This window comes from Monodelphis domestica, chromosome 6, assembly GCF_027887165.1.
Source record: "Monodelphis domestica isolate mMonDom1 chromosome 6, mMonDom1.pri, whole genome shotgun sequence".
Taxonomy (NCBI): Eukaryota; Metazoa; Chordata; class Mammalia; order Didelphimorphia; family Didelphidae; genus Monodelphis; species Monodelphis domestica.
Window position 1 is genome coordinate 195,018,229 of NC_077232.1, and position 72,089 is coordinate 195,090,317.

General features: G+C 34.4%; 1 long non-coding RNA gene across 1 annotated transcript; it reads right to left on the reverse strand.

Annotated features, from left to right (window-relative positions):
• Window positions 1-14,784: 14,784 nt before the first annotated feature.
• On the reverse strand, window positions 14,785-47,539 carry LOC103093523 (uncharacterized). The gene is made up of 3 exons (XR_468743.2): window positions 47,273-47,539; window positions 16,866-17,012; window positions 14,785-14,981 (listed from the first exon to the last, which is right to left on the reverse strand). It is a non-coding gene; the product is annotated as an uncharacterized LOC103093523 (long non-coding RNA).
• Window positions 47,540-72,089: the final 24,550 nt, after the last annotated feature.

Genomic DNA, 72,089 nt, shown 5'->3' on the forward strand with positions numbered 1-72,089 from the left:
TGGTTTTTAGGTGGCCTCAACATAGCCAAGGACCTGGGGAAAAACTCTCTCAAGAGGTTAGTCTCTTCTGAGGCGAGTTTCTTCAGAAAATATCCAGGAAAGGAGTCAACTCTTTCACTCACCAGGTTTCAGCCCAATAGTCTAATCAGGAACAGGGTCTCAGGTCCAGTTAGAGGATTTCTCCTTCAGCCTCCACTCCAAAAAAAGAAGCCTCCCTCACAGGAAGTGACTACTCTTTTTAAAGACACTTCATTTGCATCACTTCCCTTGTCTTCCTCCACTTTTTATGTGGACAAATCATAGTCTAAAACTTTGCTTAGGACTGCCCAGGATGCAGTCAGTCAATTCTGTTTCATCACCCACTATTACACATGTGGGTCACATACCTCCCACTTAATGATTAAGTTGGATGTTTGCACTTTTGGTGATTAGATCTAAAAATGAGCAAGGATTACAATTTAATCTTCACAATCAGGAGATAGTTAATTATTTTCATTTTCAAAATCAGGGGAGAGTTAAATTTAATCTTCACATACTCTAAATGATCACCCTAGTGCAAATATTAATGATATGGAAATAGGTCTTGATCAATGACACATGGAAAACCCACTGGAATTTCTCATTGGCTATGTGAGGGGGGCTGGGAGGAGAGGAGGGAAAGAACATGAATCATGTAACCATGGAAAAATATTCTAAATCAATTAATTAAATTTTTTTCAAATAAAAAACCATGTAATATAAGTGTTTTATGTTTATTTTATTAATGAGAAAATTAAGGCAAACAGAGATTAAATTACTTCTCCAGGCTCACACAGCTATATGTCTGAGTCTGGAGTTGAACTCACTCTTCCTAACTCTAGGTTCAGGCCTTTACCCATTGCACTACCTCACCGTCCCAATTTCTATGAACTAGGACTGCCAAGATCTCTACTAAAACACCTGCCATTACTCTGGCCATTATCTTTGTTACTGAAAAGGTTGATGAACCCTCCCTTTCACCAATTCTTACTGAAAGTGTCAGTTAGGAAATTTCAAAAGTGATTTTGTCGCACTTATCCAGTGGGTAGAAGATTTACTGTCAATCTTTAATCAGGTAGTTCTGATTTCAAAGCCTCGCTCCCTCATAATTATATACAGTGAATTATTATTTATATATTCCAGCAGTGCATTGGATGACACCAAATAAATCACAGTCCTGGTATTAAATATTAGCAGAACGAATGAGTTCAGGGCTGCAGGGCCCACATGCCCTAGAAATCAAATGCATGTATGATTTGACATATTTCTCTCACTTTTGTTTTTATAAAAAAACAACTCTTGGTACAAATTCTTATATTAGAGTTGTGTTTTGAAGTTGTTATGTGTCAAACCTCTTGAGCTAAACATCCAGGTAAAAAGGATGAATATTAATCTATTTCTTTGTAATTATCCTCTAGAATAAGAATAACATTTTTAGATAGATAGCTTAGAAATCATTTTCATTCAAAACCATTTTTTAATCATTTAGTATTTTTTTTTTATAAACGCTTATACTCTGTATTGATTCCAAGGCAGAAGAACAGTAAGGATTAGGAAACTGGAATTAAGCAACTTACCAAGAGTCACATAATTAGGATATGTCTGAGGTCAGATTTGAACCCAGGATCTCCAGACTCCAAAACTGCTGCTCTATCCATGGAGCCACCTGACCATTCCTAACTAGGTTAAACAATCAGTAATCATTTAAAGAATTTATATATAAAGATATATGTATATATATGAATATATGTATGAATATATGTACATATTCATGCACATGTGTGAATATATATGAATACATAATATATTAAAGACAGAGAGATGTATGACAATATAACTAAGTAGAATATCAGTCCTATAAGAAAAAGGACCATCTCATTATTGAAATTATATGCCCAATACCTAGTATAGTCTCTGGTGTATAAGTGATGCTTAAGAAATATTTATTGTGATAAAAAGAACATTTATGATATAGTTATATATATATATATATTTATATTTATATTTCTGACAAATATCTTATCTAGCACATAGAGGAGAGGGAGGGGCAGAGATGCCTGAGAACTTTAAAGTAACAAATGAATAAATTTAAAACCTAAATACTTGTTGATTAGTTGATCAATATATTTGGTCAGCAAAAACGATAATTTCTTTTACTCAGACTTCTTGAAATTTGAGAAGAAAAATAGAAGAACCTGGTAATATGCTATGCTTTATCTTCTTTTCATTTATTTCATTCTTCTGGGCCTAATAAAAGACAGGACTTTAGTGGTCACCAAGATCAACTTCTTTATTTTACAAATGAGGAATCTGAGACCCAATGAGACAAACTGACTTTCCAAAAGCAAAAGCAGTAAGTAGAAGAGTCAGAACTCAATCCCAAGTCTTCTAGCTCAAATCCATCCATCTCTCCAGGACATCCAATATATATCATGTATGAAGATTGTCTCATGGTGATCTTAAGAGGTTTATAATATAAATCAGGCCATTAGTCAACAAACATTTATTATATGCTCGCTATTTGTCAGAAATTGTGCTGTGTGACTAAAAAGGAAGAAAAAACCATTGCCCATGCCTTAAAGGAGGTCACATTCTAGTGTTAACATGCAAATAACATTCAAAATTCTATACATTCAAGATGACTATGGTGAAAATGGAAGGTAATCTCAGAAGGAAGCCATTGTGTTGTGGAGGAGGGAAAAGAGATGGGGCAGCATACTAGAAAATGCCTCTTGAAAAAAGTAAGATTTGAGTTGAATACTGAAGGGAGTGATGAAAGCCAAGACAATAGTAAGTAAGAAGAATGTTCTAGTCATGGGAAGAATCAATTCTTTAAAGGGCATGGAGTCTAGATGTTGCATAAATTGGATAGAAATACCAAGAAGGCTAGAGCAACTAGATTACAGATAGGCCGTCTCAATAAATAACAATAAATATATATGTGTATGTCTGGATGTATATGCATCCATTTCTATTCATGTGTATATGTATAGACACATGTACATACTGTGAAGATTGAATTTACCTCTCCCCTGATTGTAACAATGAAGGTCCTTAGCTCTTCCTTGATTGTGAAGATTGAATCGTAATCCTCTGTCTATTTGTTGATTTAATCCCCAGAAATGTAAGCACAGTACTTGAATTTGAGTGAGAAGATCTGCCCATGTTAGATCTGATCACTAAGGGTGTAAATCTCCCACTTAATCATGAGGTGGGAGGTCTATGACCCAGGTGTGCAATAGTGGGTAATGAATTAGAATCAACTAATTTCCTTCTGGGCAGTCCTAGAGCAGAGCATCTGCTGTGATTGGTAGACATGAAATTTAGGGGAGGTGACACAAGAGAAAAAGATCTTTAAAAAGAGGAGCAAGTAAGGGATTGGGGAGGGAAGAACTCTGACTAGGAGTAAAGACTGAAGGACAGACATTTGAGGAGAGACTGGAAGAGAATCTCAACCCTGAAGGAACTCATACAGGTGACCTCAGATTGCTTTGTTTTAGACTGTCACTATTGGTGAGTGAAAAGCTAACTTAGTAACCCTGCCTTTTTGGAGGCCTGAAGCCTCCAGGAAAAGCCCATCATATTGAGACTCTTGTTCCCTGGCTGGGGCTTAGAATTTCTAACTGGTATCAGTGGAAGCCAGAGTTCTCTCTCTCTCTCTCTCTCTCTCTCTCTCTCTCTCTCTCTCTCTCTCTCTCTCTCTCTCTCTCTCTCTCTCTCTCTCTCCTTTTCTCTCTTCCGTAATATCTTCTCTCTATTGTAAATAAACTACCATAAATTCCATTTACTTTAGTAATTCATTTTGGGATTCATTTAGAAATTAAATCCCTGGCGACCACATATATAAATATTCAGAGTCCAATCACAATTAAATTTAACAATACACATATATTATCAAATACTCATATATGTATACTCATGATATATTTTATATATACACACTCATGACACACTTTTAAGTTTATTCTGAATTATTAAAATTGTCCAATATAATTTTATATTGTTTTACATTATATATGCACATAAAATACACATGATATGCATATATAATGTATACAGTAATATATACATTATATATTTTATACATAATGTATATGTGTGTATAATTTTACATTATATAATTCATATATAATTTGCAGTATAATTTTGCAAATGTTGGCCTAATAATGTTCCAACCTTTCCAATAATAGCTAATATTTATGTAGTGCTTTCATTTTTATTTTTTAATCTCTATATTATTCATCCTTGTAAGTGAACCATCCCATAAAACTAAAATACCCAAACATATACCCAAACAGGTAATGTCATTTGTTTTCATCAGTTCTTTCTCTAGAGGTGGATAGCATTTTTGTATAAGTCCTTCAAATTTGTCCTCTATCAATTGTATTACTGTTAGTAGCAAAGTCTATCATATTTGATGATTCCGTATATTTTAGTTACTGTGCACAATGTTTTCCTGTTTTTGCTTATTTCATGCTGCTTCAGTTCATGTAGGTCTTTTGAGCTCTTTCTGAAATCTTCCAGATCATAATTCCTTATAGCATAATAGCATTCCATCACCATCATATTCAATAATGTGTTCAGTCATTCTCCAATTGAGGGACATCCCTTTAGTTTTCAATTCTTTGCCACCACAAAAAGCACAGCTATAAATATTTTTCTCCAAACAGGTCCATTCCCATTTTTTTCTCTCTTTGGATATGGACCTAGTAATGGTATAATTGGATCAAAAAATGTGCAATCTTTTGTGACCTTCTGGGCATAATTCCAAATTGCCCTCCAGAATGGTTGCATTAGTTCACAATTCCACCAACAATTTGTCAGTGCCCCAATTTTGCCACAATCTCTCCAAAATTTATCATTATATTTAGTGACATGTTGGCCAATTTGATATGTGCAAAGTGGTACTTCAGAGTTGTTTTAATTTGTATTTCTCTAATCAAGAGGTATTTGGAACATGTTTTCATATTAACTTTGATTTCTTCATCTGAAAAGTATGCATTACCTTAATATTGGCAAAGTGATCTATAAATATTATCTTATTTTATCATCTTAACAACCTGGAATGTAGATGCAAGTATTAAGGTCCATGTTACAGAGGAAACTGATGCACACAGAGGTTAAATGACTTGCTTGGCATCACACAGCTAGTGAGTATTTTAAATTAAATTTGAAATTAGACTTTCCTGTTTCCATGTTCAATTGTTTAGCCACTACCTCCTCTAATGTTTACAGAGATGCTTCATATAGGCTCAGAAGTTCCCAAATATAGGGCCAGAAGAGACAGACACCATTGAGTCTAACCTCATCTTTTTTCAGGTGATAAAACTAGGGTAGTGAGAGGTTAAAAGTCACAGATTAAGTATATGAAGTGGCATGTGCATTCAGGTCTTCCCAAAGTCAAATCATGAGTCCCATGTCATATGAAATCCTGTGATGTAGGTTCACATTCCCAAACTGATGAATATTCCCATGACATACAAATATTTGCATTTACAATATTTTTGTATATTTATTTTCCTTTTTCTTTGGTCAGCTTAAGGTATAGACCTAGTATTAGTATGGTGGGAAAATAGGTAATACACAGTTTTATAGCTCTTTGGATAGTTTCAAATTATTCTAGAAAAGTTCACAACTCCAACAGTTCATTAGTGTAACTTTCCTTATTTTCTCCAGCATTTGTCATTTCTGATAGGTATGAGATGGAACCTACCTTGTAGTTATTTTAATTTGCATTTCCCTAATCAATGATTGAGAGCATTTGTATATGATCATAAATAGCTTTGATTTCTTCTGAAAACTAGCCATTCATACTTTTTTGACCATTTATCAACTGGAGAATGGTTATATCCTTATAAATGTAACTCCAATTAATTCAATTCCTATATTGTTTAAAAAAGGGGGGATCTTTATCAGAGAAACTTGTTGAAATTTTTTTATATTTCTTCACTGTCAATATTACCTGCTAGTACAATATTAACTCTTTTAATTAAATCTATTTTTACTTTTGCTGTGTCTGAGATAATGATTGCTAGACAGGCCTTTTTTTTTTTACTTCAGCTGAAATAGAATAGATTCTGTTCCAGCCCTTTAACTCTGTGTATGTGTGACTTTCTGTTTCAAGTATGTCTCTTATAAACATATTCTTGGATTATAGTTTCTAATCCATTCTGCAATCCACTTTCATTTTATTTGTTCACTTTCACAGTTATGATTATTGTATATTTTCCTCTATCTCATTTTCTTTTATTTATCCTCCCATTTTAATCTTGTTCCTCCTTAAAAGTTAGCTCTGCTATAGATGAATACCTCCCTGGATTCACCTATCCTTTTCTCACTCCTCCCACATTTCTTTCAGCACCTACTCCTCCTTTTTTAGCATTTTTGCACTGACTTTTACTAAACTTTTAGTTCTTTTTACATAATTACAACTTTTTACATAACAATCTTAAATCACTCTCATTTCTTTTCCTTAATTTTTCCTCTACCACTCATATCTTTAATTCTTCTAGGAATTCTTCTTAAAGTTTTTGCCAATTAGCATTTTTCTTCGAGGTTTTGCTGTTTAACATCATTATGGTTTTCTAAGTCTATAGTTTGTTTTTTCTTGCCACCATAGTAGCTTCCCCCCCCCCCTTTTATGGTCAAGTTCTTTTTTATTGGTGTTGATCACTATCTAACCTATTTCTTGACTTTGAACTTTATGTTAAAGTTGGACTTTGCTTACCTGCCCCAATATTCTATCCTTCTGTCCCAGGGGTAGAAGATACTATCCCAATCTTCAGGCTTTTACATCCTGTTACTTCTGGGGATCTTTTAAGTTTTCAGTGCTTCCAAGTGATGTCATTCAAGAAGTTGTGTGATCATTTCTCTCCAGGTCTATTTTCTGGTCTTTTTCTTGTTCCCTTCTATCCACATGTGGCACTTATAATCCTATTCTTACTACTGATAAGTACAATGTCTTTAACCTCTTTTCTACCCTGGAATAGTTTGCCCTGAATTGGTTTGCCCCTCCTCAGGCAGTCTTCCATTCCAACCCCTACCCCATTATTAGGAGCTAACTAAATTGCTGCTAAACTTAGTGCAGACATATCAGAATAGTTTATTGTGAACAAACTTTAGGATCTGCAGCCTCAGTCCCAACTTGCCACCCTAACCAATTCTTCCGGCTCCTTGCTTCAGTTTTTAGAACAGTTTGGGGATAGAGGGAAAATTAGGACTATTGAGATCAGGAAGGGTAGGATAAAAGAAACAGGCTTCCACTCAAAAGGGGAAGGAAGGAAAGTAGGATGGGGGCAGATACACAAACAGGGAGCAAATACCCAAGTGTCACAGACTTCTTAAGCCAAATTTCTAAGTTATTTTAGGCCAGAAAAAAAATGGCTCACTTTGTCCTTTTTGTTGGCTATGTTGCTCCAAAATTTTATTTGAGAAATTATTTTTTAATTGTTTGGAGGGAAATTTAGGGAGAGCTCAGCTGAGTTGCTGCCTGTATTCTGCCATCTTGGCTCTACTTTCCTAGGGTTGGTATTTTTAACACTGTTTTCCAAAAGCAGAAATAGAATCAGAGTTAAGTGTCTTGCCCAAGGCCATGTAGCTTGACTTTTTCAGATTCCCTACCACAATACTATTTATCAACTTTAGTGAGACTTTTTTATTCTCTAAAAGGGACCGTTTACTTTTTCCCCCCAAAGCTTCAGAAGCTTTGACTGCCCTTACATGTCAACTTAATCTTCCTTCACTTAAACTTTTTAAACAGCTTGACTTTCCTATCTAAATCAGCCATCCTGAATGTGGAATAGAGAAGAGCATACTAGCAGTTCATCCCTCATCCTACCTTGTAATCAATTTTATTCTCAACCTCGGGAAAGAACTCTTTAAAGTTATGTACACATGTGGTTGCCATCTGACATGTTTCTGTATTACTTTCAGTGATGCATCAAAGTATTCTTGGGCACCATCTCTCTGCTGACACTCACACACACACACACACACACACACACACACACACACACACTCCCCAAAGTTCACACAGTCTCTAAATGACCCTTAGGATGAAGGATTCCAAGGCTCTGGTATCCATTCCTAAACAAGGGAAAGAGTTAGTCTCTCATTCCCATGTAAAGCATGGGAGGCTTCTTGAGATTTACAATGGCCAATTCTTCAAGCTGTGACTCAGAGTCAGGATGCCTAGTCATTAAAAATCACCTTAGGAGACATTTGGAGAACAAAAGGTTTTCATTACCTTGGCTCAAAATCATCTGCTTTGGAATGACAAAGGATGCCAAAAAATCAGGGAAATGTTCATTCTCATATCTTGCTCTTGTTTAAAGAACACAAACTTTTTGCGTGACATTTTTTTTAACTTTTGGGATAAATATTTCCAAGTACAACTTAAAATACACATTTTTATTTTATTGTTTTAACCAAGTAGCTGTTAAGTGAATGAAAGATGGTGTCATTTATTTGTGAACTTTTTGTCTCTAAAAAGAATAGGAAAAGGGCATTTTAATCCTTTGACCTATGCTGAGCTATGTCAGGACTTTCAGAGCTGATTGATTACAATGACATAGTGTGTATGTGGTGGGCTCTGTGGGGCGGTAATTGCAAAGTGTTCAACCTGCCTTCTAAAAATAACTGTGAAAATGAATCACAGATCAATTTTCATATGGACAAGTGACAAAGTCATGCTTAAGGAATGCTCAAAGCTAAGCAAATGCCTACAAAAGAACATTAGTTATCCTGTTCTTCTGAGATCAAGTCCCCAAGGAAAATTGGTGAAAATAATCTGAAAATATTGATCTATAATCTCTCTCCATTGAATCCATTTGTAAATTTCTTAATTTACTAGGAACATATAGCCACTTATAAATTTTAGCTTCTTGGATAAGAACTGTTAATAATGCCATTTTAAAGAGAAATTTAGTAGGCAGGGTTAGAAAGAGATAGAGCCCCCAAATGACACTGGATCTTAGGACAAAATGCCCATGGAGGAGTAGTGAGAATTCTCTTCAGGAAACCTCAATGTGGTAGAAATAAATAGAGACTCCAGAATATCAACCCACGTGCACTGGAAAAACACAAGGATTCTGCCAAGGAGGTTAAATTGTGAGTTTTGAAGGCAGGATGTGTATTTTGTTCTTTTTGTATCTCTATCACATAGCACAATGACTAATGCATAGTGGGCATTTAAATGTTTGTCAACTGACCAAAGGAGGAAAAGACTAAGGGATTAGCCAGGAGGATGCTAGGATTGGAGAAAGTTCACCTTGGTAGTGACCACCACGAGATGGAAGACAGTACTTAGTAATTTATTTTGACTAATTATTCTTCCTAACTATTAAAGACAGTTGTTTCTACCTGCTAAAGAATATAAGTTGTCCATGCCCTTTAAAATTTTGGCATCTTGGTGTAAAGATGAAGTCGTCCCACCTTGAAATTGGCTCTGCATATTATAGATCCTATAATTATGTCTCATGGTGGTGGTTAGTAAAGCCACATTTTCTAAGGCTATGCCAGTGATGTCCAATATTAGATTGTATGACTGTAGGTGAACTTTTTTGTTTTTTTTTAACATATTGATTTATGAAGACCATTTCCTAAGCCATAAGGGATTCTGCTTTGCATGCATGGAGAAAATGTCTGTATTCATGGCTTTCTGTATTCATGACTTCCTGTATTCTTGAAGTACTGATGTATATAGCATTTTAAAGTGCTGGAATTTCTCACCACTACCCTTTCCAAGGGCTCACCAACCATGCCCTTAAAATACCCAAAAGCATCTCTGATCACATCAATTAAAGGTTTTACTTCTAATAAGGAAGATCACAATTCATACTTTCCTGACCATTTTGTATAACCCAAATCATAATGCCCAAATCTGTCCTCCAAAGGGTAGAGATGGGGTAATCCTCCAACCTGCTAGAGTAGTTCCTAATTCTCTTTTAACTTCGTAAGAATACAAATGGAGCACCCTAGGCAATTTAATTGTTATTTCTCATTCTAGACATATGACTAACCAATTTTCTCTTCCTATAAAACCATTCTTTAATAATGCTTCTTATTTTGAGAAATAATAAAATAGTTATTAATTAATATTTAAATAATTATTAACTTAACAGAATATTTTAATTTTATTTAATGTTATATGACACTATAATTAATTAAATTTAAACAATTAATATTAAATAATAAAGATACTTATATGCTTCCTACTGTATACCAGGTAATATGCTGCCCTTTTACAATTATTATCTCATTTGATCCTCACAAGAACCCTGGGAGGTAGGAAAAATTTAGGCAAACAGAAGTTAGGTGACTTGCTCAGGATTACATGGTAATAAATGTTTGACTCTGAATTTGAATCCAGATCTACTTATGTCTAAAGTTGGCATTCTCTCTACTTCTCCCTCTATCAATAGATGTTCTTCTTCAGAGTTTCTATTTCATTATATGTTACAGTCTACATATACCCACCATGAACTTTTCCAGTGGCCTCTGGGTAATACATGTTTTTAGTTATCTGGAGACAGTTATGTTTCAGATTTCCCTTTGCAAAAGAAACAATGTTGAAAGATGATTCTTCACTTTCATAGGAAGCTTAAAGTCAGTAAAAGAGTTTTATAATTTCACCAAAACAATCTAGTATGCTCTTCTATTAATGAAATCTGTGCCCAAATCATATTCTAGCTAAACCCTCAGTCCCAGGTACAGAGATGATATTATTTATTTGGTTCTTTCTGTGTGAATGAACTGGTCAAATTCTTTTGAATAATTACAGATCTCTCCTCAGAACTTCTGCAACAGTTTCTGGCTTTATACATTGAATACACTGTGATTCACAAACATCCATATACTGGAAATGTCCTAGTATTATAGAAACTCTAGAATGGATATAGAATACTAATTATGACCTTGTACCATGTTGTATGTTATAAAATGTTAAGAGGGGCAAGAAGAAGAAAATCGGGACAGTCATTAGGCCAGAAAAAAATTATATTCCAAGATGCTGAAAGCTCAGAGACTCTAACTTATTTCTCACTTTGAAAGTTGGCAAATCTGTCTTTCTCTGATGCTATAGTATTTCACACATTTCTCCACAATTTTTTGAAGATTCTCCAACACTTCTCAGTAAGTTTTCTTTCAGTTGTAAATATATAGTCTTATGATCCTCATTAATGTCTCCTTCATCAAACCACAGGTAACTCAAAATGAAGAAAGGATTGCTGGCTGGCTCCCATCCATTTCCCAAAAAGGGCAAAAATGCCTCAATGTCTTCATAATGTTTAAATAACACTTTTTTAAAAGATTCTATTAAACAATTGAAAGGTCAATCATTTAACTGTAAATCAATCTTTTCTCAGTCATATGAAATTAGAAACTGAGAGTCTCTTCAGAGGAGGAGTTGTGCATTTCAAGGATCCATTATTTCAGTTTGGGTAAATTGCATTAAATGGAATTTCTCTTCATTAAGACATCTCTAAAGGTTTTTATGGAGTAAAAAAGTTATCACTTTACTACCAAACTGGTGAAAAGCTTAGGTATATGTTCAGTTACTGGTCAGTTTCTAACTTCATAATTAGGATATGTCAAAGACTGTTGTAAGTTAAGTGAGCAAGCATTTATCTCCATTCTATAAAGACTATTTGGAGGAAGATTCCAGTGGGGGAAAAAAAGAATAATGCTTACTCATAATGTTTAAAATACTTTTTAAAAGATTCTGTTAAGCAACAGGAAGGTCAATCATTTAATTGTAAATTAATCTTTTCTTGATCATATGAAATTAGAAATTGAGAGGCCCTTGGAAGGAGGAGAGAAACATTTATTAATTGGTTAATTGTCAATTAATTAATTTAACATTAAATATTTAAACAAACTTAAAATAAATAAAATTCTTAAATTATTATATATTGAATAATAAATTGCATATTAAATCAATTAAATATAAATAAATATAAATGAAATTAAAATTGAATAAATTTAATCATTATTTGATCACTTAATTAGATCAACATTTGTCAAGGAAAGATAGAGACTAATGTCAGTACTTGAATCTCTAAGCCTTAATAAGTGAATGGATGAAGACAATACCTACAAATACTTTGCTTGGATCCAGATAAGAAAAAGAAAGCATAAAGACATTAAAAAAATGACATATTCCAAAATATTCATAGAAGCCCATTTGTGATAGCAAGGAACTAGAAACAAAGAGAAACCCAGTAATTGGAGAATGACTAAACAAATAATTTTATCTCAAAGAAACATGAGAACACTGGTAAAAGCTGAACTGGGGTAAACATAAACCAAACAATATACAAGATGACTATAATATGAATAAATATGACTTATAAGACCAAGCCAAGTACGGGATAATTAAAATGACCAATATTTGCCCCAGAGAAGAAAGGAGAAAACATGCCTTTCTCCTTTCTCTGGAGGAACAGGGATGGGAGAATTTCTGGTTGTGAAATATCACATACATCACCAAATTTGGTTATTGTTTATTTTTGTTACAAGAAAGGGCTCAAGCGCTGCCAAGTGGAACAGTGAATGGAGGTCTGAGCCTGGAGTCAAGAAAATTTATCTTCCTTAGTTCAAATCTAGCCTCAGATATTTCCTAGCTATGTTACCCGGGACAAGTCATTTTGCCTAGCCTTTACCATTGTTACTAAGCATTGTTAATAAGACAGAAAGTAAGGGTTTTTGAAAAAAGGAAAGGAAAGACTCACAGGGAAAGGGGGTAGAGGGAGTAATAATAAATGGTAAGGAATATCCACAATTATATTATTTTTAAAATACTTCTGTAAACTGGAGAGAGAGAAAAGGTACATATCATTTATACAAGGGAAAAAAACAACTCATGAATGAAGTTGAGTGAAAAGTGGTATGGCTCAATCTGCATTCACACTCCATCTGTTCCTTCTATGGTGGTGGATAGCCTATTTAATTAACATTTATTAAGTACTATAAAGATTAAAATTTAGGGGAGACTGAGGCAAGATAGAAATTAGTTTCTTTCTGCAAGGAGTATTATTTTTTATGAGGTTTATTAAAGGTTAAGGATTAAAGAAAATACAGAATAAGAAAGCACATACCTAGGCCAGAGAGGCCTAGACAAGATAACCTCACATCATGAAAGAGACCGTCTGCTGCAAAACGGAAGCCGAAAAGAGGCCGAGCCTATTCACAAACAGGTTTAAATACCCCATCTCGCTCTCAGCCCAGGTGAGAATTCAGTGAGATTAGAGGGCATTCTGGGGAAGTGGAGCAAGGATTTCTGGGGATTGAAGTCCTGGATTCAAGTCTATTTTTACAGTACCTGTTATATGCCAGGCACTGTGCTAAACATTTGAAATACAAATCAGAAAAATAAAGGTATGTCTGTCATCAAGGAACTTACAATCTAATAGGGAAATTAGCTGCTAAAGAGAATTCTGTGGGTACATGAACAATATTTGAAAAGAAGAATCATGGTTAAAAGCAATTTAAAATTTCAGAGAATATTGAATTTAGGACAAACATGATGCAAAACTCTAACAATAATAATAGAAGATAAAATGCATCAGGAAATCAATTAATATCCAAATAGTTTAGAAAATTTCAAGGAGCAAATTAATACAAAATGTTAATTTAAAAAGATTAATCTAGACAACATGATTATCATCTAAATGACAGCTAATCTGAAATATTTAGGAGAAATAAAGTTGGTTGTAACGTGACGGCACATCTCTTTTTCTTTCAAAAGGCACATTGAGCAATAACCTTACCTAAAGGCAGTTGTTATTCTTTCAAGCAGTTTTACAGATCCAGGAAGAAATATATCATCCAGTTCTTGCCATGATCTTTTACTAATATCTGAGACATTTTCCCCAAAAGACCAAAGAAAAGGAGAAATATATAGAAGAAAAGAAAAGGAAGCAAGAATTTAAAGTAAAAAATCAGAGAAAAGGAACTTAAATAAATTCTAGGAAAATATCACGAGACTTCAGACTTAGGCTCCTGTCCATGAACATAGTATATTTGTTTATTAAAGAATAATTTTTAGAATTACTACAGGAAATCATCATAAAAGACTATAAGAAACACACCTAAAAGGATTGTCCTTTTATTTCATTTGAAAAATTCTTATATCAGATACTCTCTTTTAAAAAAAAAATCTTACTTTTGATCTTAGAATCAATACTGTGTTCCAAGTGTTCAATCAATATTGGTTCCAAGGCAGAAGAGCAGTAAGGGCTAGGCAATGAGATGTTAAGTGACTTGCCCATGTGGTCACATAGTTAGGAAGTACCTGAGACCAGATTTGAATCCAGTTCCTCCCATATCTAACCCTGTCTTTCAATCCACTGAGACACCTATTGCCTTCTATAATATTCTTTGATATCATTATCCAATTGCACCCTGTTATTTTTGTATATCTTCATCCTTCATGAGGATCAATGATATCATGGGGTGTTCTTGACTTGTGCATGAAATGAATTTAAGTGAAGCAAAGTTGAACAAAACTGTTAGCCTCACTTTCACTTCAAGAGCTATAGAAGACTGGTGGCAAGACAATAGTCAGGTGACTGGTGATGGCCCACTTCAAGTGGGTGACTCTGGCATCTTTGATGTTTGACCAAGCTCTAAGCCCTATGTAGCACCTGCTTCAGCCTCCTTCATTGCTATTAGAACAAATCTCATCTCATCTCATTGCAATGGGGCAAATATTCAAATGCTTGAGGTAAATATCCTTTTCACTCACTGGTGGGTTTGTACCTTAGACATAATGTTTTGTTTTGACAAATAAAGCTGAAAGAAATTAAAGGGTGACCTCAGCAAGAGTGGATAGATTCATGAATTTATTTGAATAGTTTAAATTAAGCAGGAAATAAGAAAACTATAAGGCTGATAGAGGATAGTAGATGGAGGGGTCCTCGTTTGCACAGGAAAATCTTCTTCAACTATCAATGTGGTGAGTACAACTAGAAAGAAAAGCAATTAATGTCAATTCCATGAAGGATTTATAGAGACTGGTAAGTAGTTGAGGGTTTGTATATATTTCTGTACAAGAGTATAGAAAAGTGCTGGGGAAGAATCTTTCTATGCTAAAGACTTAGAATGGAACCTTACTACCTAAGTCATGCAAAGGATAGGTGTATTAGTCATGGAATTGTGTGACATGATTATCAGCATCCAGACCATCAATTTAATTAAATGGACATTGTAAGAACTATAATTCAAACTTCTTTCTAGTACAACTTATCTGAATTGTAAGCGCATCTGATTTACCTACCCTTTCACATCATTCAATTGGAAAACATTTATTAAGGGTCTACCATGTGGCAAGCACTGGGCTTGTGTTGACCTCTTTTCAAAAAGCAGAAAATCAAGATGGGTCCTGGGAATTCTAAACCTTTTGCAAGTTACAGCTATTATCAGAAACAGATAATAGTCAAAAGATAATTATGTAGCAGCTTATATTATCTTAACTTGTAGACATACATATTGACTTATAGTCAATGACAAGTAGATATTTTAAAAATTAGTTTTAGCCAATCCAGGTCTCTCCATCCTATGATGACACATGTATTTTTCAAATCTAAATATATATTTTCTATATCTCCCTGGCATCACATTTAAGAACATTGACAAACTATAATATATCATGAGGAGAGTGAGTAGGATATTAAAAGACCTGGAAATTATATCATATAGACTATTAGAAAGTCCTAAGGATGGTTGGGGGAGGGAGAGACTAAAGAAGGGCAAAATAGTTGTCTTCAAGTATTTGAATGGTTGTTATATAACAGGAATTAATTATATAGTTAATGAAACTCCAGAAGACAAAACTAGGACTAGCACGAATTGACTTTCCCTGTAGACTTTTAGTGCATGATCAAGCAATAAGTAGCAATTTTGATTCCCAGGAGGAAATATATCCTTAATCAACCATGTTTGGAGTCCATGGAATATTTCCCCAAGGGAGAATAGCAGCCATGATGGAAAAGTAAAAAACAAAAAATCTGAGGTATCCCATTGGGAAGGCAGAGATCTTTACTTACTGCTTTCCATGGCAGCACATTCTTAGCACATCAGCAAGCCACCAAGGTGAAGCCAGAGAACCAGAAAGGAGCAAGCCAGTGTCAGGAATTTACTTGATTCTAATTTTTGCTCACTCTAAAACTTAGTTCCCTCAAGCAAGAACCTGGTTGTCTTGTCATAATTTTGGCATGAGACATTTAGATCTTATCTGTCCTTTCTCTGAATCATTTGAAATCTACTCTCTCCAAATGTAAAACAATTTCCTATACTTCTTCAAATTTTACTAAGGAACTATGTGAGAGAACAATTACTTTTCCCCAAAAGTGTCTTCATTTCTACACCAGCAACTAGCTCCTACCTACTGTTGATAATCAGATCCATAAAGGAATTTCCCGCAAGTTTTCTCTAGGGGACATAGTAGAGACCTTCTTCTAGAACTTTTAGCATCATGTAGATACAAGTGCATTATCATCCCTCACTTTCTCAACTTGAGTAGCTCATTTGCATTTCTTATCACATATTTTCTGGATGTTACACCACTCTTTTCATGTAAATCATAATTGGTTATATGTGCACATACCATATGTCTCTTTGCTGTGCTTTGGATTACCCACAATTTTGATTCTTGAAATATAGTAATAGTTTATCACTGGTGGCAATATCATTATGCATCCATCAGAAATCATGACAGAAAGGAAAATAGAAATGATACTTGAGTCTCCATGTGTTTCTTGTCTTTACAGTGATGGTGACAAAGTGATACAAAATAGGGACAGAGTATTACTATCAAGAGATTCTTAGACTGCTTATAAACATTTACTTACCTCAATTATGTAAGTGTGATATCCTTGATTGATCAATGAAGGGAAATATTCATAGAGGAACAGAATGATATCAATCTTGAAATCTTGGAATATAATTGAGGCTTAATAAACATTTGCTGAATTGAATCAATTGAATTAATATTCTTGCTATAAATAAAACCAGAAAGCAAAATGAAATTGAAAATAACTGTAAAGAAGGCTCACAGATTCTCCTTAGAGAAAAACTTAAAGGAATTGATAATATTTGTTTTGTGAAGAGTTCAAGGACAAAGAGAAACATCATTTTATGGGATACTTGGTGATCATGTATTTCAGTGCTCATGATAAGTATTTGCCCCCAAAATTAAAATAATTGTAACATCTGTTCAAAGGAAGAGTAGGTAGAGTATTTAGGTTAAGAACTCAATATAATTTAGTATTTCATTAACCATTGCTTTAATGCTCAAAGACAAATGAAATGTCAGCTTATAGGAGATGGGAAATAATTGGGTAAGAAGTATGCTTCAGGATCCAAAATGAGAGAGGCTGACATTCTGTATGTTCTACAAAAGCTTTATACCTCCATTTTATATGCATTTTCTCCAAAAAGTGATTCAGGAGGTACTAGTAGTTTAAAATACCAAATAAAATAACAAAAAGAAATTTATTATATTTTAACAGACAAGAAAGGACAGGTTGCCAATGTGAAAATAATTTTTTTAAAATAGTCATTATTCTCTGTAGTCAGACAACTGACTTGTTATAGCAAGATCAAAAAGAATACCAAATTAGAGTAATAAAAATGAGGCAGCTCCAAACCAGAACTGTTTAAACAATCTGTTGATGCCAAGAAATATGAAATGGCTAAAAGGGCAGAAATTGAGACAAATTGTCATCATTTCCTAACAAAACTTAACTTCATTATTTCAATAAACAATAAGTTCTGAAGTTCTTGCTGCTATTGTTCTGACTTTCTTGATTGTAAAATCTGTGTCCCATTCAGTGACTTCTCTCAGTATTACTATCCATTGTACTTTTCAGCATCAAGTCTCAAGTCCTGTTTCAATAACTTGCCCAAAAAGAGACCAAAAGAGCCTCAGCCAATTATTATCTGGTGTTCTTTCCAAGAGAAGATATTTGGAAGGTAAGGGTAATACCAGTTTAGAAAATAAAATTGCTCATAAAATGTTCTGAAAGAGAATGGTAGACTATTATGGAAAACATTGCCTCATAAAATAGTGAGAAGTAGTAGAGGGAGAAAAAAATTACAAAAATCTTGCTGAAAAACCCAAGAAGAAAAATAATCTTAATGAGGACATTTAAGGTTGAAATTGTCAAAACTACAAACAAAATAAAAATAAAAAATTTTTATATTGAACTATTTTTATACTAAACTGTTTTCTCCAATGACAATGACTACTATATTTGGACTATAATATCATAATCCTGTATGTTCTGCATGAAGAATTAGAAACACCATTAAGGAAAATAAATATGGGAAGAATATATGAAAACTATTTAGATCGTGTCAGTGGAGGAGTCACTATGTCACCTTGATGGGAGAATGAAGTAGCAAGATATCTCCCAAGTGAAATCACACAAAATTCCTTGAAAGAAAAAACACATAACTTTGTTCAAAGATCCTTTTCCAGCAAGGCATAAAAGTACTTCTGTGAAAGTAGAGATTTCTGATCTTCTCATGTTAACACTGCAGATCTTGACAATATCTCTTGTAGAACTACCGATTCACCTCAAGCTTTCTAGTGAGTACCAGAGATGGAAGATCCATTTAATGCCTTGAAGATTCACTTTACCTTTATCTTTATCTTGATGTATTTCAATCTGCAGAAATGGCTCATCATGGAGAGTATGGATATTACTTTCTCATGGACTTCACAGGTCTTCTTATTTGCCCTTGCCTTCCATTTAGTATTCTCAGGAAATGACTAATACAATACATACACACATACACATGTGCACATGTGCACACATGCACATGCACACACATACACACACTAAGCTACTACATTTCCTCAAGTTGATGCCTAATATTTATGTATAAATTATCTTGCAGAAAAAAAGAACTGTACATGGACTAAGGTGAATATAAGGAATAAGAGCATTATCTAAGTGGTGGTTGTATACCATAATTTTCTTTTTTTGGGATTGTCTCCCTATCAAAACCATTCTGAAGTATAGCAGCCACTTATAAGCCAATTATTCTTACTACTGATAAGTATGAGACCTTTAACCTGTGCCATTTTTCTACCCAATGTAGTTTGCCCTACATTGATTTGCCCCTCCCCAAACAACCTACTGTCTTCTATTCTGGCCCCCATCCCACTACTGGAGGCTAAATTGGTATTAAACTTAGTGCAGACACATCAAAATAGCTTACTGTGGCTCAGGACTACTGAACCCCATTGATCCTCCAGGTTCAGCCTCCTCAGAATCAGGAATTACAGGCATCTTCTACTACTTTATCTTTCTATAACAATCACAATATCCTTGGGTATCTTCAAACTTCATTGCTACTTAGTCACTGAGAGGTGGACCAGCAACATTCTTCAATAGGTTTGACAATATTGTGATCAACATAACTGGTTTTGATTTTAGGACCATAGCTACATTACAGGAATAACAAGTTCCTGGCTAGGGATGGAGGGTGCAAATAAGAGCTCATATAAATATTAACCTGAACATCTGAAAATTAATGAAAAAGGCTTTAAAAATTTTAAACGATTGTAGGAATAAACCATTTATGTAAGTGCAATTAGCTAGATACTAGAGGAAATAAGCTATAATGCAGATAGTATCTGTAGAGACACTTAGAAGTTTACTAGAGATATAATCCCCAAAAGAAGCTAGAAATAGGAGTTCAATTCATTTCCATAAAGAAATGTACAAAGTAGGGAAGAGCTCCTAATTCAAGTAGACAAAATTGACTTTATAATATAAGAGGCATGCCCACAGAACTCCATTTCCAACAAAGAGAAACCATTTCCCAAAGGAATATGCAAGAACCTAGAGCAAGGTGATATTACATGGTGAGGACCCTGGTGTATAGTATACTGCCAGAAAGGATATTAAAAGGGAGAACTTTAAGAAAGTCAGGAAAAGTAGATGAAAGAAACAAGCAGCAGGATTGGTCATTGAAGACATAATCTATCAAAAAGAAGCATGTATTGAGGACTTATATTTCAGACACTAATCAGTCCTTGCAATGAACTATCCACCTGTGACTTCACAATTAGATTTTTTGATTCTGGGGAAAATGTGAGAGAAAACATGCTTGGCAATCTGCCTTAAATATTTTCCTTCTCTAAAGAGGAAAATCTTACCTCAACTCTAAGTATCCACCAAAGGAGCAAAGTTTCAAAGCATTTGTGTTCCCCCACAATGCTGGGGAATCAAAACAAATGAAGAAGTATATGATAATAAATAACTATGATGGAAAGGAGTTCTGAACTCTTTTTATATCAGTGCAGATTTTCCTATCTGATCCCTTTTTTGATGTTATTTTACTATTTTTGCCCCAGGATTTATGTATCTCAAGTATGGCCTAGCAATTAAGTAATATACTATATGGAATTTCAAAGCCACAAATCAATTAATCATTACTTCTTCAAAAAGGCTCCCTGAACCTGGAGTAGGTAAGGAGTAAAATATTTGGTATCACATGAACTTTGGTGATATAAAACTCAATTCAGGAATATGTCTCTGGTAAAACAGGCCTTATTAAAAAAATAATTGAATAAGTAAAACAGGGAGCAGAGTAGCCTCATTTCTTTAACATTATTTCTACTGCAAAAAAGCTTCAAATATTCATTTCTAAATGTCTTTTGTGATTTTTACTATACTCATTAAACAATTAGAAATTGAAATTGTTGTTAAAATATAACCTTTATGTTCTGTCCACTTATAAATTACATATGTTTAAATATTTATTGAAGATACTGATATTTCAATGAAATATTTTTAAAATGGTACCTATGAAACTGACAAAATGAGGGCTAGGCATTTTTTTTGGATGCTCATATTCTCAAAAACCTTTTCAATTTAAGAATTGTATTCAGTAGATAAAAATAATGTGAGATTATTTTCAAGTCTTGGACACTAAGAATAAAAATGGTATAGATAATCAAAGAGCTAACAGAAGAAAAAACTAATCTCTAACTACTTAATTTCTCAGCAGCCACTTCCCATATCTCATTATGTTCCAGCACCAGGACTGGAACATGGACTTTTATGTTTTATCTTTATTTCATTTTAATAACAAATTTCCACATAAGTTTTCCAAAGTTATATGATTCATGTTGTCTCCCTCCCTTTATCCTTCCCCACTCCTGGAGTTGACAAGCAATTCAATCTGGGTTATACATGAATTATCACACAAAACATATTTTACATTATTCATTTTTGTAAGTGAATGATTTTATAAAACCCAAACCCCAAATCACATACTCAAATAAACAAGTAATAAATCATGTTTTCATCTGCATTTCTACTCCAACAGTTCTTCCTCTACATGTGGGTAGCATTCTTTTTAATAAGTCCCTAAGAATTATCCTAGATCATTGTATTACTGTTAGTAGCAAAGCCTATCTCATTTGATCATTCCACAATATTTACATTATTGTGTATAATGATCTCCTGATTCTGTTTATTTCACTCTACATTGTTTCATCTATGTCTTTCCAGATATTTCTGTAATCATCCTATTCATCATCCCTAATAGCGCAATAGTATTCCATCACCATCATATACCACAGTTTGTTCAGGCATTCCCCAATTGAGGTATATCCCTTTAGTTTCCAATTCTTTGCTACCAAAAAAATGCAGCTATAAATATTTTTGTACAAACAGGTCCTTTCCCATTTTTTTGTCTTTTTGGGATACAGACCTAGTAGTGGTACTGCTGGATCAAAATTTATGCATTCTTTTATAACTTCTTGCGCATAATTCCAAGTTGCCCTACAGAATGGTTGAATCATTTCTCAACTCCAACAACAATGCATTAGTGTACCAATTTTGCCACATTCCCTCCAACATTTATTATTTTCCTTTACTGTCATATTGGCCAATCTGATGGGTTTAAGTTTATACCTCAGAATGGTTTTAATTTACATTTATTTAATCAAAAAGGATTTAAATGATTTTTTCATATTATTATTGATAGCTTTGATTTCTTCATCTGAAAACTGCCTATTTCATATCCCTTGACTATTTACCAATTGGGGAATTACTTCGATATAAATGCAACTTAGTTCTTTATGAACATGGACTTTCAACATCACTCAAGTCTAACCCCTCCTTCCATTGCCATTGAAAACAAAAAAGCAGAAATTCACTCTTTCTATGATAGCAGCTTGGCCACATTTTTGTCTCAATGATATAATAGAGCTTAGCCAGAAAACTGAGGAACAGAGGAAACTGAGAGAAGACATGTGCAGCTGTATGGTATTCCATAAAATCTGAGGGAAAGAGTCTAGCATCAAACTGGAGCAGGTTCTGCCCCATAGAAGTCACCTTGAGCAGAGACTGAGGACTGTGAAATGTGACAACTTTGAGATCCAATCCTAGTCAAAAAAAAAATCAAGGAAGTTAGAAAGTAAGATATAGAAAAATATGGGGGAGAAATGACAGGAGGAATAAAATTAACAAAGACCTCAAGAAGAAAAAAAAATAAAAGACCGTGAGAATAAGCAGATAAATTAACAGAAAAGATATCAGTAACAGAAGGGAATATGGCTTCTAGAGGAGCTTAAAGGGTCCAGAGTTGATGAATAAACATAGAAATCCCCAAAAGAAATAAATCAATACCTGATGAGGCAAAAAATGCTATGGATTCCCAAGAGATCACTAGGCCACAACATGATGCTTTTGAATTGTTTAAAAGAGAAATAAGAATTATGAAAGCAGAATTTATGGTCTGCATAGCAAAAAGAAATAGTAGAATAAGATGAAGATTAATCTACAGTTCCAAGCCTCTACCAAAGGAAAAAAAATAAGAGAAAGAGAATAAATTGCTGAGAATGTAAATATAATACTCAGGAAATAAGGACAATCTGGAAGAAGAGAAATATAAAGGAATAATGTTAAAAGAAAAAAATGATCTCCATATAAGAAAACCTTTGATCGCAAAAACATAACTGATGAGCTAAGAATTATAAATTTCCTAGAAGAATATGGCCAAGAAATCTGAAACCATAATGTCAGAAAAAATTAAAGAAAATAGCCCCAAACTTCTGAACATCAACTAAAGTACCATTGTGAAGAATCTACAGAATTCCAATAAATAAAAACAAAATATTTTACTGAAAACTCTAAGGCACATAGTAGTTAAATTTTAAAAGTCCAATGAAAACAAACAAATTCTACAAATAAACCTCAAGAAGGAATGGAATAGTTTGTGTTCTGAAAAGCAAAAGCATTGGACATGCATGCCATGAAGACATAGCCTGCCAATCAGAGCCTAACCATTGATGAGAATAAAATATGCTATTAAAAGGAAGGACTTTAATCATTTCTAGAAAGAAACCAGACCTGAATAAATTATTGACTTTTCAAACACTCTAGACAACAATGTACAATAAAAATAAGCAAATGTGGAAAACAAGAACAATAATAAGAAAATAAAAACAGGGAAACCATTAATAGATTTAGTTCTAAGAGTAAAATTTCACAAGGGTGAAAGTTGAAGTAGAATAGAAGTGATGACAGAGGAGAAGGCCTGAAATATTATACATTAAACCTAATAATACCTCACCTATAAGTGAATCATTCTTATTGTGAGACCAAATAACATAACAGAAGGCACATAAAAGGAGAGAGAAGAGGAAGAAGATATAACAAAATATATGCCTATGCCATTCAAAGGCTAATAATGAAAGGCAGATAACTCATGTAGCCTCCTGAAAATCTTAGAAGAGTACCTATAGGAAAATGGGTGAAAAGCCAAAAAAAGAGGGATCGAAAGAGGGGAAAAGAAAAAAGAAAACCTTGTTTCAACTGTGGCACAGATTACTACTGATGAAAGCTTCTATTCAAAAAGAGAAATTATTATACAAAAGGAGATGAGAACCCTACAATGGATAGAATAAGCATAGATTTGTTGCTAAGAGGAATCTCTCATACCTTCTCTTAGGAGAAGAGGAATCAGACAACCTAGGGGCAATCAACAGCTACAAGAGTGGGAAGACATGAACTCAGGGAGATTTTAAGACAAATGGGGTAGAAGATTACTATGAACAAGGTAAAGGTTAATAATCAATGACACAATCAAGAACATAGCAAAATTCCTTCCATGAGGCAATCTCCTCTCTATTACCTATAGGCATTAGAACTTATAAAAGCAAAGCACAAAAGATAAAGATGAGGGAACAGTTCAATGGCATGGTAGATTGAGATAGATTGGAGGTCCTAGGTTCAAATCTGACAAAAAATTTCTAGTTCTGTGACCCTGTGTAAGTCACTTGACCTCCATTGTCTAGCCCTTACCACTCTTCTGCCTCAGAACCAATACATAGTATTGATCCTAAGATGGAAGGTAAAGGTTTAAAAAAAAAGATAAAGGAGAGCAGCAAGCAAGATCTAAAAGTTCACTACTCTATGGAAACTGTCCAGAAGAAGGAACACAAGATCCATATAATGGAAGTTTTAATTCCATAAAGAATAGAATCTAAAAAATATTAAATAAGAATAAGGAGAATTAATCAAAAATTAAAAGTCTAGAATAAACAGAAATAGAAGATAATAAGAGAATGAGAGAAATCCTTTTTAGTTGTACTCTATCAAAAACTGTGATACAGAAAGAGAAAAACAGTAGAAATAATTTGAAATGTGTTCTAGGTTTTCTGAGAACACATTTTAAAAGAATTCAGAATAAGTATAAATAGGATATGAAAGACTAAGATTTTATAGAGAAATCAGCCCAAGAGCTATCAAGAATTAAATTGAGTAAACACAAAGAGAAATATAATTCTAAGAAGTAGGAAAAGGAGCTTTCTAAAAAGACAGATGGCCATACATGTACACCTATTCAGCTTACTTCAACTAACTTAGATACCTATAGAAAATGTAAGCAAGGGCAGGTAACAGAGGATGGACTTAAAAGTGTTATACAGTCATAAAAATAGTGTTAGGCTTTCTCAATCCAGAACTAGCTAAGGCTAGAGAAGAAAATTAGGGATAACAAAACAGGGTACTTAAACCTTCCTTCAATTGCATTATCCCTAAGTCAGGGTTTCAATATACACAGAGTATTATTTTGAAATATCCTACCATATGATGGCTATATCTCAAACATGCCTGCCTCCTGAGGGAGCATCCTGGGACTGATTCCTAATCATTAAGTCATAGCCAGGGTTGGGACACATAACATCAAGAGCCACTTTAAAAGACTAGAACCTTGGGACAGGTTGAACTAAAACAAGAATCAGCTTCTTTACCACTTTTCCGATTTCACACTAACCTCACCCACCTTGCTTAAAACTCTTCTCTTGCAACTAGCTTCCCATTTTTCTCAGCCCTGTGGATTACAATATACTCTAGATAATTTGATACAAACCCAATCTGACTTTGGATCAGCATCTATAATGTTCCTATTCTAGAACCTGATCCCTTTATTTCCAGGAGGAAATTATCTTTTGAATACTCATATTTTGCTCCATCCACAGTACATCAATCCACCTCCATCCCCACCATGAGATATATCATTATATGACTTATTCATGAATCAAGTCATTGCTGGTCCTGGATTACAACTGAATTATTTTAAATTTCTAATATAATATTCATTCACTATGTCATGCTGTCTTACTCCTACTAAAGAGGTCTAAGCAACAATTTCAGTTATAAAACTGATGATCATTTAAGTATATCATCAGCCATAATTTTTAAAAAGTCAATTCCCATGTTGTGAAATCCCAGAAATCAAGGATATTATGGTAAAAATTGGTAATGCCTCAAATGTATATAAATTTGGTTGGGCTGGATTATAGTGGAGGGTGGGCTGCTGTGTTTCCCACTGGACCCAAGAGGAATATCAAATTAGGCATGTGCGTGCTATGTCTGCAAAAATATTCCCTCTCCCACCATCTGTATCCCAGATCAAAGGCCACTTGCACAGAGGTAGGCAGACTATGTTGATCCATCATTCTCACTGTCATCACACAGATGTTCTCAGTTGAGTTAACAGTCAAAGGCTATGTCTATATGGGACTTCTGGATCTACTATTTTAACTGGAATTTTAAAAGTCAGTCCAGTCACAGTGGTGAATAAAAAAGCCTTGTATAGCACACAGTAAAGGTTAAGATGATACAATATTCAATTTACCACTATTCACATTTTTGCTGTTTTTTAAACTGATCTGAGGAAATAAATCTCACCATATTATACCTTGGGTAGATATTGATCCAAAGCATATATTCAATTATATAATTTTATGACTCTATATTTAATTTTAAATATGTGCTCTTAGGAAATTGTACTCTTAAAAAGCCTATTATTTCTCAATTTATATCACTGAAAAACTTATTTTTACTATGATAACTATTTTTGGATTGTCACTGAACCAATCCCACGTCTGAAAATCTGTGTATATTCATGGGTGCCTATATGTGTGTTTAATTTTTTTTTATTCTCAACAGTATTGTCAACTGAAAGATTAAACACTGGATATGATCTGTGGTGACCTGGAGCTTTTTCTTTGAAATTACATACAATAGCAAGGTTTGTGGTTGGTCTCTGAAAGTCAAGGGAACAAAGGCTGAGTTCCTGAATGTGTATGGGACTGGATATATCTCTGAGGATGTGTCTGCGTTCAAAAGCCAAATACTATATAAATCATCATTGCATTACCTGGTTTTATTGAGAAGGAGAGAGAGAGAGAGAGAGAGAGAGAGAGAGAGAGAGAGAGAGAGAGAGAGAGAGAGAGAGAGAAACAAAGACACAGCGAATATAATAGTTTCTATAATGTCATCTAATAATATTATTATTTTGTCAAAAATATCCAAACATGCATATATTTCCATTTTAAATGAATTTTTCCAACAAATGAATTATAAACTATTCAATGTCTACAATATAGTTTAGGACTATGAAAAGTGGGAGAAAGAAAAAACAAAACAAAACCCTTTCTGTATTTTTTTCTCTCAAAGTGACCTCCTAGCCTCGTTTTTGAAATGTGCATCTTTTACATGAATAGCGTCCATACATCTTGTATTCACTGAGGGAAGACCCATTTTTCTTTGCCTGCCATTTTTAGCTTTTTGAATTCCTGCTGTACATAATAAATATGATTCCCTTCACAAGTAAAATGAAATCTTGTGAACTGTAGACAAGTATTTTCTTCAGAAGGAAGAAATATTGTTATATGCTTCTTTAAAATGTAAGGAATTTGACCCCTTATAGAAAGAGATTGTCATTTTCATTCAAAAAAAAAAGCTCTCTGACTATGGCAGTAAAGAACTTGAACTATTATATTCATTTCATAAGAATGACAAAAGAATTACTGAATTTTCCACAGATATTCAAATGGAGGAAAAAGGAAAATGGTCATGAAACAAGGGAATTGGCAGAAAAATGACAAATGTTCCATTGTTCAGAAGGGGAAGAAGGCATTTCTTTATCCATTCTATGCTTTCTTGACACAGGAGCAGTTTCTTGACCTTTGACATTTAACAAATAGTCTCTAAGTTAAAACAGTATCTGGAATGATTCCAATGAGCATCTTGCAAAGTATTCCAACTATGCCAGGAAATAGGATATGCTCAGAGAAAAGGATTTAAAAAAATGAAAATGCTTTGCTTATTCAAAATTTTTAAAACATTCAGATTCGTTTTTTTTAAATTCATCACATTGGGAGAATCTACATCTAAATAAGAACTAAAACTTTCCTGATATATGTTTGGACATTTGGCTTCATGTCTTGCATTCTTTTTCATTGTTAAATTTTAATTGAGCATCAGTTCTCTTATCAGTTAATAATAAGACATCCAAAAGGGAACTCATTCACTTAGAGCTCTATGTATACAAATGAGCTCTATTGGGGGAAAAAAAACAAGAACATTTTGAAAGCTACATTTGCACAATAATAGCATTATATAAATTGCACCTTTTCCTCTGAAATGGAGCTAATAAAAATATACTCATGTAGACAGATGGATTTTAGTAAACCATGATGCCATATTTGAAATTTGTGTAAGTTCTTAGAATTTTATCATTTTCCAAATCCATTTATTTTTTAGCTAATAAAAGAAATATTTAGTGTTTATAAGGAAAAACCTTCTAGCCCAAAGGAAAGAAAACAGTTCCTACAAATCCCTTTTAAGAAAAAATTTTCTGCCAGTTTCTTTCCTACATGTTCTGGAAGTTGAAAAGAGTTTAGACATTCTAGGTGTTCCATTAGCACACACAAATATAAAACATGAAGCAGAACACATAGTGGCTTTAAAAAAATATTTAACCCTCTGTTCTTAAACAACATGGCTAATATAGACTCAGTACTAGTGCTAAGACAATATACTAAAACTTGTGTGTATTTAATATTCACATATATCAATTTCAAACTCAATGTTTTCTAGGGAGTTTCTTGGCTTTGCCACCTAAAATCTATGAGATTTGGGTCACAGTACTCAAAAATTTTGGTCTCATTTCCTCATTTGCAAAATGTGAGGACTGAATTTACTGAATTACCTCTAAGGCATTCTAAATTTATTTCATAATTCCTTCTTAATCTATGAGGGAATTGATGTTGTACTTTCCTAAATATACTGTCTGTGAGGATATACTACACCTTGCTTCCCTAAAATTTTCTCCTAGATTCAGAAACTACTTTAATAAGACTAGATTGAATTAAAAGGTACCAACTATCTCATCAGAAGAAAGGAAAATCAAAGTTTTTAATGGTTAAAGTAAATTATTTGTTAATAATCAGAAAATAAGTAAAAAATTCCTATATTGACACATCTAGTAATGCATATAAATGGATACCTAGGTCTATTCATATTATACTTGTAATATAAGTAAATATTTATATACTGTATTAAAGACATACATGCTTATGTAATAATAGGCAATCTCTAGTTTATGCATGGAATAAAGTAGATCTATTTGATGATCAGACTTTTTCTCCATAGAAACATGGTAGTCAAGTTCCCAGGGCTACATAAAAAGTCTATTTAATCCTGATCTGTAATAGTACTAGCCTAAGTTCTAGGTCCTAGTGTTAGAAGCTATGAGATACAGGAAGGAGGGAAAGGAAGAAGAGGACATGGTATAAACAAGAGGAGAATTTCTTTTCATTTTTTGTGCAGGGCTAACTTTAGGAAAATTCTGAGAAAGATGAAGTTCATCCTTGGTGCCCTTCTGATTCTTCGGTATCCTTCTCATCCTGCCTAACTTCATTCTCTGAAGACTCCTAAGAGTCACTTGGCAAAGTGGTGATAGATTAAGGCTACCAGGGGAATTAATGATAGTGACAAGAGATAATGCAAATTTATTTTCTCAAATCACAAAACTTAATTCCCTACTAACATATATTTGTACATACATATATATGCATATATATATATATATATTTACCTATTCATTCCATACTAAAATTTGTAAATGTTGGAATAGAGGATGGATAGTCTAGCACACAGACTTCATTTAAATACAATTTCTCTTAGTAATTCCATGCAATTTAACTCCAGGGAATGATTTTTTAAAAAGAGAATTCTGAATTCAGGTTTTTAAGTTTATGGGCTCAAGATGAAATGATTCATTTTTCAATTCTAAGGGGAAAGTAGCCTAAAACTGAAGAGCTTATACTTCCCTAATTAACACTATGGCATGGTCTGAATTCATTTGGAATTAAGCGGTTTTTTTTTAATTGTATAGGGAAACTTCACTAGTATTAGTGTTGGGTGAAATTAATTTAATTTTCCAAATAATCATTTATTATGCAGACATCCCAGTGCTTGTATTAAACACTGAGAATACAAAGACAAAAAAAAATTAATTGGTCCCTGCCCTCAATGAGGCTTACATTCTATCAGGCATAGAATTAATGAGGGAGTGGGATAAGAACTAGGAACCATTTAGTAAACATTAACTATATAGAAAATAGCAAAGTAGTTTCAGGTGGAAAAGAGTAACTAAGGAGAATAAGGAGATGTATCTAAATTGAGTTTTGTATGTAAATTGTAGTTCTGTGTACAAAGTGTAGTTTTGTGTGTAGTACATAGAAAGCCTTGTATGTAAATTAAGTCTTGAAGGAAACTAAGAATTCTCAAAAAGTTGAAGTGAAGTGAGAGGGATTTTGGATATTGAAGACCACAAATGCAAAGGCATGGAAATGGAAGATAAAGTGTCCCATATAGGGAAAAGCTAGCAGGCCATTTTGACTGAAACAAAAAGTCTGGAGGTAAATACCATGAAGTAAGAATAGAGAGATGAGTAGAAACCATACTGTGCCAGGGTGACAAATTTGCATTTTATCCTATAGGTAACAGGAAGCCACTGAAGATTTTGACTACAGTTTATTTTATGACAGATCAGTGTTTGGAGCATATAAATTCATGGAGGATGGATTAGAGAAGAAAAAGAGTGGATGCAGGGAAACCAATGAAAAGATGATTTGTAAGAGACTAGGTGAGGTAATTTTAATGAAATAGCTAAGTATATACTTCAGAAAATGTTTCAAATGCACCATAAATGTAAACAATGATTGTTAGGTGAGACAGTTAGGTGACAGCGGATAAAGTGCTGGACTTCTAGTCAAGAAGACCCATGTTTAAATCTGGCCTTAGACACTGACTAGCTGTGTGACTCTGGACAAGTCTCTTAATCCTATTTGCCTCAGTTTCCTTATCTGTAAAATGATCTGGAGAAGGAAATGGCAACCCACTACAGTATCTTTGCTGACAACAACAACAAAATTGTAAGATGAAGATGGGAACTAGATCTGTGGTTTCATTGATTTAAGAAGTTTCCAGCTAAGGAAACTTCCTCTACCAATGCAGGTTGGCATCTTACCTTAAAATTAATTAGCCTTTTAAAGAGTTGCCCATAGCAGCAACAGGTTTATATGACCTGCTGAAGATCACATAAGCAATAGTGTCAGAATCAGAATTTAAATCTAGGTCTTCTTGTCTGCAGAGCTCCATGATCTTTATCACAGGTTTTTTTTTTCTTTTTCAAGAGTTCCCTTTACCAATGACCAGTCATATATAGATAGACAGATCATACTCCATGTTATCTCCAATTAAGCAAAATATTATTATTATCAAACTCTTTACTATACTTCATTTTCAAACTCCATCCTTCAGGGACCCTTTCCTACACACTGACAATATGAGAGGATTCAAAATAGCCCCTTCCTTCTAAAATGAAATTTCTCTAATTCAATAGACCTCAGCTAAGTTTTGAGAGGTCTCCAATTACTGTCTCAATAATTTGTAAATGATTGATAGTCCCTTAACTTTCCAAAAGTTCTTCATTCTTAAAAAAGAATACTTTCTCCAAATGAATGAAATTATAGAATTTCACACACCATAATGATGAAACATTTCATGTGCTGTGGGGAAAGATATTTCAGAACAACAAAGTCATCTCATTGGTAGGTCAGTTATGCACAGAAGTATTTCCTTGACAGTCAGTTCCTAAATTTGGAGCCATATCCAGTGGGCTCCAAACTGGGACTTTTTCTCAAGGCACTGAATTTAAAGGTGTTTATGTCATTTGAAAATTTTTTCCAGTAGAAGAGTTTAACACTTAGTAAGAGTAATTGAAGTCTGAGGTGACTTTCTTCTCCACCCACTCTACTCTCTGCCCCTACAACCTCCCCTCCCATCAACCTTGTACCAGCACTTCAGAGTTTTTGTCTCTCTATGGTGTCCAGACCCCACCATATATCCTATATGGATCTCTCTAGCAGCAATCTCTAGTCTTTATCCTGGACTCTCTATCACTACCTCACCTGAGCACATTATTTCATAGTTATAGGTCAACTGAAGTAACTCCATTTTTACCCAGTTCATTCCCTTTATGTTACATTCTCTCTAAAGCCATGGATTTTCTAAAAGGTACATTTAAAAAATGGATTACATGGCAAGGACAGTAAGGTACATCAGATTTTTTGGGAAAAGGAAGACAAGGACATTGGAGGATGGGAAATAGAGCAGAGGCTGCCATTCCTCTGCAGAAGAGGTTTGCAAATCATGAGGTTGCTTAGCTTTTATTCTGCTATGGTTCATAGAACTCTAGACTACAGATCTCTAAAGCTAACTCCCTATACTAGATTTATCTTTTTTATATTCTTAGTTTGTTGATTTCATAGTCCATTGAGGCTCTGTTTATTGATTTTATTTCATGACTTTTATTTTTATTGTATAGACATATACCTTGAGATTTTTTTAAATCATAAAGCTATCAACTACTAAAAATGTCATAATAATTCTATGTATAGAAGCTTAGTTATACAGGTAAATTCTAATTATATATTTCATCTAGGTCAAAGCACATTTGAATGTTGAATTCCACTGCCCCAAAATTAATTTTAAAAATATTCACTACCATTATAAATTACAGTATTATATCTCAGAAGGGCTTAATTTAGAAAATGCAAAGCAATTCTAAAAATATAGCCAGGCCTACATTTGTTTTCTCTTTCCTTGTCAAATCTGACAGCTTTAGTCATTATCTAGAAAATAAAGCTGGAGAAGAGAAAAAAACCAACTCAAATGAAAAGTCATTTCTCCACAGGTAAGGCATGATGGAATAAACCACACACACTTATGTCCACACACCTCCTCTTGAGATCTGCTACTCTATTTACTTCTTCCAAATATAATATGGATGTGCCAATAAATGCATATATATAATTAATTGAAATTAATTATTTTACATGAAGACTGTTCTAATCAAGTTGAGTGGATCATTACCTCACTACAGGGAGAGAAAATCTTCAACCTTAGCAGTCTCAAATACCATCTAAAACATCATAAATAGAATAATAGGCTCATAAATTATAGAATAAGAAGGAATATTAGAGACCATCTAGTCCAACCTCCTCAATTTGCAAGTGAGGAAATAAAAATTCAGACTAGGTAATTGACTTAATTGACTTGCCTGACATCACACAGTGACTTAGGAGAGCTTGGATTCAAAGCCAGGATGTTGGACTCCCAAAGCCAGAACTCTCTCCAATATACAATTCTGGTTGCTTAAAGGAGAGAGAACCACAACAAATAAAATCATGGGTCCTTTGAATATTGAAGTTCATCTTTGGGCTTAAGGTAGAATGGGACTATTTTTGGTTTCAGGAGACTTGTGTAACTAAGTTTTGGTAAGAACCTGCTCATACTTGTTTGGAAATTTATTGATTATTATATATGGAAAGTGTTTAATTTCTAAGCACCTAGCCATGAAGTTATGACTACTTTGTGATTAAAAAAAACAAATAAACCTCAGGGTGTACAGATATGCTTTTATTTTTCCTTTTGGACACTTGTACTGAAAGTGGTTTCAGAAGAACAAAGTCATGGGTTAGTCACTGGGTTAGGGGAAGAACAAGAAGGAGTGATAGATGTTTATGTAATATGGACACTGAATAAGGAGGCTTTAAATACAGAATTAATTTCTTACCTTGGCTTTGGTTCTGTAGAGGCCTTAAGAAATAGGGAAATCCAGGAAATATGAGCCTAAGGGCATGTGGATGTTTTTAATTCAGTCTACCAAAGAACTCTAGGAAGGAGACCATTGTAGGAGGATGGGGAGGATGGGGAATGGAGAAGAGAAGACTTCATCACAACTACTCTCCAAGATTCATAGTTCAGATATGATTCTAAATGGACTAGGCTAGACCAACTGGATGAAGAAACCAAATTCCCTGAACCTATAAACAAAAACTAAATATCTGTTTCAGAAAAAATAAGGACAAGAGAAAAACTATTTTTCAATAAAGAGTCTAGAACTATCCAAATCAAGAGTGAAGACACAGCTAAGTGAAGAGGCTAGCATGTCATACATAATTAAAAAAAAAAACACACTATCTCAGGTGGGGCTAATTTGTGAGATAAATCATTATTTACTTGTTAGCTTCCGTAGTGTGTGAGCTATTCCTTCCTAACCTTTACCTTGGGGATTCTGGATGACTTCTATAAATTCTTTAGGATTCCTAGCTCTGTAAATATTATTATTAGATTGCTTGCCCTTGGGGATCACAATTTGGATCCCTGCCCTTACTCAAAAGCCTGTTAATTGCTCCTAAACATTCCACAGTCTTTAATTGACCTCCCAATACACAGTGAAGATCAAACAGGATCCATCCACGATTTCCAAGAAGGCACAAAGATGATCTCTAGTTTCTTGGTAGATGATTTTAAACAAAGAGGGTGAAGCTTTGGTGTTTAGATCAGGAACCAAATAGGAGTTGAGTTTCTCATGCTCTATAGCTACTGACATGTCCATGTGAATAGTAGTAAGGTCATTGTAGGGATTGGGAAGGATATTGAGGGGCCAGATAGTAAGACATCATCCTCAAGCAGGAGTTGAGGCTTGAGGAAGTCTATAGATATTTTAAAGATTACAAAGGTTGGCAAACTATGGCCTCTAGGCCAAATCTCCAAACCACAAATGTCTGCTTTTATAAAGCTCCTCAGGAAGATCTGTCTCTCAGTCATACTTGTCCAGCCAATGGATATAAAGATCAGGAAAGACCAGATACTATATTACCAAGAGCAATAATGTTGGAGTCAGAGGAACTCAGTTCAGATTCCAGTCCTGTGACTTACGACCTCTGTTGGCAGGGAATTAGTGGGAGGACAAACAGAGGAAAACCAAATATTTTCTTAAAATTTTAATTTGATTTTTTATGATTAATAAGTAGTTATTTTCTTTCCTCATTTCCTTTCTCATTGAATAATATAAAAATCATCAAAACAATTTTACACATTCAAACAACAAAAACCTATTTTGGCCATGCCCAGAATTATATTTCATTATGAATTTTAACTTCATAATATATCTTTCTTTATGTTGTTATCATTGTATAAATTTTTTGTAGTTTTCATTTTGCTCTATGTCAATATATCAAAGTCTTGCTAGTTTCTTCCTTAACTGGGTACTCTGTCCCATTATTGCAAAGGCAGGGAAATATCAGAATGGTTAGAGCCATAGATCAGAAGTCAGGAAGAACTCAATTGAATTCCAGACTCATACATTTACTAGTTATGTTGCCCTGAGGAAATCACATCCTCTGCTTCATTTAATTTCTCCATCTGTAAAATGGAGACTATAATGATACCTGCCTGTCAGGATCATTGGGAGGATAAAATGAGATAGTATTTGTAAAGTGCTAGCTATTACCATATACCATATACCATAATTTGTTTAAACTTTCTCTAATATGTGGGCACCCTTCTACTTTGATTTCAGGTTTTTCTTACCACAAAAAGAGCAGCTATAAAAGTTCTGGGTTTGCTTGATACGCTCCACTGGAGTCTTTTTCTTTCTTTTTCCAGATAAGGGGACAAACACACACCACTACCAAAAATATTTCTCCCTCCTTTTTTTTTTTCATTTCCATAAGGCTCTAGGACTTCCCTTATGTGGTTATCTTTTGTCTTCTGTGATTCTGCAATGTGGGCTGCCCTCTCACTCTGCTCAGAGATTATTCACCCATTTTCCTCATGGTCATTTGGGCTTCAAGGAGCCATCATGATGACACCATTTTTCTTCTGTTGCCACCCCCTTTGCTGGGCTCAGCCTAGGGTCTTTCTCTTCCTTTTTCTTGTCCTATAACTCAAGGAATACTCTGTCTGGACTTTGTTGGGGGATTTTCTTCCCTTACTCCCATTGCTGAGGGATTCTAGGGCATTCCTGCACTGGGCTCTGCTAGGAGTCTTATGGCTTCTTCTTTCTAGCCACCTTTGCTTATCTACATTCCAGATTTCCACAGGATGCTGGTAATCTTTCTGTTCAGTCTTAAACTGGGAAAAGAAGTTTATAGCTGGTTCTGTTTATTTTATTTAAAACCTGGCTAATACTTAGAGCTTTAGTGAGCTCCATCAATAACACAATGTAAAGGAGCATTGACTATTTCATTCACAACCCTCTCTTAATGCTAGCCATACAAGAAGTCTTGCCTCTGAAAGAAGGCTGGGACCCATGAGGCAGCACAGATTTCCATAAAGCCATTTGTAAATTCTTTCTGTTACCAATAACCTAAAAGCATCTATTGATATTATTCACGTGTATCTTTATGAGAGAAGTGGATATCTGTGTTTGATCATAGCAGATATGGAAATTTTCCAATAATCTAAGAAGGGTAGCATGCTAGAAAAGTGAGAAATAGTAATAGTATATCAACAATACTTTACATCAGGTGGGAACCACTGTAATCATGGTTATGTATTCATACATTAGAAAACAAATATTTTCTAAAATGAGGCTTATGTGCTTATGACATGTAGCCAATTGTATATAGCTCATTCACAGAATTAAATATAAATCTATCTTTACTTTTTAAAAATACAATAGAGATTTGCTTGAAACAATTCCCTTTTTTGGATTAAGAAAAATGTGTATAATGGTATGTCATAGGTTTTTTTTCCCCTTTTGTTTTGGAACTCGACATTCCTAAAGGATGAAGTAATTGTTCTAAGAATTTTAATAGAATAGAATCAGAAAGGGACCTTAAAAGTCAATAAGTTTAATCCCTTCATTTTACACATGGAAAATGTGTAAGAAAGACCTTAAGAGGCCAAGAGACTCACCCAAGGTCACAAAGGTAGCTAGTAACAAAGCCAATATTTGAAGCCAAGTGTTCAGATTCAAAAAACAATGGTTTTTCATTTGCACTATGCTATTCCAAAGCATAAATGTTTTTTCTCATGCTATTAACAATACAAATTTATATTTTAACATCATTTTGTAGTTTCTAAAATCATTTATTTGTAAAAATCCTGCAAGATTTTATATTTAAATATTATGATCCCTCTTTATATATATATGTATATATATATATATAAATATATATATATATATATATATATAACCCCTCTAATTTAAATATTATGATCCCAAATGAGGAAGCTGAGGCTAAGGGAGGTTAGATGACTTGCCCATGACCACAGTTACCTAGAGTTAGAGACCACAGAATAGGTTATTGTCAGATCTGGGGATTAAAGCCAAGTCTTCTGACTCCAAGGTTATTGCTCTTTCTAATATATTATGATATAATAATAAATAAATGAAAAGTAATTATTAGCACTGTGCTAAATTCTAGGAATACAAATAGAAAAGCAATTAGTCCCTGCTCTCAAATAGCTTATTCCAAGAAGGGGAAATAACATACATAGAAGTTTCACCTGCCAGACAAATGGAAAAGTGACCTGCTTTTTAGAGTACAGTGGCCAAACTGATGATGGCAATTTATTATCTTAAATGTTATTTCCAATAGTAAAGTCATAACTCTCTGATATTGAACAGTTTGATAATGTCAAGGTCCTTGGTGTCCCAGACTTTCTTTTCTGATTAAGACCAGCAAATATAGTCTACTATATTTGAGAGAAAGAAGAGAAAGAAGCACAGCCTCACTTTACCCAAAGATTTTAAAAATGTGCCAAACTGATTCATTAATGGGAAATCCAAGAAAAATCATGAGTCATTTTTCCAGTGCAGGCCAGCATAGTAAAATAAGCAGAGAAGTCTGCGGGCAGTGGGGAGAAAGTGTAGACAGGAGCATGACAGCAGCTCAAATCCAACCCATAAGGGGATTGATTATGGGACAGCCCAAGGCTATGCATGAGGATAAGAAAAAGTTCCAGATTTGGACCTAGTTCAGGGAGAAGAAACAGGTGTCAACTGATAGTTATATCACTCGATCCACATTGCTGGGTAATAGATAGATATAATAGATGATGGAGGTAAGGACCTAAACTTTTGGTTGATAGCGAAGGGCAAGGGATAGTCAGGGGCCCTAGATTAAGTACTGAGCAAGGAGAAAATACAAAGGCAAACACATAATTGATTCTAACTCCAAACATGGTCTCAAATCCACTTGCAATCTGTCTGAAGTCTACAGAATAGATAACAGTATAGAGAATGGATCACTAGTAAGAGAACTATCCTTTGAAAACTATTTCTTCTCCCTGAACAAAGCCAGGTCTGAATTTGGGACTTTTTATTATCCTATCAGTCTTTCATTGAATCACCTCACTGGTTGACTAAAATGACTTCAAAATATCTCCAAGTTAAAATGGCTTAGGAACAAGACCACTAGTTCTGCTTTGAGCTCAACTTTTACCATTAGCATCTGCAGAAACAGTTCCTCCCCATCAATTTCCAAACCATTTCATTCACAGGAGAAAAAGTCAACCTATGAGAGGTAGCAAGGCAGTATGGACCAATCAAATCAAAACATCACCATCTTGACTATCACTTTCCCTCAGATCGTGATGGAGGAGATAGCACAGGAGTCTCAACCCAAACACCAGACCTCCTTCCAGCTGAGCCTCTACAGTCTTTAAGGAGGAAAGAAATCATTGTGACATGGGAACAGTTCTTATGACCATTAGTAACCAATTGCTACAGATAGTCACTATTCCAAATCCAGTTAATGTCCTAGGTTAAAAAGTGACATTCATGAAACACTGTCATTGGCTATTAGTTATTCTGAAGTGAAAAATAGATGGCTTTCACTTTAAAAACCTACAGCACTTCAGAGAACAGCAAACAACATCTGAGCGAGATTGATGAAGTTACTTTTCCATTGAATCCATGAATTCTAGTGTTGAAAAAAACAAGAGAACTGCTTCCTTTAAAACTATTCATCACTGACATCAGAGTTTGGCCACCAAAAACACAATGGAAGGAAACATAAACAGAATTCTAACATAATTCAAAGTCTGTAAAACACTTTTAGAGAACAACTTGATAATATAATTGAGGCAAAAGATTTTTGGAGATCTATGTAACCTAGATTATTCTCCAAATGTTTTCATCCTATGCACATATGACCAATTTAATAATTTGGTATTTTTTAAGTTATTCATTCAATTATTTATTGATCACTATTAAATTCAGAGCACTATGTTCAGAGCTGAAGAAGATATAAAGTTTAGATTTGAAAGATATCTTCCCTCATGGAATTTATAATCTGGAAGTTAAGAAAAAATACGGACAACCATAATAGAAGATGTCATATGATAGTTAGGTGATGCAATGGTTAAAACAGTGAACTGGATCTGAGGGCAGAGAAACCAGAGTTCAAATCTGAACTCACTTACTAGTTGTGTGACTCTGTGTAAGTCCTATACCTCAATTTCTTCTGAAATGGGGAAAATAATGTGAAATGTAAGAACCTCCATAAATTGATGCAAAGTGAAATGAGCAGAACCAGAAGAATATTGTACACAGAAACTAAAACACTGTGGCATAATCAAATATAATAAATTTTGCTATAATACCAATGCAATAATCCAGGATAATCCTGAGGGACTTATAAGAAAGAATTCTATCCACAGCCAGAGGAAGAACTATGGGAGTAGAAATCCAGAAGAAAAACATTTGACATCATGTGGTTCTATGGGTATATGATTGTGGGTTTTAAAATATCATTCTATTATAAATATGAATAATATGGAAATAGGTTTAAAGCAATAATACATGTATAACCCAGTGGAAGTGCTTGTCAGCTCTGGGAAAGGGAGGGAACAGGAGGGGGGGGAGAGAACATGAATCATGTAATCATGGAAAAATATTCTAAATCTATCATAAATAATTAAAAAAATAAGTGAGTAAAATAGGGGAAATAACATTTCCACTGAGAGCTGTTGTGAGGATAAAATGAAATAATATTTATAAAGTACTTGGAAAACCTTATGTGCATATTTATAGGGGTCTGTCAGGAGACTCAATGGAGTGAAAGTCAGGTTTAGATATGAGAGGTCCTGGGTTGAAATCGGTCACCAGACACTTCCTAACAATGTAACCCTGGGCAAGTCACTTAACTCCCTTTTCCCAGCTCTTATCACTCTTCTACAAAACAAATAACAGATAAATTAAACAAATATTAAATTATTAAATAAATATTAATTAATATTAAATATTAAATTAAACAAATAACAGATAAATTAACAAATAAATTTGTTCTACAGAACAAATAAACAGTATTGATTCTAAGAAGGCAGGTAAGTGTTTTAAAAAAATAAAGTGCCTAAATACTACTACTACCACTGCTCCTACCTCTACTTCTACCACCACTACTACAAATAATACCTCTACTTCTACCACCACTAGTACTACTCCTTATCATCATTCCTGAGACAGAGGTGCAAAGTGCTCTGTGATCTCTGAGCAAGAAGTCGTTTATCAATTAAAGTTGGGGAATGACTCAGAAATGACCAGATGTTCCTCCCTTCCTATAAACCCAAATTACACCATCTAGCACATTCTTCACTGCAATCCATCAATTAATATGTTTGTGTTGCCGATTGATAAATAGATAGACAGATAGGTAGATAGATAGAGAGACAGACAGACAGACAGATAGATAGATAGATAGATAGATAGATAGATAGATAGATAGATAGATAGATAAATGGAAAGATATAGTAAATATGTATATATGTATAGTAGAACCTTGTTTTATATGACCAACGCATTCCAAGACTTCTGCATAAGTTGAAAATCATGTATAATAGTGCTCCTCCTTATTTAATAAGTATTTCTTACATAAATTTACTTAGGCTCTTTATGTTTTTTTTTTTTCCTTTGGTTTATCAGAGACCTCTTGAATTTTAAATTACTGAATAGTATTAATGAAACAAACAAACATACAAAAAAAGCAATGCTCTTGCCCAGACACTACTTGATACAAATGAGAACTCTAGGCAAAAATTGATGTGAGAGCTAATGTTTGGTCCAAAATAGTATAATGATTCATACTAAAGCTTCTCAGAGCAAGAATGAGTGTGATTGTGTAAACTGCTTGCAAGATTTTACACTTGGGAAAATGGTGTAGATTTGGAACATATTTAAGAAATTATATTTTACATATTTTCTGCCTTTATTTTTTTCACTTGCCTTTATATGAATTTCCATGTGTTGAGTTCCCAATAAAATGAATTCCTACTGCATGTATTTATGTACTTTTTGTTTAGTATATAGGAAATATATATATATATATATATATTGTATATACATTTATGGGAGCAGCTAGATTACAGGTACCTTTTTTGGAGTCAGGAAGACCTAATTTCAAATCTACTCTGAGACACTTAGTAGCTGTGTGATCCTGGGCAGCACACATAACCTTGTTTGGCTCAGTCTCCATCTCATTTTACATGTGGGGAAAAGGAAATGGCAAACCACTCCAGGCTCTTTGCCAAGAAAATCTCAAATGCAGTTATAAAGAGTTAGATACAATTGAAGTAATTTAACAACTTGTATATTTATGCATAGACACATACATACATATATGTACATATACATATATGCGTACACACATGTATATTTACACACAGGAACACACACACACACACATATATATATATATATATATATATATATATATATATACAGTTCTTTCATGGCTATCTCTTGTATGCCTAATAGAACCAGTTCCCTGAAGAAGAGATAAAACAATAAAACATGTAAGAACAAAAACCTTACTGCTCAGCATGGTTAGCAATAAAAGTTCTGGAGTTTCTTGAAGGTAAAAAAAAAAGTGATCAAAGAAATGGTTTTCACGTGTTCAGGTGCTAATCTTACCTAACAAAAGGAGAGGAGATAAAAAAGCTCAGCGAATAGTTTCCATCATATAAACAAGCAAATCTCTCATGGGAGATCAGAAGAATTTGAAAAAAAATGTGGTTTCTTTGATTTCTGCTTCTGGTAGAGCATCTGTTCAGATAATTTTTTCCCCCTAATACTAACTGAGACCAATTTTGTACTTACATGTATGCTTGTATGTATTTTCTCAAATGAATTTATTTTGCAAACAGAGAGAAGCACACTTTAAAACTATTTAAATATGCTATCAATTTTCCTTTCCTTCCAAAAACACACAATATATGGAGACATAAAATGTATAAATGATTAACTCCTTTTGCCTCTAAAAGCAAAGGTATGAGGAAGAAGAAAAGGGGCCAGGATGTAATACTTAGTACTCCTGACTTTTATAGACAACTACCTCAGGAGACTTTATGGGTTCACATGGCTAGAGATAATTAGAACATGGCATGATTATAATGCATTAAGACACTGAATTTCTTGAGTGACTCTACATATCAAGGATATCAATACAAGTAACAAAATCCTCTCAAAACAATCCATTTGGACTTTAGAATTAGAATTGTTACATAGGATTTGGAGCTGAAAACTGAGTGTCAAAACTGAAAAAAAACAGTATATAGATGACTGGAATTGATCAGTAATCTAGCATTTAATAAGGGCCTACCCTGTTCTAAGCATTGACAGTTAAGGGACCCTTGGACTGTAACCACACGGACCCAGGAAAAATTGGTTGGAAATTCCTTTATTACCAGAGCTGGGGCATACTCAGAGAGAGAAGCCCTTTTGCCTCGTAAGAACAACAACAAAAAAAAAAAACCTACATATACACATACATTTTTCAGAGTAGGATAGGGGCTGTTTACATTGCCAGTGGGTTGGTCAAGTCCTAGATCCTGCCTAGTAACAGGGGGGGGGGGGTTTCTTGGTAGCAGCTGAGGCTACAGAAGCAAAGGGACGCAGTTGTGCAGGGGGTATATTTCCGACACTGGGGATGTAGGGGATATGGTTATTTCTCAGAACAGGAGAAATTTCTAAAGTAAGCTTGCACAGGCACTCTTCTGGGAAGTAAGGTTGGGGCAAAACAACTTCAGGATATGGCACCTTGGTACTTTGGTGCCTCTTGAGAAGAACAAGTTCAGGATGTGGTGCCTAGCACCTTGTGCCTCTGTCATAACGTGACTATACAAAGAAAGGCAAAATTACCCCTTACTCTCAGGGAACTCACCATTGAGTGGGAGAGGCATTAGGCAAACAGCTAGGCACAAACAAGATAGACAGATAGTGAGATAGGATAGATTAGATACATACACAGGGAGAAAGAGAGATAGACACACACAGACACACAGACAGACACACAGATAGATAGATAGATAGATAGATAGATAGATAGATAGATAGATAGATAGATAGATAGATAGATAGATAGACACACAGACACACAGACACACAGACAGACACACAGACAGATAGATAGATAGATAGATAGATAGATAGATAGATAGACAGACACACAGACACACAGACACACAGACAGACACACAGACAGATAGATAGATAGATAGATAGATAGACAGACAGACAGACAGACACAGATAGACACACTGACAGACAGACAGACACAGACAGATAGACAGACAGATAGATAGATAGATAGATAGACAGACAGACAGACATTCAGACAAACACAGACAGGTAGATAGATAGATAGATAGATAGATAGATAGATAGATAGATAGATTGACAGATAGATTGACAGATAGTGTGATAGATAACTTATATGTGAATCTTTATACATCATATATATATGAATGAGTCCATATATATATACATGATTAGAAATATATAATTTTATATTATTATATTTCTATATCTATACATATATAATTATACATGTGTGCATATATGCATATGTGTGAGGGCTGCTAGGGAGCTCAATGGAATGAGTAAGACCTAGAAAGGAGAGGTCCTGGGGGTCAAATGTGACCTCAGACACTTCCTAGCTGTGTTACCCTGGGCAAATCACTTAATCCCCTTTGCCTAGCCTTCCTGTTCTTCTGCCTTGGAACCAAAAATCAATATTGATTATCAGATTGAAGCTAAAGCCTTTAAACATAGATATATTTTAAAAATTATATTATATATAATGCGTGTATATATATATATACATTATATATATACAATAAATTGGGATTACTCTCAGAGGGAAGGTACTTAGATGATGGAACACTGGGAAAACCTTGCAAAAGATGGGACTTTACCTCAGATTCGATGGAAGCAAAGGAAACAAATAGGTGGAAAAGACAAGGAGCAGGAGCCTTGTAGGCATAGGGACATAGGGAACAGCCAGTGAAAATATTGAGTCAAGAAATAGAGTATTTAGTGTGTGGGAGGACCAGCAAAGAGGTCTCTGGATTACAGAAGACCAGTATATAAGAAGACTGGAAAGGTCAAAAGGTAATAGCTTATGAAAGGCTGAGGTATTGGTGAATCATTAGAATTTATTGAGTAGGGAAATATAATGGCTAGTGCTAAAATTCAGGAAGATCAGTTTGACAGCTGAGTAGAGGACGGAGTAGAGGGGGGAGAGACTTGAGGTAGAATGTCAAATGAACAGTGTGCTGTAACAGTTCAAGGATGAGGTGATGAAGATCTATACACATAGTGCACCATATTGAATAGCAAATTTCCCTAAGAGCCAAGAATACCGGAGGTCAAGGCCAGCTTCCAATCCATGCTGGCTGAGTGATTTTGAGTTGATTACAACTTCTCAGCCCTCTAGTTAACTTTCTGCAATCAAAAGTTTCAAAGAATGTGCAAAAAGATCATCAACATAACAATTTTTAAAAGAAAGACATATGGTAGATTTGAAGCCACTTACCAATGATGATTTGCATGTGTAAAGTACCATAAAAATCATTAAGGTATGGAAAATGCCAGTCATTTAACAAGTCTAAAGGATAACAGATGGACATTGCTACATTGCTATCCCCCTAAAAATAAATATATTCAGAGGAGGGCTTCCAATGCATTTCAATGATCATCTCTCTAAAGGATATATCAGAAGGCATGCATGAAAATCATTCAAGAATGGAAGTCATGCAGAGGTTATAATCTGACCTAATATAGGAAACATTTATAAGTCTATGAGATAGGGATTTTTTCAAATATCAGTTCTCTGTACCTCAGCTGGCTTACTTGTAAGAATAAGAGTAAAGACATAGGATTTAGAAATGGAAGGAAACTTAAAGATCATTTAGTCAATGCTGTTACAGATGTGGAATGTGAAGCCCTGAGACATTAAATAATTTGCCCAAGGATATATTGGGTAACAACACCGGACTTCAAATATACAATACCCAAATTTTCAATCAGGAAGTGATCCGATTTCCTGATAGTAATGCTCAGGATGACTTAGAGCAGGGAAAGATTAGACTTAAGGAAACCAGTTTAGACACAGAAACAATAGATCAGGGTAATATGGGCTTGAACTAGTCTGGTGATGGTGAGAATAAAAACAAGGGGTAGAAGAAAAAACATAAACAGATGGAATTCACATGATTTAACAACTGTTTGAATGGGGGGGAGGGAATGTGTGTATATTTATGTATATATGGCTAGATGTTTGTGTATATAATTAGAAGGTAGTTGGAGTTTAGATTAAGGAGCTTCAAGGTCAGGAATTTGTAGGGGTCATCATTGTGAACCTTAAAGACCCCAAGAATGCTGGCAACAATATTTTCTTTCAAACAAATGACTTCAGTTCAAGCCTTTAGACAACACTGCTTATGACATGTGAACTGAGCAGTTGACTCAGAGTCAAAGCTTTAAAATATCACTTGACATATGAATCATTGGAAAAAAGGGACAATGTAACAAAATTATCTGTCAGTTTAATCCTAGAAATGGCCAGGAAAACTTTTATTTGGGGATTAGAATGTAAATAATAAATTTGGATGTGGTAAGAGTAGTCTATTTTTCTTTAAATTTTCCACCAGTCAGGAAATAAGGATATTGCTCAGATATAGTTCAAATGTTTTAGCAGATGAATCATCTTAAATTTTTATGTTAAACACCTATAAATCATAAAAAATTCTAAACTATCAGTACAAATATATCTACTTATCAGAGAATATATGTGGATATGTTGAACAAATGTAGATACAGGTATGTGCAAATTGAAGAATTAAAATCATGCAGAGAGTAATGTTACAAAATACATTTGAATTAAGGTTACAATTAAGCACATATTCTTTTTTATTACCCTAAAAACACATTTTTTTATTGTGTGAAGTAAGTAGAAAAGCAAGTAAAAATAGATTTTATTTTAAATACCATTCAAAAGATACCTAGTAAAATGTCACAATTATATTAGCTACACTTGGTTGTTTTGAGTAAAAATACATGTAAAACCCAGTGGAATTGTTAATCACATATTCTAAAGAAAGATGGTACCTTTAAATTTTTTCACATTACTTTAACTGTAAAGAAAATATCAGTTTGCCATCATAATTTTGAATTCTATACAATATATCTAGAAAATTATTTCTCTTAAAACTTTTACTTGGTATTAAAAGATATTTGAACAAGAGTGTTACTTCAATAACATCTTATTTATAAAATGCTTTCACAAATATTATATGAATTTGTGAGGTAGACAGTGAAATTATTATGGAGGAACTGAGGACAAGAGAATTAACCTTATGTATAATAGAAAAAACACCCAGTTTAACATAGGAAGACTTGAATTCAAGTTCTGGCTCTGTTACCTACTAGTTTTATAAATTCAGACTCAGGATTTGTTCTAAATAATCTATTATACTCATTTCAGCTTTTACAATCTGTAAGTAGATTTTTTCTAATGCTAAAGAGCCACACAAATTTTAAAAACTGGTTCTTAAAAACTAGTTCAGAACACTTTTTCCTAGACTGGGAGGGGAGAAGAGATTCAGATCTATAAATTCATCTGCATAGATAATTTCTACTTTGGAAAGTTTCTCCAAATATTCATAATGGCAACTAGTCTGTAATATAATTTTTTTTCCTAGTGCACTGAGGGGTTAAATGGCTTCCCAGTGATCAAACAGGTGATATCTGAGGAAGGACTTGAACTCAGATCTTCAAAATTCCAATGTTGGTCTTCAGTCTATTCTGTCTCACAACTTTTTTACCAGACTATGCTGCCTCCAAATATTTGATGATGATGATGATGATGATGATGATGATGATGATGATTACAACTAGCATTTATTTGTATAGCATTTTAAGGTTTGCAAAACACCTTACAAATTTTAATCTCAGTTAGATTCTCACAGCAAACCTGGAGGGAATGTGCTATTACTTCCCTCAATTTGCAGATGAGGAAACAGAGACAAAGATTAAGTGATTTGTAAGTGATAAGTAAGTGGTTGAAACCAGATTTTACCTTAGGTCCTCTTAACTCCAAGTTCATCCCTCTATCTACTGTGTTTCCTACTTGCCTACTCACAGATATTATCAATGCCCGTAGACCATTATGATAAAGATGTAAGAGGATGAGAAAGTAGACACATGGGTTATAGATTATAGATAGTTATAGATTACTTCGTGATTATTTTTTGGTAATAATGTTTTCTATTTTCCCCAAATTTATTTGGTATCTTACTTTCTTTAAGAAAACTTGATAATTCATCCTTCAGAATTGTGAAGCACAACTTCCTTCTTTAGATGCTTGATCTGGTATTGATGTTCTTCCCATGTACATCTTCTGGAGTCTCATTTCTATTTCTTCACTATAGCACATTGAAGATTGATGTGTTAGAATGCAACTGTTAGATACTATGGATAGAAATGGGACATATTACCTTTTTCATAGATGTATATATGTAATATACATATATATATATAATATATATTTGTTCTGCTAGCCTTAATGGGGTCTCTAACCAAAGCTTCTCCAGACTAATTTTGAACTGTATTTCCACTTACTCTTCTGTGAAGAAATCCTGCTTATGATTTAAAATAGAGCATGTACCCTGGAGGAGCCCCTTGTTACTCCATAGTAAGATGTGACATTATCTTGACCAGATAAAGTCCTTTTAAACAGAATTGAGATAATGCCTTTATTTTAGCATTACTATTAAATTTTTGTTAAAGTATGAATTTTACTTCCACCCTTACACATTTTGCCCATTTTCACCACACTATGGTTAACTATTCCTTTTAAAAACTAAATCAAAGAGTACTTTGTCCAAGTAAATGAACTAGCTCTGATTCAATCAACTAATGTGAAAGAATAATGAAAATAATGAGAGCAAGTAGAGTTCACATCTTATTTAAGACTTAACTTTATCAAGGAAGCCAAAAAAAAGGGTGGGGGTAGGGGATCAGGAGAGCTGTACCAGTCTGTTCCTGGACATAACTTCCTTCTTCAGCCATTCTCCTTAGTACCGTTTCACAAATAAGTTTATATTCTAAACGGATGCTTCCCTTGTTTACCCTGCCCTGGTACTTGGTAATGAGATGAAGTGGCTTCTGGAAAAGTGATTTATGGGATCACTGGCAGTTCTAGGGAGGTGGTTTCTCTCTATCAGTTAAATTTCTATAGGAAAATATGCTACACTACAGAATTAAATTTCCCTTATCTCATTGATGTCAGAAGTTTGTTTGCTTTGGTCAAGTTGAAGCACCAAGTACTTCCTTATTCTTCCCTTTCCTTAAAATTTTGCCTTTTGTCCCCAAATTTTGATTGTCTGACTACATAGAGCTGATTCAAAAATGATTCTCAAATTTAGTTAATTTCATGTTTTGTGATGATGTTTGTCAACCTTCCCAGCCCTTTGGGGAATTCTCTTCTGAAGAAAATGATGATATACAGACGTGAGACTTCTGAAAAGTCTCCAACCTGTACAGCTCATTCACTTCTTAATTCGAATTACATTTCCCAACATATCTATTTGCCTTTCTCCCCTTGCACTGACACCAACTCTTGAAATGTTTATATTGACTTTATTTGTACAATTTGCAATTTTTTTTCACAGAGCTTCACTATGATCTCATCCTCTTTAACAGATTTTGGCACATGGGCAACAATTATTTTGTTGATGCTTGACTTATGCTTATTATGAACCTGACAACGTGAGATAAAAAAGTATTCAGTGAAATAGCCCTTATTGCTTTGGGGAATCCAATAAAACCAACTTCAAAAAATCCTAGAAACCTATCCTAAAAACCAAGTAAGTGATTGTTCTTATGTCACTGAAGCCATCTCTACTCCCAGAGAATCATTTAGCTACCTTGGTACCCATCCTTAATCTCCAAGCACCCAGTGAATATCTTATTACTCACACCACCATTAAATCCTGATTTTGAACAATAGAATATAAACTTCTAAAAGGCAGAGACTATTTTATTTTCATCTTTGTATCCCCAAAACCTAGCATATACTGTTTGCTGAATTCAAAACCTGGATCTATATGAAGCCAGGGGTTGGGAAAAAGACCAATTGTATTGTCATAACATCATTGTGCTCTCAGTATGGGAAGAGATACCATTATTCTGATTTTATAGATAAAATCAGTATTAAAAGCAAAGCAGGAAAAGAATGGGGAAAGGAGATAATGGATAAGGAGGAAGTTCATGAATAAAAATTAGAATCTAGTTTTCCTCTTTCCCAGTCCATTTTCTTCCACAGAAATCATTTACTTCCTCCCTTAGTAATGGCATATTGAGACAAAAAGACAATACTTTAAAAAGCAATGCATTTGAATACCCTGTTAATTTGTATAGTATATTGAATGTCAGTCAGGAAGACCTTAGTTGTAGTCCTGTCTTTGATACATACAATTTGTGTGACCTCAAGCAAATCATTTATCCTTCAAGTGTCACAGTCAACTCTCTGAACCTATAAATTGTAGACTTCTTGCATATCATTCTTGGTAGGAGTAGGAAAAGGCAATTTCACCATCAATTGCCTATATCAATAAAATCACAAGTCCAGTTAAAAAATAGAAATACATTAGTTATGGATTGAGGCAACTTGTTTGTTTCAATTAGATTCAATTTGACAAGAAATTTATTAAATTTGAATTATTTATTCATATAATTTATTAATATTTGTCATACCTATAGTACTATGTTGAGTGCTAGGAGAGATTAAAAAGCTCATACAGGGCTCCTGCCCATAAGGAGATTACAGTCCAGTAGTTGTTTTTGGAGGGTACAATTATACTAGAGAAACTAAAAAGGTTCTCTCTCAATCATGGCTCTAGGCCAACTTGATGAATCCACACAATCAAGACAAGTCATTTGCTTTGAAAATGGTCTTCAAAAAGAATAGGTCTGAAAAATCTCCATTCTAAAAATAACAATCTGTACTAAATTTAACAGAAAGATCAAAAATTATTTTCCAAAAACACAGGAAGAGAAGGAATGGAATGTGAAGCAAGTCTAAATGGTCCATAGAGTAAAATGTATCTGCTCATTTGTGAAGGCTCACAAAGAAAATACAAATCTGTTACTATATTGGAAAAGTTAGGGTCATATTTTACCTTTCACTTTTTTTGATTTCTAAATCCTATCATTTACACTCACAACTATTCTATGTTAATATTATTCAATGGTGTACTCTCTTTGGATGGAAATAAAACTAGCCCTTATATGATGTTGGTTTTCATTTTAAATCATGACATCCCTTTGGAGACATGTACCCTGAAATCCCAAAAAGTTAAAATGGATTAATGATCCTTAAGTATAACTTCCAACTGATGGGTAAAAAGGTCATACACAAAGCATCCTCTTATGACAGCAGTACCAAATGCACTGTTATAAACATTCATGAAGCTTCTCATCTCTAACTGCCTTGTCAAAGTGAGAACCAATTCCATTTTACAGTCCTCTCCAGGAGTTCTTTTGTTCACATATCACTGTAAACTGAACTAAAAAGCCATGCACTTAAATTGTCCCTGATACGCTATTACTCATCTTCCTCAATTATAGTCCCAATCATCCTCCAGATGTACTGACAAAGATTGACTAAATCATTAAAATGGGACAAGGTCTTTCTTAAGAGTCTCAATTCAACTCACTTACCTCTAGGGACCCTTTCTATCTCATTGCACTTTTACAGAGACCACATTAGAAATCATCATATTTTCCAGGAGGACTTCTACTTAGTTCAGTCACTCAGACCCACTCTCATTCTTTGCATGTTACTGGCTATCATTTCATTCCTTTCACAAAGGGACTGACTGCTGCCATATAAAGGAAATGAAAGCACATTATAAAGGAGTACAAATTAGCAAGATTGAAACCAATTATAGAGTAGTTTCTCATTGTCAAAGATCTGACTTATTGCCAAGTGAAGGTCTGAAGCAAAATCATAGTTTAAAAGGCTAAATAGAGATTCATAGCTATAGAATCAGCTATCCCTTCTTGGCTTCTAGCTCATGAGTAATAAGAATATTTTTCAGCTGTCCTGAATTTGGATTTATCCAATATCAAGCCACCCTTCAGCTTTCATAACATGCTCCTGACTTTGTACAACCGTACTGCTCAATTTTAATCCTGCTGTGATTAGGGTCTTCTTTTATAGGTGCCCTTTTTTTCCTTGCATTTGATCATCAAAATCTAGAACAAACTCTCTGAGAAAGAAAGTAGAAAAAAATGTCAACACACTGAAAATAACAGCTTCCATGAGATTGCCAACATTGGTCAAGAGATGAGGCACCAATTTCTTGCATAAGACCTCTCTAGAGCCATTAAAGGGATCTTTGGGAAAGCCCAGTCTGTGGGTTGCAACACTGATGGCAGACATCCTCATAACATCATTGCTGACATCAATAGTGGTGCTGTGGAATGCTGCACTCATTAAGAGACACAAAGGAGACTATTGTAATAAGTCAACTTTTGACAATAGACAGAGGCTCTTCATTTTTCAGACTAGAGAAATTTTGTGTCAAAAGCCAGGAGGTTTCTGTGGGGAAATGACTGCTGACTTATTTCTTTATAACCTTCTATAGAGATGGTTGGGAGGGCAGGGAGGTGAAGACCCCTTAGAAATGGGCCAGGGTAAGTGAAGAGATTTCGAGGACATGTATCACCCCAAGCAGAAACAGAGTTGTCAATTGATAAGCAGATTGGGCTTGACCATTAACCTTTTTTAAAAAAGTATGAGTATTGGGGTAAGGAACCCCTCATTATAGACTTAATATTGATCAGTAGAGCCTGGATTCAAATCCTGCCTCTGACTCTCAGTAGCTTTAGAACCCTGGGCTAGTCACCTAATCTCTCTCAGTCTCAGCTTCCTCATTTGTAAAATAAGGGAATTATATTAGATTGTCTCTAAAGTCTCTTATAGCTCAAAATTTATGATCTTATAATCCTCCCATTTATAGATAATAATGTTAGATCTGTCTTATTTACCATTCAAATGTTCATGAAAAATACAATTATTTTCTTCACGAATTAGAAAATATCCTGTACAGACATGAATTAGTTTTGTAAAATTCTTCTTCATGTATTCTGGGAGGTGAGAACACATCCTCTGGCAGTGCCTACCAACCTGAAAAGATCTTAATCAAAGTGTGTCATAATAGGGAAGAACCCTGAATTGCAGTCCAAACACCTGAATGATACAAAGTTCTATCATGTGTATTATCTGGAGAGATCATTTAACTTCTCTCTTGGTCTCAGTTTCTTCATATATAAAACAGAAATAATAGAGGCATTTTGAAGTAATGGGAATAGAACTCAGTGTGAATTGTTTTATTTCCTGTGGGGAGTTTTTGGTTTGGTTGAGTTTGGTTTAGAACTAAACTATTCATTCTAGCATGGTGTTCATTAAGATGAAGATGACTGATTTTTTCAACATATCTGCATCTAGGGTAATTATTCATTTAGAACCTCTGAATCTGTAGTTTCAAAGGAAAATGGCTGCCTCTTTCTTTGGCACCTCCAAGTCTTTTCCTTTTTAGACAAGAAACTTTTCATTTCACTTTCTGTTTTTTCTTTTTCTATTGTAAGTTAATTTTATTTTATTTTCATTTGTTCCCTTTCCTAATTTTGGGATGTGGAAGTGGGAAAGGGGTCCACTGTAGAGGTGCTTGCAAGAACCAAGGTGGATAGCTAAAAGGAACTTTGTACAATTATGTGTTGGGTTAAGTGTAAGTAATTGCCAGGCTCACCCAGCTGCAGACACAAACTCCCAGAATCTGGATACAAACAAATGGTTCCTAATCTTGGGAATACCAAAGAATTATGCATCATGGACATGGACTTGAACTCTTTCTGCAAAATTCAGAAGATAGCAATTAAAGAGAAAGGACTATCAAGCCTCCTGAGGTATATTGGAAGCTATTAAGATATGAATCAACATACCCGAAATCACTCTAGTCTGCTCTGAGGGCACCACAAATATTACACTAGGACTGGGGAAAGTTGTAGAAGGCAGTGATCCCTGGGAGCATTTAAAGTTTTGAGCCTTTTTTGAGGCTTTAAAGTCTGTTTGAGACCTAATCAAATGCATTTCCTTCTGATGAGTGTGGACCTGTCCCTTGACAACTGATTGAGATAACTAAAGAAATCTGATTGTCTCAAGTGTCTATTTTGGGAGGACATACTCTTTCGAGTAGAATCCCCCCAAAAATGGATTTTTTCATTGAGAACTGGACACTTTTAGATTTTTTCCCCTCCTGCCATGCTTCTGCAGAGATGATGAGTGCAGCAGGTGCTTTCTTCCTCATTGCCACCAAATTTTATTATTATCTGCCTTGCATCACAGAAGGGATGACAGTAAAGACAGATATACTAACTCATATCATCAAAGAGGGAGTTGCTAGATGATGATACTCCTGAACCCCAATCCCTTGGCTAGGGAAAGTAGAGGTGGGAGTTGGGTTCCAAGGTAGGACAAACATTGAACCAGCCTTAGGCATTGTCTCATAAGTAACTCATACTGGGAGCTCAGAAATTCAGGGTTCTATTTAGAGGATCTGTGCAAATCTATCTAAAAATGAGCTATATGTGGAAAAAATGTGCCAGAGTGGGAGCAATCTGAGCCAAAGAAAGATGGACTCAAGACTACCTATGTAAACCAAGAATTCACAGGCGAGGGTGGACTAGATGATCTGTAAAGTCCCATCTAGCTCTGAATGTAAGATAATTCATGGTGCTGTTGAAAGAGAACCAAACATAGACCCCAAAAAGTTCTGTTCAAAGGTTGACTCTCCTGCTCAGTACTTGTTTGTCCTAAGCTATCGTTCAATTAAAAAATACATATGGAGGACCAGGAGAGATGATGGGATAGGGCATGCTCTTAAATTCCACCATTAGATATTTAAGCATGGAAAGCTCTGTTTGGGAGATACATGAACTTATCTCTGTACTGATGTCCTGAACTAAGCATTTTGGTCCTTGTTTCGCAGAAAGAGTTAATAAGGCTGAATTACTTCATAAAGCTGTTGTGAGAAATAAGCAAAAATTCTAAAGCCTATAAGCTCAGTAAAAATGTGTCTTTTGTGAACAATGTGGTCTCTAGAGCCAGGAGAATACCCAAAAAGGCAATTTGGATAAGTATTATAATTAACATTTACTAAGCAGCTTCAGGGTACAGAGGCAGCAGGATCATTTCAGATAGATCCCCCCACCCCTCTCTCTTTTTAATTCAATCGTTTTCAAACTTTTTGTCACTTTAAAGTTTCCAAAAGTTCTGAATTTTTTTACGTAATGAATCTCCAATCAAAATAATGTTTTAAATACATAAAATAAAATGCATGGGATTACAAAAAGAGAGCAATTATACCAAAATAGTTTTGTTTGTTTTTTAATCACATGCCCCATATTAAGAACCCTTCCTTTAAACAAAACTTCAGTGTGATCCTAGCAATAAGATTCAAGTATGGAAATCCCTCAAGGCAAAAAATGTCATGTTAAGAAAAAAAAGTTTGGGAACTGCTGCCTTAATAGCACCAAGAAACATGAGAGTGGTTTTAGGAACATGGTATTTTCTGATCAATTTTATTCTGAATCTAAAGATATCACAAACAACTTTGTGACTAGAATGGTTATTTTTTATCAAGTGGCTTTAAAAATAATTTTGGAACAATATTAAAATCACTTTTATTGCTTTCAGTCTTCTTCACAATATTCTTTGGCCTAACTCAGGAATCCTCAAGGTATAAGAAATTCTTCATAAATCTGTTGTGGAGAGATTTTTAAAAAGAGTTATAGGCGACATCAGGAAGAAAGGGTTTCAAATTCCATCTCTGACATTATTAGGTGAGCATAGAGAAGTTATTTAGCCTTTCTTAGCCTTGATTTCCTCACCTAGTAAAACAGAATAATAGTATTTGTAATACCTATCTCCCCAGGTTGTGTGTGAAACTCATTATTCACAGCACTAGATGTCTGTGAATATCACTGTAATTATAATCTTGTTCCCATCTTTTTTGATTGAGGTTAGCTAAAGTTAGTCCTAGCTAAGTCATTATCCTCCTATTCTTTTTATAATTATTGTTATTATTATAATTAACATCTGTATACTACTTATATCATGCCAGGTACTGTATTAAGCACTTTGAAAACATTGTCTCATTTGATCTTCACAATAATCCTGGGAGATGTATGCTATTATTATCTCCATTTACAGTTGAAGAAACTGAGTCAAATAGATATTAAGTAACTTGACTATAGTCATATAGCTAGGAAACATCTGAGTTGGAATTTGAAGTCAATTCTTCCTGACTCCAGGTGATGATATTTTATGGATTATTTAAAAGTGGGATAAAGTCACTACTTTTGAAAATTAATTAAAATTTTATTGAACTGTAAACTTATCCTTGGTAGGTTCACTAAAAAAAAGGTATCATAGGACAAGTCCAGCAGCAGAAAGAATGATGGGAATGATTTGTATTCCATCTGATTTTCAAAGAGTTTTTCTTTCTTCACTGATTTCCACATTTTGAAAGCTTTTCATTTTGTGTAGTTTGGAGAGCATGGTTATTCAGTATGGTGACACCTACTTAAATCATTACTCCTAAATTTGGGCGGATCATTGCTATGTCTCAGAATTGAGGGAAACGGTTTTATACATGTTTATAATTATAATAGAAATAGTTTATTTGTTGACTTGTTAAGGAGAGTTGTATTATTATTTTTTATAAAACCCTTACCTTCCATTAAGGCAGAAGAGTGGTAAGGGCTAGGCAATGGGTGTCAAGTGACTTGCCCAGGGTCACACAGCTGGGAAGTGTCTGAGGCCAGATTTGAACCCAGGACCTCCCATTTCTAGGTCTGGCTCTCAATCCACTGAGCTACCCAGCTGCCCTCGAGAGTTGTATTATTGCATTTTAATTATTATTACTGAAAAATTGTTCTTATTTTCTTAGATGGAGTTCATATCAAAATAGTCCTAGGACAAATTATAATCCTGTTACACAGGCACTTTTTGTACTTAAATGAAAGCATTAGGATATGTGCATCTTCTGTCAGCTCACTGAAAATCTCCTACAATTCCATTAGCAGAAAGGATGTCAGAGATATTTTATAATATCTCATTTCTATAGCTTCCTTCTAATAATCTATATAGTGTAAAAGTTAAAATAGTTTCTAGTAATAAAAAGTATTATATTTTATGAGGTTTATTAAAGATTAGAAATCAAGGATACAAAATAATAGGGCTGATTGCCCATTCACATTTTACTCACTACATCTTGCAACTGCCAAGTAGAGGAAATGAGAGCTGCGTGTGAGCATAGAAGAGAAAGAAGAGGCTCTTGGGAGTCAGAAAGCCCATTAAATACTTAATTGTGATCTCACCCAGATGGAGACTAAGGTGAGATTATAGGGAATTCTGGGAAGTACCAAGGACTTCTGGGGATTGAAGTCTGGGGTTCAAATCTCCATTTTACATTACCCCCTGAGGCTGGAGGAAGACTAGTCTCTCCACTTAAACGTACCAAATTTGAAATTACAATAATTTGAGGATAAGAGGAAAAGAGAACAAAACCAATGATTGCTAGATGCATTAACAAAAAGCCAATTACAGCTCAGTCTCCTTTGGCATGAAAGTATACATACAAATAATTGTTCAATCAACCACACCCAAAGTTTAATCTTGATCTTCTCATGCAGCTTGTGGTCTGTGGAGGCATCTTTATGGTATCTTCTCCAAACAATTTAGTTTCTGGATTCAGAGAGGTTGCATGTTTCTTAACCTAAAATTACTCTCAAAAGGAATTTACACTTTGTAATTTAGAATAATAATAATTCTACATTACCCCCCTGAAGAGGGTGATTGAAAAGCACAGGGATCATTTAAGGATGCGTGGCTAAGTTATGAGGTATATGAACCAATTGGCAAGAGAAATAAAAACACGTCAGAAAAATTCAAATAAAAAAAGATAATTTCTAGATGAAATATAAACTATCAAATTCTTATGTGTAAAAATTCTAAGTAAGGGAAAAACAAATCTATAACAGGCCCTTGAATCAGGGCCCAATTAAAGTGATATAAGCAAGTAATCATTTACCCAGTCAATTGCCAGGACTACAGAAAGTTGCCACATTATAAAAGACAGAAAAGGGACTAGATTATAGGAGCCAGGTAGGAGCCAAATTTGAGATACTCGTCTGTAAGTATTTTCACAAAGAGTGTGGATACAAATAAGGCCTATATCTTAACATATGTTAAACGTTGCAACCTCTAGTTTCACACTAGGTTCAAGTCCTTTGTATTGGCTTAGAAGTGCATCAATCCTTCCTGGACTGGTTTCTCTCTCTCTTTTTTTTGACCTGTGTGCTCTTTTGGCACAATTCAGGTTTAGCTTTGTACTTCTTTGGCCCTGTGAAATGGCTCTTTTGTATATCTTGTTCTGGAATCAGACCGAATCATTAAGCAAAGTCCCATAATTTTTTAAAACAATCAATGGCATCATTTTTATAGTCTCAAGCTTTTGGGGCATGCATTGACATTACATTGACATTGATAATATAGCAAATGTATTTTAAACTTATAATACTAATAAATCAAAAAAAATTAAAGAAAATCTTAACACTGGTGACATGTGCTTCAAATATAAAAAGGAGAGAAAAATAAAAGACTGAAATAGTATATTGCACACGCAAGAAAAATATAATAATAGAGTTTTAAAATTAAAAATATAGCTTATAATCATTGACACACTGTGTCATCTAAGGAAATGTAGAATATAAGGTTTCTCATCAAAAATGAGATCCATTTCCTCTTCATACCTGGCCATTATCCACTGTGAGTACAAGCAAATGAATTTCACAAGGTAATAATGTTTCAGTAGTACAAGTATATAGGTATAGATATCCCTAAAATTCTCAATAGCCCAATTAATTACAATAGCAAATAAACCCACTATCATATTTCACATAAGTTGCTGTATGCCATTTTTAAAATGAACTCATGGATATTTGTCACAATTTTTATAAATATAGCAAATTTTTCAACCTTGGCAAATACATTTTTAAACAAAGTAAAACTTATTTGGGTCTAGAACATCATCAAGAAATCTAGATATCATTAAAAAATGTGGCAGAGGAGTCTAGGAAAAACTCAAACTTCTGTACTAAGAAATCTAGATATCATTAAAAAATGTGGCAGAGGAGTCTAGGAAAAACTCAAACTTCTGTACTGTTGATGTTGGATAAAGTGAGCTGAAGAGTTATAAATGAGAGATGCTCCTCTTTGGGGAGTCATCCAGAGGGGTACCATACCCTGCAATTAACTTCCCAGATCCTTTGGTATGAGACTGTGATGTCCCATCCTTTCACATTTTTATAAATGTGGGAGGAGGGGATTATGATTGTATTTCACTTCAGCTACTAAAATGGACCTTACCTCCTGTTAGGGGCAGGCAAAATGACCAGAGTTTGTTTAAAAAATTCCAAAAATCATGTCTAAAGAACCCTTAAAATCAATTTGAGATATTTAGCTCATTAAATTTTCCAAAGGTTGTTATACAATTGTAACCAGTTTGATTAAGTCCATCTATCCTCTATGTGACAATTTACAAAGTCAAAAATAGAAAAAGCTGTTTTTTATATGGGCTTTTCAGCAATATTTGTTCAGTATAGTTATAGGGGAAAAGCAACAGAATATAACAGTAGTTAAAACCCAGTACATTAAAATGATTCAGTGTAACAAAATAGTATTGAATGCATTAATATATGAACTTAAAACCAACAAAATTAAATCTTAAACAAAACAATCAGCAAAATGCAATAAAATACAGAGATTTTTTATAACACATTGGAGTCTGAAATGCCTTAAAAATATAACCTCCAGTCTCTTTAGAGTTCATTTTTTTAGTTAATTATCCATTTAGATGCTTATTGTCAGAAGTCAGAAAATTGGTAAGGGGTAGGCAATGAGGTTCAAGTGACCTGCCCAAGGTCACACAGCCAGGAAGTGTCTGAAGCTAGATTCTAACCCAGGACCACCCATCTCTAGGCCTGGCTCTCAATCCACTGAGCCACTGAGCTGCTCCTCCAAAGTGAGGGTGGGTTTTAGGAATCTCAGATTGGGCCAAAGACTTGCAGGGAGTTAGTTCTTAACAGAAGAGGCATTGGCAAAGCTGAGGACCTGGGGAAGTCTCTCTCAAGAGGTCGATCTCTCCTGAGGCTAGTCTCTTCAAAAAAATCAAGGAAAGGAGTCAGACTTTTCACTCACCACATGTCAGTTGAATGGGAGAGATTCAAGGACAGTCACACCAAGAACAGGGTCTCAGGTCCAGTCAGCAGATTCTTCACCAGCCTCCAACTCAAACTCAGAACTCTAGAAGAAACCAAAGTCCAAGTTCAACTTCTCTGAAGATCTCAGATGATTCTGCCCTACAGGAAGTTGTAACTCCCTTTTAAAAACACTTTCTTTTGTGTCACTTCATGGGACTTCCCCTAATTTTATGTCTACCAATCATAGTTGAAGCCTTGCTTAGGATGGCCCATGGGGCAGTCAGTTTATTTCTGATTCATTACCCACTATTGCACATGTGAGTCACAGACCTTCCCACAAAAGGATTAAGTGGGATGTTCACACTTTTGATGATTAGATCTAAAAATGAGCAGGGGTATTAATTTAATTTTACAATCAGGGAAGAGTTAATTAATTTCATTTTCACACAATCAGGGGAGAGTTAAATTTAATCTTTACAATAGTTAATAATCTACATTGATCGTCAAGTTCAGATGAGTTAAGGATAACATTCCTAAATGACTTGACCCTGAATCATCATCATCAGTCTTTCTATTTCCATAAACAAATCTATGTAACTCAGCCATTTGTTCAATATTTCCTTGTTGAAAAATTATTGGCTCAGATGTCACTTAAGTGGAGCCTTTTGATTCCATTCTTGGATTTGAGTTTTTCCTTCCATCCAGAAGGAATATGGTTTTATTTATTTTCAACACATCTAATGGCACTTACCTATTTTTGGCTTTTACTATATCAAATAAATATCTGCTTGCTTTGAAAGTATTTTTATGGTTTTTAGACATGTTTATCAAGTTCTCCAAGAAAGTCTCTCATTCTTTTTGCTCATTTTTTGGTGAAAAAGTATTACATTTTCTTAAGGTATTTGGTTGTGTGTTTTGTTAATATTTTAAGAGTTTGCAATTCCAAAAGTATATGTTAAGACTAGTATTAAATAGGTATTAATAAATTTAAGACATTCTTCCTATTGAACTTCAATTCCTAATGCTAGTAAGTCTCTTAATATTTTTAAGCCACAACCTTCCCATTAATAGTTTTTTGACCAGTGTCATGTTTATAAGACTAAAATGGAGGACTCAATTTGTAATAAATGACAGAAAATTGTTACTTTACCTATTTTGTTTTTGTTTTTTTGTTTGTTTGTTTTGATTGGGGGGATGGGGGGATTGTAGTTACATGGTCTGTATTTCAATCTTCACTGTCTTTGTCCATAAATTCAGTTTGACTTCTAAATTCAAATTTGAACCCTTTTAATGCAAATGTGTAATTTCTGCTACCAAGGTGGCTAAGATGAGTAGAATTCAAATTCAAAATTTCTGAACAATAGTAGACTAAGGAAATTGGGTGTCTGAACTCAATCCCCCATCAATGTTGTGAGCCCTCTTAGGCTGGGAGTCACCAAGTTACTAAAAAGAGAAGCAAACCAGAGTAAATTGGAAATGAAGCAAGTTAAATATACTTTGAAATCACCAGAGGTATCAGGACAATGAGTAGTTCCTACACTTCCAGGTTGGAAAAGATAGGAACCCCAAATCTTTAAAATAATAACAATTTTTTATTGAATGCAAATAGTATTTTAATGACATTGGGAAAAATCCCATGCAATAAAGAAGCAATTTAAGATGTTTCCAAGTAGAGATTTATAACTTGGTCTCATCCACATGCAGATGGTAATTAATAAGATGCTTTAGTTCAACTTCCTCTTTCATTTGGAAACTATACTTAGTTCTATCTAGGAGAAATGAAAATGGATTTATTAGGGTTGGTCCAACTATATTAGAATTAACTATTTCACAGAAAAGTATCATGCTATATATTAATTTTTAAATAGAGAACTTTCCTTTCCTATTATAGGGTTCTCCTTATATTTGTGATGAGAGAGAAATAGAGACAAAGAGATGTACAAATATATATATATATATATATATATGTGTACATATAATAGTGTTGTGGGGTGTAGAGGTGTACCCCTGGGGTTCAGGAAATATAGCTTTCACAAGAATACAAGACTCCAAACCTTAGCTTAAAAGTAAAGAGAGAGGTTTATTAGTAATGTTAAATCTTTGGCTAGCAAGACAGCATGAGTGGAACAACCTGGAGGTCACTCCCAGAATGCCTCCATTCTGGGGTTTTTATATTCTTTTACAGTAGTGAGGACATGATTCTGGAGCAAGGGTTTGAGGGGAAGGAGGTTTGCCAGAAGGCACGGGGTGGTTCTCATGATTTGGCCGATGAGGTGTGCCTTTGGCCATCTCAAATCAATGGGACAATCAAAGGAGGATAATCCTCTCAGGGTTAAGTTGTGGGAAGGGAGCAAAGGAATTTGCCTGATAATAGTTTGCCTGAGTTTCTATGGGTACAATGCCCATGCTAATAGTACTTGTAATTCCTACTTATTACATACCTACTGCAATATTTACCTATCTACTACACATATGTGTGTGTAGTTACAGTATATAAATAAGCCATAAGTTAAAGTCTTTGTGATTATCAAAAATTTTAAATGTTATAACCTTTCTGGTCAATTATTAAGTTGAATCAAAAATAAGCTGCTTGCTCCTTCCCTGTGGCTTTTTGGCACACCATTTTTGCTCTTCAGATAATGTAATCTTTTCTTGGATTTATAGTTCTTTTTAGTGATTTGGCCAAATAAGAGTCATAAATAGCATCAAAACACATAACTGGCCCACATTTGGAGACATTATTGATTTGTTCAGCTTTTAATGATATAGCATGCAATATTCTGAACATGATTTGATGAGAAGACTGTGATCAGGTGCATGTGTCTGATATGAAGCTAATAAAATGCTTGCTTTGCTAGTAATTAATTTATGTACAACTATAAAGAATTCAAACCAGTAATTATGGATCTTATTCATATGATGTAACTTCCATTATTTATTTTTTTAACTATATACAAACTCTGTTTTTCTTTTAATCCAACTTTCATTTCCCTTGTATTGGATTTCTTAGCTCCTACACATGGCCAGAAATCTTCCACATTCTTTCTTATGGGTTCTTTTGTATACTCCTCTGATTTTTTTGGAGGGGGAGCTCTTAAGATTTTTTGTTCTTTTAATTAAAATTAAGATTTCATGCTCTTTTAATTCCTTGAATTTCCTTAATTTTTTTGTCTTAGGTTTTCAATTGACCATTTTAAGAAATCTAGAATTTCTGGTATACTTTTCTCTGTATTGGATTACTTTCTATCAACACAATTCTTTTTGTCTTAACTGAGTAACATGCAAGGCATTATACTATCACATATAGTTCCAATTTTCTACTGACTATCAGTTAAATATAGATGTAATCTCATATATCAATAGCTCTCTGAAATGGTTACCATGATAATGAAGTTTGATATCTGTCCTTAGCAATATTCTTTGATACCACCACCTTTCTTTTGATTATTTTTCACCATGGTAACAATGACCACATGCACTTTCCCATTTCTATAATAATGTGGAAAATTATGTTATTCATGATGGTTATAGGAAATGCCAGCTTATGAAAACTTACTCAATTTTGATAAAATTAGTATCCTAGTTGTTCTCATGTCATGAAACTCAAAATGGACTTTTTTGCAATTCTAATCTAAGTATACCCATCACCTTTTCAATAATCATTTGAGATATTGGTATTTTTTTAGTGTCCAAATTATTATTACACTTAATTTCTCAAGTTTGTGTTAACTGAAATTTTTAACAAGTTATTCAATTATTCCTCTTTTAAACTTTAATATCTCCTATTTTATCTCTATTATCATCTAAGTTAGACTTAGAAAAAAGTTATTTCTTTTGATGGCATGAGAATGAATTTTATGCAATTATTAATGATGATGAAAAACTATTTGGCAATATGTTGGGTGTTTTTACTGAGAGGTTATAAAAAGCAGTATGAAAATGGTAAGGTGTCTTCAGTTTTGTTGTGATATAGTATTGCCATATAATGAAACCATCCATATTTTCAATTCATTCCATGCATGCTAATGTTTTGTCTACTTTCATGATAGTCAATATCTGCATTTCTAACAGTAAGATATTTATATTTCTGATCTTTTCCAATGTATTTTGCTTTTTATGTCGTCAGAACAAAATGAAACAGTATAGTTTTGATGAAACTAGTCATCACCAAAATTTGGGTAGGATGACCCTGTAACCTGATGCTGTCTCATTTATGTCTTTAACTCTTAAGAACAAATATATCCCACAGACAGAATCACTGGTATTAATTACCAGAGCCTTCTGTCATTATTTCAAGGTTCATTTGGAGCCTTCAGAATTACTGAAAAGGGAGGTAAGGGCACATAAAATTCTTAATATACTATATCAACCTGATTAACATACTCCTATCCTACCATTGCCCTCTCTTCGCATGGCATGGAGAATTGGCTGAATGTGAGGGGGTAATAATAGTAAGTAGTGATCATGTAACCCCAATGATGCCTTCTTCCCACTCCTATATTCATTCCATAAATTTGGCTCCATTATTAAAGTATTGGTATATTTTTATAATATTTTATAAAATATTTTAGTCATAAAATAGAGACAACTAATAAATATTTGTGCAGTGAAGTAACTTGGGAAGATCACGTTTGCATACAGATAATTTTAAAAAGCCAGGAAATTATTTTCCTTTGATTGTTCTGCACCATCCTATGCACTGTACCTTTGTTTTCCCATTTCAAAAAATAAAAACATTGGCACTAGAATCTTTAGGATTTTATACGTGGAAAAGAACTTAGAAATAATCTAATCAGACTCCTTTACAGTGGAAAAAATGAAGCCTATTGAGGTAAATATGACTGAGTTAATACTCTACTTTGATGCCTTTCTCTTCTTGGTTTGGGCTTCTTACTTTTTTCCCCTCACCATTGTTCTTTTACTAGCTATAACAAAGAAGTGTTTCCTATACTTCTGTCCCTCACTATAATATAGTTTAAGTTTTTTTTTTTTTTCTGATATGTACTTCCTATATAGCAAAACTATTTTGTTCCACCAGTTGTATTTTTTTCTTGGATATACAATAAAAGTTGTATATCTTCTCTCTCCCAAAGGATCTTGCAGATCAAAAAGTTTTCAGTTTCAAAAATAATTTTCTTAACACAAACTTAGTGAACTAGATGGGAGCAAACAAACTTTTTCTCATTTTGCAGAAGAGAAAGATGTAGCATAAAGAGATTTAGTGGTTTGTTCAGTATCACCCAGCAAGAGAGGAAGTATCAGTTTGAATTCTTTACATTTTCTAATTCAAAGAGCAAGATTCAACATACTACACCAAAATAAACATCATTTAATCTAGTACTTCTCAAACATTTTGGTATCAGGACTCTTTTACATTAAAAAATTATCAAGAATCCCAACAAAAGAGGTTTTTTTAAACATATTTTTCTTCTATATATATTTGTCATATGAGAAATTAAATTGTCACCAATTTTATTAAGGAATATTTTCAATATTTCAGTTTCCCTGAAAGGTCTTTGGGTACCTGAGGTACCACACTTTGAAAATCCCTGTATCAGTTCCTTGCTATATATATGAATCTCATCCTCAATATCTCTGATAAATAATCATCTGAGTCTGTGCTTAAATTCCTCCAGGGACTAGGAATTCACCACCACAGAAGATAGTCCATTTTATTTCCATTATTTTAGATGTTTTTAATGGAATCAAATTATTGAGAATTTCTGTTGGCAAAGATTTTTCAATGATTGAGAATGATTTTATGAACTAGTCTATTTTCTCTAAGGCTATGTCTTTATTATCCTAAAACATCCAGTGGAAAAGTAGTCAAGTCAGTCAACCAGTTCTCAATTTGTATAATGTTCATTATTTTTTTCCTCCAAATTCCTTTATCTCATCTTATTTTCACAAAGCCCTTGTAAATGAAATAGGACAGGTAGCAGAAGCCTCTCTCCTTCGCAGATGAACAAATCAAGGTACAAGAGGGCTAAACATCTTGCACAAAATCAAGGAGTTACTGAGTGGCAGAGGCTCAGTTAGAAGCCAGGTTTTCTAGATTTCCTCCTGTGATACACATCCTATTGTATCATGCTGGATATGTCTCCTAACAGGATGTATAAGTACCACATATGTTTTGTATAGGTAGTGTATGTGTATAGTATAGATGCACATATATGAATAGGAAATATGTATATACACATGTACATGAGATTAATATATCCAGCTAGGAACTGATGCAGGAATTTTCAAAGTGTGGTACCTCAGATACCCAAAGACCTTTCAGGGAAATGGAAATATTGAAAATACTCCTTAATAAAATTGGTGACAACTTAATTTCTCATCTGACAAATATCTATAGAAGAAAAATGTAAAAACTATAAAATATGTAAAATATGTGCATTCAATCTGTATGCAACCATGTGTATTTATATAGACACTTTCATATATATATATATATATATATATATATATATATATATATATATATATATGTATGTGTGTGTGTGTGTGTGAGTGAGTGTGTATGGAAAAATAGACATTTCCCCCTGCCCTCATGTACATGTATCCATGTATATACTCAAAAGGGGCAGCTAGATGGTGTTATAGTGCACAGAGAGCCAGACCTGGAATCAAGAAGACCCCTCTTCATGAGTTCAAATCTAGCCTCAGACATTTACTAGCTGGGTGACCCTGGGTCACTTAACCCCATTTGCCTCATTTTCCATATCTGTAAAATGAGATAAAAAAGGAAACGGCAAGCCCCTTCTCAGCATCTTTGCCAAGAAAATGCCAAATGGGGTCACAAGGAGTCACACATACATGACTGAAAAAACTGAATAACAACAATAAACACATACACAAAATCTCTACTCACATGCACATGTATACATTAACATACAGTTACATGTGATCTACACATATAAAGATACATGTAGTTTTCCTTGGCCATTTTTCATCTAAAAATTAATCAGTTGCTTTTCTGGAAGAGCCCAGATGTTTGAATTGCCAAATGTTTATGCATATGGAAAAGGGAAAGAATGAAAATCATCACAAATACTTAGAGTAAGCTGATTAGAAAGATGTAGTAAAGGGGGAAAAGAACTATAGTCATAACGTTGTAGGTTGTTTTTTTCAGCCCCCAAATAGGAGTGGGCTGGGCAACCATGCAGAGAATTTTCCAACAGGCCACAAGAGTGGGCAGCTGACAAGGCACTGGGCAGTGGAGAAAGAGACAAGCAGCTGGACAAGAAGATGAGCACAGACCAAGTTGTGGGGGCAGGGAGCATGTGATGGGTGGCTGGCCAAGCAGGATGTGTATATAGACAGTATTGGTGTGTAACCTAAGGGGGTTAAAGACAAAAAAAAAAACAAATCCCACATATAACAAAATATTTCTTGCAGCTCTTGGCTTTTTTGTAAATTAAAAAACTGGAAACTAAGTAGGTACCAACAGTTTGGGAGTGACTAAATAAATTGTGCTATATGAATCTAATGAAATATTATAAAAAATGAGTAATTCAGACATAGGAAGCCTTCTCTCTCCTGATATAGGATGAAGAAATCTCAATGAGAACAATATAAATAAGGATTAGATCATGAAAAGAAAGACAATAATAAAAGGCAACTGAACTCTGGTTAAATGCAATGACTAATTTCCATCCTAGAAATGGAGAAATACACTTCCCATCCACAGGGAAAGAGAACTTTGCATGTATTATTGGACATAATATGCCAATTGGTTTTGTTTAACCATTTTTCTTAGTTAAAAGGGTGGATTCTATGTAGTGAAGTGCCTTGGTGGGAAATGACTACATTATAAAAAACAAGAAGTAATAAAAACAATTTAGATAAAAGAGCTACCATTTCTTGAACTCATCACATTAGATAGATAGATGGACAGATAAATAGACAGACAGATAGATAGACAGACAGACAGACAGATAGATAGATAGATAGATAGATAGATAGATAGATAGATAGATAGTATGAGAGGGAAATGGGATGAATTTTAAAAGACTTGGACTTGATTATTTAAGAGGGTGGTCACCAGGAATTTAATTAATTCCAAAGATATTTTATTTACAATTTATTTACAAAATGTAGAAAGAGTGAAGTAAGAAATCAGAGAGAGAATAAGGTAAGACATCTAGCCTAAACATTAAGTAATTTACTATGGGCCCCTGGGGAGGGAGAGTTAGTTCTTACCCTTGTAGCCAAGGCCCTGGGGATGCAGGGAATCTCTCTCAAGAGGATAGGTCTCTCCTGAGGTTAGTCTCTTCTTAATATCCAGAAGTTAAGAGTCAGCTTTTCACTCACCACATGTCAGTCTAAGGAACAGGGTCCCAGGTCCAGTGAGCAGATCCTTCTTCTAAATAATTTATCTCTAGCCCCCTGGCTCAACTCAGGCAGGGGAGTTTAGTCCTCAACCAGATAGGCCTTGGCCCTTGTAGCCCAGGACCTGGGAAGTCTCTTCAGAAAAATCCAGAAGTTAAGAGTCAGCTTTTCACTCACCATGTGTCAGTCTAAGGAACAGAGTCTCAGGTCCAGTAAGCAGATCCTTCTGCCCCTCTTCACCAGCCTCAACTCAAAAGCATGAGGAATTGAACCCCTTCAGGAAGTTGTCACTTCCTTTTAAAGACATTTTCTCTTGTGTCACTTCCTATGTCTTCCCCTAATTTTACATCTACCAATTACAGTTGATGCTCTGCTCTAGGACTGTCCAGAAGGCAGTCAGTCAATTCTGATTTGTCACCCACTATCGCACATGTGGGTCACAGACCTCCCCTACTCAAGTGTGAATGGGGTGTTTGAACCTTTAGTGATTAAATCTAAAATGGGCAGATCTTCATACTCAACTTTTAAGTAGGGTGTTTACACTTTTGGGGATTAAAATCTAAAAATAGGCAGAGGTTATAATTTAAATCTTCACAATCAGGGGAGAGTTAATTAATTTCATTTTCACAAATCAGGGGAGAGTTAAATTTAATCTTCACAATAGACAGACAGACAGAGGGAGATAAAGATATATGCTTGACCCTGTCTTAAGGTCGAGGGATACAGAGAAAGGTAAAAAGCAGTCTGCTCTGAAAGAGCTCACAGTCTGATTGGGTAGACAATATTTAAAGCATTATGTACAAATATTATTGATGATAGATATAGATTAATAGATGATAAATTGAGGGAAGTCTCAGAGAACTAGGAAAGTCAGAGTCAGAATCAATAAAGGTTTCCTGTGCTCCTACTAAGTGTCAGGCACTGTGCTGGGGATACAAAAAAAATTTGAAAAAGACCTTTTCCTTTCCTCAAGAAGTTCCCAGTCTAAGAAGAGAAGACAACATGTAAGAAGAAGCTAAAAAGCTGGGATTGTGGTTAAAAGGAAGTATACCCAACAGGGCAACATCATAAAGTCCTATAGCCCAGGTGGGAAATGATATGAAAAGACATGAGTTAAAGAGCTGAATTCATCTTGCAGAATTACAATATCTAGGATTCTAGAGGTCATGAAATCCAGGAGATGATCCCCCAAGAATGGAATGATGAAGTGAATTCCCTGAGTGCCCTCCTGAAGGAGGCTACCTTCTACCTGGTCTAAGCAGAGGAAGGGACCCCAGGGGCAAGACGTATAGAAGAGTTCTGAACTTTCGAATTAATGTATATTTTGCTGAGAGATGAGTTTCTGGGGCTCATGAATCTTGGAGATTAGCTCAGTAGGAAAGGATATTAGTTGAGACTTGAAGAAAGCAGAGGAGATAGGAGGCAGAGAAGTAGAGGGAGAGCCCTCTAGGCATGGGACAGAGCTAGTTAAATACAGGGAGTCAGGAGACTGGGTGGCATGCTTATGAGAGGAACATCAAAGAGGTTCATGCTCCTGAATTGTAGAGCCTTGAAAGATTAGAAAGAGGTGAAAAATTGGAAAAGTAGGAAGGGGCCAAGTTATAAAAGGCCCAATAAATGATTTTTATTTTGATCTTGGAAGTAATTGGAAGGTACTAGAGTTTATTGAATAGGATACTCAGAAGGAGAGTCAGACCTGAAACACTTTATGGAGATCAGTTTAATAGCAAAGTGGATCATGGATTGGAGTGAAGAGAGCTGAGACAGGGAAAGCAACCAGCAGGCTACTGCAATAGACTAGGTGTGAAAAGAGGATGATCTATACCAGGGTAGTGAATGTATAAGAGGGGAGATAAGGCCTATACAAGGGTAAAATCAACAAACCTTTCCCAGGATATGATGTGTGTGAGAAAGCAAAGAGTTAAGAATGGTACCTATGTTGTGAGAGCCCAGATGAGTGGGGAAATGGTGGTACCCTTGAGAGTAATAGAGATTTAGGAAAGGAGGGAAGAATTTTCTATTGAGAGTTTCAAGATTCTGGGATGTTTTTTCTGAGACTTTTTTAAATAACAGAAAAGAAAATAAATATGGGAAGCATGAGATGGAAAATGCTTTGTTTGAGTAATGTTTTTATTTTTACAACTTTTCCTTGGAGACATTATTATAGGTATAACCCTACCTTCAAATAATAACTCATTCATAGAGCACTTTATATAAATCCTCCCATTCAACTCCCAACTACCCTGTGATATAGATGTTATTATCCTCATTTTACACCTAACAAAAATCAAAGTCACAGTAATGACATAATTGCCCTAAGATCCCAAAACTACTCTATAGTGGATTCAAACTCAAAGGCTTCCTGCTCCAAGTTAATTCATCTGCCCTCCCCATTCTATTACAAACATCTCTTGTAAACACTATATTCTGAGGCATACAATAAAGAACTTTATATTTTCTCACTTTTTTAATAAATATTGAACCTCAGAAAAGAATTCATCACTCAATCTCAGACAAAAGAGAAAACTGGGTATGAGGGTTGATTGTATTTTGAGTCGGGGGTCTTTAGAAATGATTGCTATTGAAAAATGTTCCTAAGTAGTCCAAATGTTCAAATGAGGGACTAGAAAAGAAGGAGGTAAGGTGAATTTTTTTTTAAATCAGCAAAATTAGTACATTGTGAATGGGAAAGAAAATGTGTCCTAAGATTTCAGAAGTTGACAATGTCACAATGCTCATCGGAAGTTAGCTTTGCAACCATCTCCTCTGATAGGCAAAATATGTCTGGGTCATATTATATATATATATATATATATATATATATTGAGATATATATATTGAGATATATATATATATATTGAGATATATATATTGAGATATATTGAGATATACATTATATATTGATAACATATATGTGTTATCAATACATATCATAGTCACTGATTCTCTCTGGGCCTGAGATTCTTCATCCATGAATAAAATAAGACAGTATAACTGGATTGCCTATGAGGGTCCCTTTTTGTGCTCACACTAAGATCCTGCTATCTTAAGAAGGCAGAAGTTAAGTGAAGGGATGGAGTCATATTCAGGAAATAATGGAGTTTTAAGAATATAGTTGATCACACTAAATTTAAATTAAAAAAAAGAGATGTGGAAAGAACTGTGAGTTGATGTAATAACAATATTTCGATCTTTTCATTCCAGTTTGTATTAAAGAAGTCACCTGCTGTGAGCCCACAAAATTATAAACCCTACTCAACAAGATGCAAAAAACCAACCTTCACACTGGAAAGCCAATATATCCCATCAATGAACCAAAGAAAAAGACCAAAAGTCATGAGTGCCTCAGGCTTCCTAGTCTCTAACTATTGACTCTAACTATACTCACTATTGACTACCATGTTCTCTTACCTCCTCTCTCCTTCCCATGTCTATACCACATCAAATAATTTCTATCTATACCAATAGGCATTCTACTATGTGGAACACTTAAATAGTCTAAGAGAATTTTACACTCTCAACAAACCCTGCCAATTGCTTCAGCTATTTGCCCTCTCAGCAAGAAATGGAGGAAGGAAATTCAACCACCTCCCTTAGGCTGAACACAGCAACACCTGCATTGATTTGTGCCTTCTATCCCCATTGGTTTCCAAGGGTTTCTTGATTTTGGTGTTTTTCTGGACACTATTATATATTATTACAAAAATGGAATGTCCCCTTCTCATAGTTAAGTACAATCAACTTCAGATGTAAATGGAATAATTTCTATTTACACTTGAAAGTCTCACTTACCTTTTTCTCCCTGTCATTGCTTGGATGGTGGTCTCTTTGATAGGTGAGAGAAGAATCTAGACTTGAACTCAGGACTCCAAATAATAGCATAGAAACACATGAAAGAAGGAAGGAGGCCTACCGTGGTCCAGACACTTTACTAACTGCCTTACAAATATTACTTCTTTTGTTTCCTACAACAACCCTATCAGAGAAGTACTACCAATATTCCCATTTCATAGTTGAAGAAACGAAGGCAGAAAAGATTAAAAGTGACTTGCCTTGGTTCACTCAGCTAGTAAGTATCTGAAGTCATATTTGAACTCATGTCTTCTTTACTTTTGGCTCCAGCATTCCATCTACTGGGCCTCCTAGAATCATTAACTTAAAGCCAAAAAAAGACATCAGAAACTACCTAGCCCTACTCATAATTTTATAGTTGAAGAAATTTAAACCCAGGGAAGCTAAGTGACTTATCTAAAGTCACTTAGTGAACAGCAGAGGCAGAATTTGAATACAAATCCTCTGACTTCAGAGCCAGTTCTTTTCCCACTATACCATGATACCTGGACAATTATTGTTAAAATGGCTGTATATGAACCAGGAAATGGGGAAACAGGACCTTGAGATAACTTGATATAACCTGTTTGTTTGTTTTTTTCTCATGATCTTAGAGAAAA